This window comes from Phodopus roborovskii, unplaced genomic scaffold (genome assembly GCF_943737965.1).
Source record: "Phodopus roborovskii unplaced genomic scaffold, PHOROB, whole genome shotgun sequence".
In the NCBI taxonomy this organism is placed as follows: domain Eukaryota; kingdom Metazoa; phylum Chordata; class Mammalia; order Rodentia; family Cricetidae; genus Phodopus; species Phodopus roborovskii.
Genome location: NW_026126418.1, coordinates 57421366 through 57493454, shown reverse-complemented (window position 1 = coordinate 57493454; position 72089 = coordinate 57421366).

The window sequence follows — 72089 nt, the reverse complement described above, 5'->3', positions numbered from 1 at the left end:
AACAAACACTTGCATTGGTACAGTCAGAATTTATTCCTGTAGCCACAGATATTCAGTAGAAATTAAGCGTGTCTACAAACAGAAAAAAGGTACTAGATTCCAGACAATATTTAATCTAAACTGTGTTAAAATAAAAAATACTCATTCCAAGAATAAATTAATGAACTACAATTAATTATATTTACTGTAAAGTGGTCTGGTTTGGAAACACCTACCTCCATACTGATAAAATAAACCTGCATCCTGAAGAAGCTAAAGTAAGTTAAATGAAGATGCTTTTAACAAGGTTATTACTTAAGCAATGACAGGTTTACTGATTTTAGCACCACTGGGTTTTCACAGGAGCTACAGCAAGTGCTAAAATAACACACACCTTCAGGTTCATTAAATTCACCAGCATGATGGAATAACTGATATTTTATAATATTACTGCAGTCCCTCAAAGAACCATCTATAAATAAGATACAGTAGTAACAACGTCTGTGCTGATAAAACAATAAGATAATTCTTTTATGGTTTTTCTGCAGGGAAAAATTGTGTTTAAGCAATATTGTTAGCAGTGTTATATCTCTTAATTTGGATTTCTTTGGTCTCTTATGCCTTTGTTGACATAAAATAGGTATGTTCTCTGAAATGTTTTTTTATGAAGCTGCATTGAGGAAGAAAACTTGTAAAAAAGGTGATATATATTAAGAGGAAATAAACTGAATCTCACACACAAATATTTACTTTATTGTCTGATGTTTACTGGGATATTTATGGAGGCTGTTTTATTTAAAGAACTTATAAAAATCCAATAACCGCCAGAAAGAACAGCATCTCTGATAACTACTTTACAGTAGTCTGCTGTGAGACAAGCCAAAAACATAAATACTGGGCTTCTAATAAATCAATGGAGTCTGGCCTTCAGAGACCTAGGAGACATATGGACAGTAATAGAGTATCTCAGGTTGTCTCATGAGTGATTCCATCTGGATGAAGTCTTGGTGTTATTCACAGCCTACTTCTCCCCTAAAACACCTTCAATCTTATCCACAGCCTCCATCTCAAATGTCAGACCACCTGGGATACGCAGCTGTCAGGCTGAAAGGGAAGCTGCCTGAGAGTGGCCTGGCCTGCCTGTCAGGGAGACAGTCACTAGTAAGCAGGCATTTCTAGGTGCACAGGGACAATACCAGTGAAAGCCAGGAGGTGCACCAAGCCGGCTCTGGGTCAGAGCCAGAAGGGCAGAGAAAGGATTCTGCAAGAAGTATGGGGGTCTTTACAGAAGACCTGCCTCTGGTGTGTTAGTCTCCTTTCAAGATGTTACTTTTTATTATCAGTGATGCAGAGGTTGATGCATTTTCATTAAGAATACATGAAAAGTGTGCAATATTCTTTACACAAATATATGTTTATACATTAGATGTTATTTTCAGGTTCTTTGACATATGTTCTCTTATATACATGTTATATTTTCTGTCATTAAGCAGATTTTGTTTGATCACGCTGTTCTCTGAGCCTTTGCACAATTGCACTTGCTTTCTTTCTCTTCTTTTCCCTATGTTCCTCAGTGTGTGCTGTCATGTGTAGTTCTCATGGTCTGGAAGATAGAGAGCAGATAGTCGTGATAGTCTGAACACAAAGATTTAAAACATTTGATGTTTAGAATGGTTTTCTTCTCTTTGGTATCACCTTTAAAGAAATTGGCAATCATAAAAGCCCTATCACAATTCAGACACACTGCACTCCTCCTAAAGGACTGAGTTGTGATTCAGGGATTCTGAGTCTATTTTAAGGACTCAGTGTATCTTAACTCCACCGAGGATGGTCGTGGATGATCACATCACAAACTAAGCTTTCTGCAAGTAGTCAGACATCACTATTTTGGTTGCTTTGATTTCTGGTTTTATTGATGTTTCTTGGCTTTATAGAATATTTACCAAATGAATGAATAATTTTCTATTAGTCTACATCTGAGAATTTGTCTTCATAGATAATCTATGCTCAATGTGAAATTTTATTTGTCTAAAACTTTATTATTTTATATTTTTTCCAGTGAAGATTTGTTACAATCCTTTAATTCTATACTTAATTTCTTCTTCAGTACAATGCTATTATCAGTTTTCACTTTTTTACTCTCTTTTTCTAAGATAGGGATTTATAAAAACCAAATCTAGTTACTAAACACATCAAAATAAATGCTGATAGGTAAATTAAGTATTGATTGGCTCTCTGGTTTTATTGAAATGCATTGTTCCACAAGGAAGCAAAAGATCATAGTGGATAAAATCATGGCTTTTGAGTCTGATAGCAAGTGGGAACTCATGAATCTCATTCTGATAGCTGGGCAACATACGACCAAACCAGGCACCCTGAATGTGGGTGTCAGCTAGGAGGATTGGCCAGTCTATGCAGCCTCGGGCAGTGGAACCAGTATCTATCCCTAGTGCATAAATAGACTTCAGGAGCCCATTCCCCATGGAAAGATACTCCCTTAGCCTAGAGACATGGGGGAGGGTGTAGGCCCTACACCAAATGACTTGATAGATTTTGATGATCCCTCATGGGAGGCCTCACCCTCATTGGGGAATGGGAAGCAGATAGGATGGGGGGTGGTTGGTGGAGGGCATGGGAAGAGCAGAGGGAGAGGGAACTGAGACTGATGTGTAAAATAAGATGGTTTCTAATTTAAATAAAATTTATAATGAAAGAAAGTTTCATATGTGCCCCATAAAGAGTAGCAAGTATGGAACAGGGTAATACTGCAATAAGGGCTCAGATTCCCATGAGACAGCAGGAAGACCTACTCTCTCAGGCAGCAGATAGTTTATCCTGACAAACCATGAGAAGCACATACAGCCATGCATGTCACTCCCATGTTTCAGTGCTACCCTCAAGTGCCTGGTGTTTGCTCAACAATTTTGACTTTGTGTGTAAATTAAAGATTGCCATTGCCACTTTAGTGTGAGCAAATGAACCCATGGAAATGTTAAGTAATTTGCCTAATGTCACATTAATATTGAAACATGGTTTGAGTCAAGGTTAATGTAATTCCAAGGCTTTCATTCTTTTTTTTTTTTTTTTTTTTTTTTTTTTTGATAGATACTCGAAATCCCACTTGATGCTTCTACGCTGTTTCTAACAATTGGTAGAGAAACGAATGCTTGGTAATTCAGAAAATAGGCCCCAACTCTGTCCATTTTTCTTACCTGCACTGTTGCCTCTCTCTCTGTTCCTGAACTTCATCATCTCTGGCCTGGAATTCTCTTCCAGATCCTTTACATGTCTCACACTTCAGCCTCTGTCCTCTGCATTCTTTTCTCAATGATTTTCCCTGGTGGAAGGATTTTCTCCAGAAAGTGTATGCTTTACTATCCGAATCTGAGAACAACAGCCTGCAGTGGCCAGCTCTATCTGCCATCAAAATTTAGCAAACTCTTGTCTCAATGACAAATTCGTTCATTAGCTGTTTCTTTCCAGCCTGTGAGCTGGCAAAACTTTTTATTTTCACTTATATTTTTACTGTTAATTTGTTGTATTAATATTACAAAAGAATGGTATTCATGATCTGTTCATACATATTGTAACACCCCTTATTTCTTGTGATTATCTAATCATCCATCTCTCTGTTTTCATTTGATTTTTTTAAATTAACACATGACAGAAAACATGTGTGTACCTAACTGTGTCTGCTCTATTTCTTTTATCATTTGGATCCAAGCCACATCCATTTTCAGGCAAATGTCATAATTTTTTTAAAAGGCTTAATAACCAGTTACATATATTTGTAACATTTTCTATATCCATTCATCTACTGGTAGCACCTAGGCCCATTCATGACCTCGCTGCTATGAATAATGCTGCTGTAATAATGGGTCCAAGTGTTTCTGTTGTATGCTGCCTTTGAATCCTATATGTGTATACCCAATACTGATAGGTCACATTACAGCTGCACTTTGAAGCTCTTTTAAAAGAACCTCCATGATGATTTCCACAATGCTTGTACTAATTTTTCCATAAAATAGCTAAGGAGTTTCCTTTTGTCTTTATGCTCGCCAGCATTAATTGTTTCAATTTTTTTCATTTTGTTTTATTTTGTTGATGTTCATTTGAACTTGAACAATATAGATTTTTCAATTTAGTTCTTATTTCTGTCTTCCTGCTATATGAAGTGGTTCAACAGCTTTTTCTTTCTACCTTCATTCCTTCGTTCCTTTGTTCCTTCCCTCCTTCCTTCCTTCCCTTCTTTTGAACTATTTATATTTTTTCATCTAAAAAGTGTTCAGTTCTTTTGGCCACCTGTTGATTATTTCTTCTTTTGCTACTTCTTAAAACCTCCACCCACTGTCCCCACTCTCTTTGTCAGTCATGCTGGCATCTTTGCTCATACTTTGGTGTCTTTGTACTACATGATATCCTCCCCAGAGCATCCTTCTCCTAATTCTTCACTATACTAATTCTTTTGACCTCTTTCTGCTATCACTTACAATTGGGTTGCATATGCTAAATTCAGTCACACAAGCTGAACAACAAAACTGCATTAGCCATAGGCAGCAAGCACTTGCAGATGCCTAATGTCCATGCAGAAATGGCCTGTCAAGCTACAGAAGGTGGATGAAACCACATTTGTCTCTTCTAATCACTACATTTTAGTGGGTGTGCCATAAAATCAGTTTAATATGGCTTTATTCCTGTTGGATTCAAATTTTACATTAAGAGTCAGTGAATTATGACACAACAGACAAGAATAGATAGAACCATTATGGATGGGGCAGAACCAGGTTATCCAGTTGTTTGCTATGCTTGTATACAGTGATCCCATTGCATGCACTCTTGAGAAATGCAAGTGAGAATAGGGATAAAATGGGGTTTGCCCAAGACCACTCAGACATCTGTCCTGCAGTGCTTAAGTGTAAGATCTCTGTGGACAACTGTTGTTGACTCTTTGGTTCAGTGAAATATTGCAAAAACCAACATATGCTTCAGAAAAAATTGCCCTCAGTAAATATTTGTCCCTTGTTAAATGGGATACTATATTCCCTTTAACTAACAAACATTTTAGTATTTGACCTCCAGCACCTCACTAGATGCTATTTTGAATTAGCATTTTCTCTCAGGTCCATTACACACCAAGTGTGCCATTACAAAGTAAATTCATTATACTGTTATTGAATACCATTCTCACTTGATCAAAGTAAACTCATTCTTTCACAGCATTGCTTCAAAACACCCAAAAGGAATACTTGAAATTATTAAACAGGTGACAATTCCTGGTAGCTAAGGATTGCCATAGCTTTGAGTTTTGTGGACCAGAGAAGATGGTTTCATGCACATTGCCTGCCTATTCGGCTTGGCATTTTGTGACTGGGTGGAAGAGTGACACTAATTTCCTTGACTCTGTCTGTGCCTCTTGACCTCTTACTCTCATGCTCACTGGAGTACATTTTCGAGAAAAAGAAATGTCTAGTTTTCTGGTTTTCTGAGATAAGTCTTGCTTTTGGACATGGCCTTCCTTCTAAAATAAGGCTCAGTTAAGTATATAGCTTTGCCCCCCCACACACACAATTTAATGTCTTCCATAATGGAAAATCATTGTCTGCTATGCTAAAATAATGTCTGTATTATGAACACATAATTATACATACATACACACACACACACACACACACACACACACACACACACACATATATATATATATATATATATATATATATTACATATATATTTTGGGTGGAATTGTAGATACCCATAATAAAGAACAAAAATAATATGATAATTAGTATTTATATAACACACAGCCCATGTTAAAGGAAAGTTTTGGCCTAAATGAGTACTTGAGAGGAAAAAGTTGTACAAAATAACAGTTTTACTAGATTGTTTCTGCACAGGAAGTTTAAAATTTAGTTTTGCCTATTTTTTTTAAAAAAATACAATTTAAGAAATCAACATAAGCAAAATGCCCAAGCCTTTCCATACATTTTAGTCACTTGTTGAATTTTTATTAAATGTTGCTGTCTGTATGATCCAAACTAAGCAGAAATTCACATGCATTCATTCTTTAAAGCCAATAATAACTATGGACAGAGACAAAGCACAAGTCTTACCACTGTGCCTTTTTTTCTAAGTTGTTTAAAAATTGTGGGATGGTGGGGAACTATGTGCAAATCTGCCCATGTCCCTGACAATGTAAAGTAAGATGATATGGTATTTCAAGTTTAAAATCCAAATCTGTTACCTGAATTCAGAATTACAGGAATTAAGAGAGAAGATATAAGGCTGTGTTTCTAGTTTGGATTCTGTCATAAATTATTATTATTATTATTATTATTATTATTATTATTATTATTATTATTATATTTTGGTCTTGGTGGGCAGTAACTAAATCAAATGTATTAGATACTGAAGGATAAACTGAAGGTGAAATCCCACAGCTTTTGTTTCACTTGCCCATTCTTCTGTATTGAAGTTCATTGAGTCTTATAGGCTTTAAGTCTGCTTAATTTTCATATAGTATTTTTATTTATTTTCCAGATTTTCTACAAATAAAATTCTAATATTAAAAACTAATGACAATAAGTAATGAAAAAATAAAGCTTAAAATTCCCAAATACTATTTTATTAATTTCATTTTTAGTTAATTTGTGAAATTTTTTATTTTTTTCATTTGAGAGTTAATCATCCACATTAGAACAAGTAAACAGGTATTACACCATGAATATCAAAGGATATGTTCATATCACATAGATCCTATGAAGCAGAGACTCTGCATTGCTTGTGGGTTGCTAACAAATAGTATATTTGTAGAGCTCCTTAAATGGTGCATTGTAAATGATCAAATTTCATGCACACAATGACAGTGCACCTACATGCAGAAATGCCAGAAATCATAAAATTTAGGGATGCATTTGATGAATTGAGCAGGAATGGGAGCCTTGAAGAGTGGGCCAAGATAACTGAACACTGCAGTTAATGCGCATTTAACTCCAGGCACAAGTCATAATTTGAGTTGACATGACATGTTGCCATAGATCATTGATTTTCCGGTTAATGCTGAAAACCTGCGTTGTGTAATTTATTTCAATGCCTGAGTAGGTCTTTGCCAGTCTTTAGCTTTGAAGAAAGTAAACTTACCATAAAAGTTTGAAAACAGTTTCAGTTAGAACTTAAAGAACCCCAAGACAGTTTTTCAGAAAATGGGTGCTGAAAAGTAATTCTCAGAAAAGCCAGGTAAAATGGCAAAAAACTGTGGTTTTATGAAGTGGTTTAAATATATCTATGAATGATATAGGATAGATTATGACCCTATATCATTCTTGCAACATTCATGCTTTCTACAGTAAAATTTCAGTTTGATATCCTATGACAAGAAAGATACACCTACAATTGACCCTGTTTTGGTAAACTGAGTAATAGGACAAGCAACAAGAAACATTTATGGGAGGGAAGTTGAGAGCAGAGCATGTACCAGAGGCCCAGGAAATTGAAGGAGCAGAGATTTAGAGAGAACTGATCAGTGAGCAGGCAATTCCAGCCAGAAACAAGGCCAGAGTTTCTGATGAGCTATTTGCTATGTCAGAAATTTAGAATAAAGGATTATGATAGTTTTTTATAAATACAATAAGCATTTGAAATAGGTAAGCTTATCCTGTTTTGTATGATATAATGTATACATGTACTCAAAATCACATGGCACAATACTGAATATATTTGTTTATCAGTTAAAGAATCAGATTTTATTTTAGAATAAATATATTTTATGCTGTTAATAATGACCTCTTTGGAGGACAGATGTCTTGGTTGCTAGACCCCAGAATAAGATTTGTGTGATATTTTTGGTCTATCTGGATTGAGTGGAAGGAGTGATCTTGTTTTATGTGATTATGCCTGTACTGCTTTACTTCATTCCTTCATGCTCTCTGGCTTGTATTTTCTAGAAAAATGTTGGTTTAGTGTTTGGAGTCAAGACTTGTTTTGCTTTTCTTCTAGTATGAGATTTAAATAAATTATTTGAATAGACACACATCTCAGCATCATTTGTCCCTTTATTTCTCCTGCCATTCTTTCATCAGTATAAGGAGGACATCTTTGACATTCCTCAAATTATGTTGATGGGAACTAGAAATGTATAAAACCATTTCTTTAACCTCACAAAATGTGATGAGTAAAGGACAGAAATACCTGTATTTTTCAAATACAGTCTTTTCTATGGGCATTAATAACCTTAGTCTTTGAAAATGTTTTCAAGGATACTGATATGTCTTTCTTGATATATTAAAGAACTTGCCAATATTTTGTTTTGTTCTTTATTTCTTTCCAAAAATACCATGCATTATTTCATTCTGATGTAGGCTGAATTTAAATTGTGTACTGCAACGAAGAGAAAAGAAAATGATGAAACTCTCATGTGGTGGACAGATTCTGAGAACATGTAAATTACTCTAAAAGTTTTTGAAAACTAATAGCAATTACCGCTGACTAAAAATCAACCTGGGTATTTACTGCTGCTTAGCATTTAATCCTCTAAGTCCTGTATTTCCTTTTACTAAAACATTGTAACGCTATGTTTGTGAACCATCGTACTGTCGCTTATTTTAGTATCCTTTAGGCAAAATATGATTATTCTTAAGTTACAAACACCTTTGCACTTTATATTATTGTATATATTTTTACATTAAAACTAATGCTCACATTTAGTGTTTTCTACTTCCGTTCCTACCCAGCTACAGCTGATGTTTGATGTATATTTCATTTAATTTCAAGACATCATATCCTTGTAATCTTGTATTGAGCTAGTGAAATAGTACATATTTGTTAGCCATATAAGTAACAAAAATCAATTATTAGTAGCAAACATGCGATACACATAGGTTTATATACTTACACATGTTAAGAATAGATTAGACTTTGAAAATCCCACATGGAAGGCTTCACCTTCCCTGGGAAGCAGAAAGGGAATGGGATGGAGGTTGGAAAGGGGACAAGGGAGGAGGGGAGGGTGAAGGAATTAGAATTGACAAAACAAGTTTGTTGTAAATTCAAAACAAAATTGAAAAAACAAAACAACAACAACAACAAAAAACAACATAAACGAGGAAACCAGGAAAAAAAATAAAAATAAAAAAGAATAGTACTGTATTTGTGGCAACTGCTTTATATTAGAAGCCAATTGTAATTGTATTAAAAATGTTACATTTACACTGCTCTTAAGGGTAGACTGCATGCCCAGCTGTAGATGGCCAACAGAATTGAACTCAATGGCATTTTTGGAGGTTTCCTGTCCCATAATGTTGTGTCAGGATTTTTTCTTATACATACATACATACATACATACATACATACATACATATTTTCTTTTTATCTAAAGATCTTTTGTATATATATTATGACTTCCAATTTAGTGTTTTATGGAATTCTTGAGTGTGTGAACGAGTGAGTCTCTGTGTCTATACCTGTTTCTTTTGTCCTTTCTTGAGCTCATTTCCCTCTGTTTGGTTTGTCCTATTATAATGTGTTAGATTTTGTTTTTATCTTACTATATTTTATTTTATTAGTATCCCTTAGAATACTGTTTATTTTCTAATGAAAAAACTGAAAAGGGGTAGATCTGGATGGGAGAAAAATTTGGGAGGAACTGGGAAGAGTTGAGGGAAGAAAAAATAATCAGGATATAATATGTGAGAAAAAAATCCATAAAAGGGAAAAACACCACTTTAAAAACTTCCTTCATGTTCATATACATTCATGAATACATATGGTGACATAGGATGTTCTGGTAAATGTGTACCCTATACCTTAGATACTCAAAATATAGAAATGTGATAGGCCAATTTTCTTCCTAAAAAAGAACTTGAAAACAAAGTCTAACAATGGATTATATACTCTCAGATTTTGTTAGTTCTAAAACTTTTAACAAACCCAAATCATAAAAATGACAAAGACTGTATATTATATTTATGTGAATATAGTGTAATATTCAAATAATGTATTGAAAACATTTAATACTACTTGCACTAAGACAGGGTCTCTAAAAATGGTGGTAAAGTATATAATAGAGATAGATTTATTGAGACAATGGTTACATGAAGTTTAGCTTTAAACATGCATGACTAATAACAAAACTAACAAATTATTAATAATTCACACATTTGTAGGATTACTGAAATATATATGGAAGTGGAAGTGATTTGCTTATCATTTATGTCACAGGTATTTCATTCTTATTATATTTATTTTATATATTAAGCAAAAGAAAACTAGAATAATTGATGTGCAAATTTTTGATAATAATTAGGTGAGATAACTGTTGACTTTAAAAATCCATTACATCCACTTGGATATGATTATATGTGCACTCATCTCAGAATATGTTCACTACAGAATATGGTATGTGACCAACTTCAGCAATAGGCACATTTTCACATAGACAAACTTATGTTGAAAGGGAACATCAAATGGCAGTACCCCTAGGGTCTTTGTTCTTCAAAAATTATGGCATCATCTAGAAACCTGAAAGACATTAACAACATGTAGAGGCATGAAAGATTGATTCCCCTTGATATAATGTAACATGTCAAAACACACTTTGTTACTTGCATGATCCCAAGTTTTCTTTCATTGAGTGGCTTTAGTTTCAGGGAAATGAATACCTCAGCTCTCAACTGTGTCAGCCAATAGACATGTGTTTCACTTCAGGCAAATTCATTGGCTGCCATCCTTGACTGAAAAAGAGGTAAGAATCTATAGAGAAGCATGGCTTTGATAGGATGCTACACCTGCTCTTGCAAAAGCCCTGTCTTTGCTGATTTCCATATAACACATTCAACTGATACTGAATTTGTTGATTATAAAAAAGAAAGTAAGAACTACACAGACAGAAACAGAAATAAGGTGCCTGCAACACCCCCTGTTGAAGGCTGCATTACTTATTCCGCTTGAATGAATTTATATTGGATAAATCCAGGGCGAAGTGAGAACCCTATTTCCAGCTGAGATTTAAAGATGTTTTAGTAAAACATGCTTAAGCAAATGCATTCTGATGCCTCATGAGGAGGACACACACAGAGCTATCTTTGCAGAAGTTCAGTAAAGTATGTATCAGTAGCTGGAGAAGGATGCTCTCTCTCTCTCTCTCTCTCTCTCTCTCTCTCTCTCTCTCTCTCTCTCTCTCTGATTTGCTCTAACAGATATACCCGGAATGACTTTAAAATTATTGGCATGCACATGGAAATAGTTAAGTATGGCTTCTAGATGGCACCTAAAAAAGGGAGAGAAACTTTTTCTATCCTGGTCAGCAATTATACACACTGCTGAAATGCCATGGTTTCACCCAGAAGATATGTACTTTAAAAACAGAAGGTTCTTTTGCATTGAATATCTAAGACAGAGGAATTACACCTTTAATTAGCATCATTCCACCATACAGGATCTTGAAGGCTTTCTAATCCACCTCATGCTCGGGCAGTGATAAGAAAGGAGAAGAATTGAAGGAGCAAAAATAAATATTAAAGTACATAGGAATTAAATATTACCTATTTAAACAGCAATTATGCAGTTGCAAACAAGATCATCACACCTGTACAAGAAAAGACATGCAAGCCCCTAACATCTGCTTGGATCCACCTGCCAGGCACCTGTTTTGCTGTTTCAATGCCATTTGATTGCTGGAAATGTAGAGGCTCTTGTGAGGTAATGAGTGATTTTACATTATGCATGATTGAAAACAGGTGTTCTAATGCTGTACAATTCTATGCATGAATAATTCAGTTTGTTTAGAGCAAGATCTTTAAAAGAAGTACTGCATGAGCTTTATTATTTCTGTAAACATGAAGGTTATTTTTTCTTAAAAAATATATGCTTGTTCCTTTTCAGCCAGCTTGTTTATGGCAATTTTTTGTGTGTAATTTTATGGATGAGGAATGATATTGTGAAAGGTAAAATTTATCATACTTAAAACATGTAAGAAGGAAAATTGAAAGGTCTGTTAGCAAAAGGAAAAAGGGTATTAAAATTCTGTGTTCTAAGTGAAAATGCATGATTATTTCCTTCCTGCTTTGCCTGATTTCTGATGGCAACAAAACATTCATCTGAGAGCTATAATTAGGGAGGGGTGAACTATTTGGGAAAATAGAGAAATTGTTTTGTATCTCAGCCCAAACAGCAAGCAGATCCCAGACTTCTTTAAAGAGAGAATAGTCAGTCAGCCACACTTCTCTTCTCCCCAGATATGCTAAGTTCACAGCCTCTTGTAATTTCTCCTGCAGAGTATCAGGAAGAAATTTCCCTTTGCTACAATTCCCATTTAAAGTTTTGCTTCTCAAGACTCCAAGAAGAGGTGTTACTATCAAAATATTACGTTTCAAATATTAAGACAAATCTTAAGTTCTTAGTGCTAGTGTTAAGACCTCATGTAGAAAACATGGGACATTACTGTGTTCAGTACTATGCATGGTTAAATAAGAAACATTTCTGAGGTGAAAGCAAAGAATACTTATTTGCATTATATTAATTAATGTAAGTGTAAGTAATGTAAAGAAAAAAGAGGTAATTCATCTCGTCTACATGTATTGACCTTGGTTTTAAGAGTGCATTTACAGGTAATAATGCCTTCCTAACACATACCAACTCTGCATGCAATTAGCTCTAACCTTTGCGTTTGTCTACCTCCCTTCGTATTAAGAGTGTGGCTTGCTTCATAAAGGGATCTATTACTGGAAGTTTATAGTTAGAAAAAAACGCAAGAATTTTATGTGGCGCTCTGGTTGAGCACTGGGACAGAGGGTGGAGCCAACAGTCCACCCTACTTGGGAGACTTCTCAGAGCAACTCTGAACAAAGGAGACCTGCCTAGCCACACTGGACCACCTGGAATTTCCACCTGCTTGGTCTCTGACCCCACCTCCAGTCCTCTGCTGGAGTCCCGGGCCCCTCCCAGAGATCTGCCTATCTCTGTGGGTACACTCTGAGTTCTCGCCAGCAAGATCCTTGACCCCCAAAGCAGGGCCTCTGCTAAAGAAAAAGACCTCAACTAGAGAGTGCCAGTTTCCAGTGAGATCCGACTATTGTGCAGAAACTTCCCAAGTTTCAGCTCAGCCTTTGTCCTCTTCCGCCAGCCATTGGCTAGAGCCATTGGCTAGAGGCATCTTCTACTGGATCCTCAGCCCTGACCCCATCCCTGGGTCCCTGTCTGCAGAGAGACCTCCTATAGAGCTACAGATACTGAACCTCTGACCCACATAATCCCACCAGGGAAAAGTACCATAGAGAGAGAGGGAGACCCCACCAACACCTACTGGAAGAAGCTATGGGAAGACAGCAATACAAGAAAACACCTAACAACAGAAAGACAAGCATGACACCACCAGAATCTAGGGAATCTACACCAACTAGAACAGAACACAACAACAAAGCAGAAGAAGGGAACGACTTAAAAATTACCATCATAAAAATGGTAGAGGTCCTCAAAGAAGATGTGAGAAAATCCCTTAAAGAAATGGAGGAAAAAACAAACAAAAAAGTGGAAGACATGAACAAATTCCTTAAGGAAAGTAAAGAAAGTACAGAAAGCCATGAAAAAAACAATAAAGCAGTTGAAGGACTTCAAGTTCAAGACTTGAAAATTGAACTAGAGAAAATATAGGCAACACAAACCAAAGGTATGCTGGAAATAGAAAAACTGGGCAAGAAATAGGGAACTACAGACACAAGCATAACCAACAGAATTCAAGAGATCGAAGAGAAAAATCAGGAAGAATTTCATGTGGTGACAACACTCGGAAAATGACAGAGAAAATGAAAAGATTTTGTGTGTGAAAGAGAGCCTGACCATCACTCTTGGTAGTAAGTGGACCACATTGGCTCCCACAGGGATAAATGAGGGAGCTGGCCTTGGCAAGCCTTTCGAAACATAACCTCACAAAATCAGTCTAAGGATGGGAGGATTCAGAGACTAATACTATGAGACATGAGAACCAGAAGACAGAATTTTGTCTATATCACCATGACCCAACATCAAATGTTCTCTCAAGTTTGAAGAACACAGACTTCTTTTTGAAACTGATAAATATCCATGTAACATTGCATTTGTATTTCTCATTTCAGTGGTCTAGAACACCTAAAATATTAAGATGAATGGTATAAAACTGAAATTTTTGTTGATCTAAGAGGGTTGAGTAGTAAGCCTTTCATATGATTCGATCTATTTCTGCTAAGCGTCACTTAACTTGACTTCAGGGTTCCATTGTTCATGAAATATGTAACCAGTAAGAAAAACAATACTGTTTGACCGAATTCAGTGAAGGGCCAATGTGCAAGAAAACTTGTTTAGCAGCAACCTGAATCGTAAGACCTGTGACCCTTGCAGGTGTTGGGAATGCTTGACCTTATACCGGGAGTGAAATCTAATTATTCTTCCAATGATTCTAAGCTGTTTTTCATCTGTTTTAAATTGGAAATTGACAATTTATAATTGCATAAATGTATGGGATACAAGGTGATAAGTTATGAATACAATGCATAATAATTAAATAAAGCTATTTAACACATACATCACCTCAAAAGCTTTGCATTTTTGTTAGTGAGAACATTTGGAATTTATTCTATTAGCAGTTCTGAAATTGGAAGGATTCTATTGTGCAACAATACTCACCATGCTGAGGAATGAAACAAAGAGTTCTACCTGTCTATACATCTGACCATCACTTCCTCATCTCTCTATAATCAAATTATATAAGCATTCTTCTCTTCTCTTTGAATTCAATATTTTTAGACTGATGTGAGAAAAAGCATGTAATAAAATCTTGTTTTTCTGTGTGTAAACTGTTTCACATAGTAAGCTTTCTGCTGCAGATAACAGAACATTCCATATTTTAAAAGCCAAGTAGTATTCCATGATATATGACCACCAAACTGTTTAGGCCTTCATCTATTGATGTACACTTGTGTTGGTTTCATGGCCCATTGTAATGCCTTTTCTATGTATATGGGAGTGCAAAATTCATTCTATCTAAATGACTCCACATATTTTCAAATAAATTTTCAGAAATAAAATTTCTTAAGCACATGATTTTTCTATTATGCAGATTTTCAATTTCCTGAAAAAAAGGCAATACCAATTTATCTTTGCACCAACAGTGTGCAATGGTTCCTTGCTCCATATCATCCTGAACATTTATCATTCATTTTTCTCATAAATAGTCTCATATATCTTACTGATTACTGATTTTCATTTCCTTGGTGTCAAATATTATACATGTCTTCAGGTGTGTTAGCATTTATGTCTTCTTTCAAGAAATTCCTGTTTATGTTCCTTGGCCATTTTTTTTAAACTTTTTGATTGTGTGTGTGTGGGTATACATATATGCCCATATGTATACATTCATGATTATACGCATGGCACAGCATGCCTATGGAGGTGATAAGACAACTTTTGGAAGACTGCGCTCTCCTGTCATTTTACTGGGTCAATCTTGTTGCTTTTGAAGCACTGTGTATTTCAGGCAAGCTATACAATAAGCATCTGGACAATTCTTTGATCTCTGAGTTTCATTTATCATAGACATGCTGGGATTACAGATTAAAGTGCTGTTTCTGGCTTTCTATGTGGGCTCCCAGAATTGAATTCAGGTCATTAAACTTGAACTGAAAATGTTTTCACCCATTGTGCCATCTTTCTGGTCCCATGATAATTTTTTTGGGGGGGGCAGGAACAAAATGACCTGTTCAGTTTTTAATTTGAAGGGACTTTATCCTCTTGTTATTATGTTACTTAAATGCCTTAGTTCTTTTTATTTTTATCTTCTTCCCCATTTTCTTTTCTATAATGAATGTTTAACTCAGGTCTCAACATGCTATGTAAGTACTCTACCAGTGAGCCAAATTTCAAATTCCCCAATCCCTTTTAATTTTATCTTGATATAAGGGCTCAAAATGTTGACCAAGCTGGCCTTCCTTGATTCAGTATCTCAAATAACTGGTGCACTATGCCTGGATTAACACTTTAGTATTAGCTCCTTATTTTATACATAACATGATGTGCAAAAAAGAAAGAGTTTGATGCAACAACCCTGAGTGTATTTTGCTTCCATTGCCTGCGTTGTGGGGGTAAAATTTAAAGCACATTGTCTAGATCAGTGTCATAATAATTTTTCTTAACTGTTTTAGTGAATTGTCTAATAAATCACACAGAGTTTTGTATCTTCTTCAAAAATAACAATTAGAATTTTTCTTTGAGAACCAAGTTACCATATGATTAGTATGTTTCTGTAGATTTTACATCCTGGTTTTGATAGTTGATTATAATTGCCAACTTGACACAATTTAAAAGCACTTAAAATAAATAGGAAACCTCCACGAGGTGTTGTCTAGATTAGGTTGGCTTAGGGGATTGTATGTAGGGGATTGTGTTGATTATATTGATTGAGCTAGGAAAGTCTGACTGCTATGGGAGGCACCATTCCCTAGAAGAGTTTGATTTACAGTGTAAAATGTGATTTAGTGCTAGCATGCATGCACTCCTGCTTTCTACTTGTTGACAAGCAGTATAAAAGGGCTAACTGTCCTGAATTATTGTTGTTGTGACTGTTCCACAGAGATGGACTTCATGCTGAAACTCTATAAGCCAGAATAAACTCTTTCCTTTGTAAGTAGCTTTTGTCAGGGTATTTTATCATATCAACAGAAAAACCAACACACTGTTTAATAGCCTCATTTCAACTCTCAACCAGCTGCTGACATCAACTCCTAGTCATGTGAAGGAGATCTTTAGATGTTTGGCTCAACAGATCCTTTAAGTAACTCTTATGCCAACACCAGTGTAATGCCAATGTTTGATTGTTAAATATGGTCAAATATTTTGATACTCCTATTTTCATGTGCAGCTGATTTCCTTCCTAGTAAATCAGTGCTGCCCATTAATTGCCTTGATGATGTAATACAAAGGTTGTACTATGGTAACCACAAGTCTTCTTTTTAGAGATTTTCTAGTTCCACTTTCTTCTGTGTCAGAACACTTGCTTTCAGGTTCCAGCTTTCATTGGAAAACATGAGGCTATCTAAAATGGCCAGTCCCATAGTAAGCCCAGGCTCTGAATGATGAGGAATACTTTGGAGAGAGATCAGAAGAAAAGATGCTCTGCAGCCTTTCTGGAGCAGGAACTTAGGCTCTGCTAACCAATGGCTGCCACATCATCAAAGCTATAATTCCTTGTCAGGGCTTTTCTGAATTATTAGCTCATTAATCTGTGGGTATAATAACATGTTTCTTCTTGATAAATAATTTTTTTCTGCTAAAACTTTTTGATAAATACAACAATGTGAAGATGTTTGTAGTGAAGAATTGGAATAGAATAGAATTTTCTTTAGGATACAACTCATCCTAAAGGATGCTAAACACTCTTATGCTTTGAGAAAATTTAGTTAACCTTCAGCCTCAATATTCCCACCACACAAGTGTGGTATTGACTTCATTTACCTCTAAGGATTCTTATGAGAGTGAAAATTTGAATTTTCTAGAATAAAATATTGGCAACAATTTTAATCATTATTCAAATCCCTGTAGTAGGATAGAATGTGTAGAGAAATTCATAACTCAGAGTAACCGAGTCAATACTCTGTAGAGACATAAAACTCCTGAAGGTTGTTCTAGCCTGTCACCTCCTGCTTTTCATCTTGTTAATTGTGCATTTCAGCTAGCAGATGCTCACCTTGGAAGTCATAAACCCTAGCTTGGAAAGCAGGCAGATGCTGTGTAAATGCAAGTTATTCTCTTAAGTGGAAAATTTCACTCAGATCAGAATGAGCATATCCAAGCTCACTGTACCTGTTTGAACTCTACATGAGGTTCAGTGCTGGAGAGGGGCACTGGTGAGGAAATTATCAGAGGGGAAGCACATATCTATTATTTTGGCCCTGGATGAAGTGATTAAGTACCCTGATTATTCAAATGGTTAGTAAGTGGCAAGGATACATTCTGGTTATAATTCAAACTAAAGGAAACTCTCTTTTTGATAGAAAGAAATGATAGTGATCTGTAGGCATAGTATACACCATCCTATAAGGGAAATACATGAGAAATATTGATTGTAAGTTTGATGATTTGTACTCCAGTTCAGAACCTTAACTGTAGGAATTTAATTGCTGAGTTAAACTGTCAGTTTCTTGGGGGCAGAACTCTTGTTTAACTTGATATAAATGTTCACAGACTTTTAAAATAGAAACATAGTATTTTGAGTTGGAGAAAAGATTGGAGTCTGTAGCCAGCGTACCTGTAGTCAAGCCTCTTTGAGCTGTGTGACTTTATGCAAGTTCTTTAATTTTTCATCTGTTTTATATATGTATTCTTTTTCTATAAAATTGCATGAAGGTGGGTTCATGAAGGAGGGTTCCTGGGTCTGCTGAGTACAAAAGGGAGGGAGAGAAGCTAAGAGATGGTCACAGTTCTTATCAATCAGCCTAGGAACTCTTGTTGTTTGGATATGTTAAAAAAAATCCAATTATCAAGTTATTTAAAAAAAGACAAAGTTAATATGGATTCTCCTCAAGGTGTGATGGGACTACAACACATTGAATTGAAATAGTGTATGAAGAAAATGCACACAACAAATCTAAACTAGCAGCCATTATGATTTAGCAGCATAGTGCATAGAGTATTGTCAATGGACGTCAGTCTTTTGTCATCATAACCAAGGTTCCTATGAGAAAAATAGAAAGAAGGAAGAATTAATTTAGGTTCACAATTTCATGGGTTTTAGTCTCTGTATCATGGTTTTGTGGCAAAAGAAAAAAGAAAATCAGACTAGAGAGTATAGCGTATGAGAGGCCACTTTCCTCAGGGTAGACTGGCAACAGGTGAAGTTGGAAGAGATTGTGGCCAAGGTACATCTTATGGAGCATGCATCTATTGTCATACCAGTTCCAAGGTGTATTCAAACTTTCTGAATCCATCAAATAAAAACAGTCAGAGCCTTTTTGGTCTAATCCATTTCTCCTATGTTCTACTTGTGAATACTACTTGCTTCAGAGATTAAATCTTCAATATATGAGGCTCTGTGAGGCTGATGTCTTGATTGTCAACCTCATAGGATCTGAAGTGAACTACTGCCTCTGGGTGAGTCTGTAAGGGCATTTCCAGAAAGCATTAATGGATGGAGAAGGATTCTCTGTCAAAGTAGGCACAATTTTGCAACACGTGGTCCTGACATGAAGAGATGTGAGAAGAAAGTACTGTTGCATATTTGCTTGTCTTTGTTCTTATATTTGCATCCGTTCTTGGCTGTGACTGCAACTACTAATACTGCTACTGCATTTGTCTTTATTGACTTCAGAAATCAGCTTCTTAAGCATTTCAGTGCTACTTTCCTGGGCTTTTCAGGAAATTTTCAAGCTTTCAGAAAAAATACCAAGTTTGGCAGACATTCAACTTCCTAGGCTGGGCACCTACTAGCTTCCCAGCCTACAGCAAACAGGCAAAGTTATTGTCAGAATATCTAGAATCTATAATGTAGAACAATTTAGTAAGGAACCTTTTGTAGCATAAACAACATATATGCACTGATTTTCTAGAGAGGACTGTCTAATATAGAAAGAACACTTCCTGTTCCAAACAATACCAGATGTTTACTCTTGTAGTAAAGTGGCTGACTAGAGGTAGTGGCTCATTGTAATTGTCAATTATTCTGAGAGAACATCACCACACAAGGAAAGATACAGTCCGAAACAGGAAATGTGGATTCTGGTAGCATGAATACCACTTCACACTGTCAAAAAATTCTAATTGCAGCCATCACACATTTTATTTATGGACTTATTGCAATAAAATGATTATATTAAAAAGAGAAGCAAAGACATAAGAATAGTTTCTTGAAGTCTAAACAAAAAATATACAAATGCACACACCCATACAAACATACATACATATATGATAGTATATAGACAATTATTTATATATTCTATTTAGTTGGAAGTTGGTTTCATTCTGCATGACAACTTTGTCAATTCATTTCCATCTATTATATATTTACCCAACTGCTTTAACCTTACATCATGTGAGAATATATTTATTTGATTTTTTTTGTATTTGGTCATATGATTCAGTATTCAAATTCAAAACCAAATTGAACAACAGTTGAGTGTACATAAGATAATGAATATCAAGCCATAAATTTAAATATATAGGAATTATATTTTCCTATATCTGCTTCATGCTTACCATATATCAAAAATTAAATCACTCATGAATAAAGTCATTTTTATAAGTTCAATTCAACCTTTCAGAAAAAGTTAACTCTTTTTTTAATTTATTTAATCTTATTTTATGTATCTATCTCACTCCCCTCTCTCTCCCTCTCTCCCACCATCCTATTCCCCCTGAACACCCTTCCCTACCATTTCCCCACACACCACATGTAGGGTGACAACTTCCAGGAGGGGTCATCTAAATCTGTCAAGTCATTTGGAGTAGAGACTAGGCCCTCCATTCTGCCTCTAGGTAAAGGGAGTATCCCTCCATGACGAATGTGTTTCCAAAGTCCTTTTGTGCACCAGAGATAAATCCTAGCTCCACAATCAGAGGTCTCTTAGACTGCCCAGGCCTTGTAACTGAGACCCATGTTCAGGGGTCTGGTTCGGCCCAATGCTAGATTCCCAGCTATCAGTCTGTGGGACCAATAGTTGCTAATTGTTCAGGACAGCTGTCTCTGCGGTTTTGTATAGCCTGGTCTTGTCCTCCCTCTCTGCATCTGGATTCCAGTTTGGCTCAGTGCTTAGGTGTGGGTGTCTGCTTCTGTTTCCATCAGCTACTAGATGAGGGCTCTATGATTGTGCATAAATTAGTCATCAGTCTCATTATCAGAAACCACTGTTGCTCAAATTGAAAGTTGGGGTCATTCTTGTAGGTCTCTGTACATTTCTCTAGAGTCAGTTTTCTTTTCAAACCTATAATGGCTCCCTCTTTTATGGTCTCCTACTCCCCCCCCTCTGTCTCTCTCTCTGTGTCTTTTTTCTCTAGTCTTTTCCTCTCCTGAATCAATCTTCCTATTCTCATGTGCTTTCCTCTCCTCCCTTTCTATTTCTCCTACTTCCCTCTGCACTCACTGCCCCCTCCAACTCTCAATATGTTCAGATTTTGTTCCTTTCCCTTTCTGTGAGGTCCTTGTATGAATCTCTTAGAATCCTCCTTATATCCTAGTTTTTCTGGTGGTGTGAATTATAGGCTGGTGATCCATTGCTCTATGTCTAAAATCCATAAATGAGCGAGTACATACCATGTTCCTCTTTTAGTGATAGAGTTAACTCATTCAGGATGGTTTCTTCAAGTTCCATCCACTTGTCTACGAATTTCAAGATTCCATTTTTTTTCCTGCAGAGTAGTATTCCATTATGTAAATGGGCCATATCTTCTTTATCCATTCTTCAGTTGAGGGGCATCTAGATTGCTTCCGGGTTCTTGCTATTACAAATAATGCTGCAATGAACATAGTTGAGACATGTCTTTGTTGCATGGATATGGAACATTTGGGTATATGCCTTAGAGGGGGGTTGCCAAGTCGTGTGGTAGAATGATTCCCATTTTTCTGAACAACCACCATACTGATTTCCAAAATGACTGTACAAGTTTGCATTCCCACCAGCAGTGGAGGAGTGTTCCCCTTTCTCCACATCCTCTCCAGCAAAATTGTCATTGGTGTTTCTAATTTTAGCCATTCCTGCAGGAGTAAAATTGTATCTCAGAGTTGTTTTGATTTGCATTGCCCTGATAGCTAAGGATGTGAAACACTTTCTTAAGTGTCTTTCAGCCTTTTGATGTCTTCTATTGAGAATCGTCTCTTTAGTTTTGTATCTCATCTTTTTATAGGGTTATTTGGTGTTTTGTTGACTAGTTTCTTGAGTTCTTTGTATATTTTGTAGATCAAGCCCTTGTCAGATATAGGATTGGTGAAGATCTTTTCCCAGTCTGTGGCCTGCTGTTTGGTGTTGTGAACTGTGCCCTTTGCCTTACAGAACCTTCTCAGTTTAAGGAGGTCCCATTTATTAATTGTTGATCTCTGTGTCTGTGCTGATGGATTTATGTTCAGGAAGCAGTCTTCTGTACCAATTTGTTCAAGGGTACCTCCTACTTTCTCTTCTAAGAGGTTCGTTGTGGCAGGATTTATGTCAGGTCTTTGATCCATATGGACTTGAGTTTTGTGCATGGGTATAGACATGAGTCTATCTGCAGTCTTCTACACACCATAGTCCAGTTGTGCCAGCACTATTTGTTGAAGATCTTTCTTCCTCCCATTGTATACTTTTAACTGTTTTGTCAAAAATTCATGTGTTCATAGGTGTGTGGGTTAATATCAGCATTTTAGATTCAATTCCATTAGTTTACTTATCTATTTTTGTGCCAATACCAGGCTGTTTTCAGGACTATATCGCTGTAGTAGAGCTTAAACTCAGGAATGGTGATGCCTCCTGAAGTTCCTTTATTGTACAGGGTTGTTTTTGCTATCCTGGGTCTTTTGTTTTTCCATATAAAGTTGATTATAATCCTTTCAAGGTCAGTGAAGATTTGTGCTGGGATTTTAATGGGGATTGCATTGAATCTGTAGATTGCTTTTGGCAAGATTGACATTTTTACTATGTTTATTCTACCTATCCAAGAACATGGGAGATCTTTTCATTTTCTGGTATCTTCTTTAATTTCTTTCTTTAAAGACACAATGTTCTTATTATATAGGTCTTTCTAATGTTTGGTAAGTATTACTCCATGATACTTTATGTTGTTTGTGGCTATTGTAAAGGGTGATATTTCTCTGATTTCCTTCTCAGCCTCTTTGTCCTCTGAATAAATTAGGGTTATTGATGTGTGTGTGTGTGTGTGTGTGTAGTTACTTAGTTATCTTGTATCCTGCTAGTTTGCTGAAGGTGTTTATCAGCTCTAGGAGTTCCTTGGTAAAGATATTTTGGGTTGCTTATGTAAAGTCTCATATAATCTGCAAATAGTGAAGTTTGAGTTCTTCCTTTCCAATTTGTATCCCCTTGGTATTCTTTTGTCTTATTTCTTTCGCTAGAAATTCAAGTACAATATTGAAGAGATATGGAGAGAGAGGGCAGCCTTGTCTTGTTCCTGATTTTAGAGGAATCACCTTAAGCTTCTCTCCATTCAGTTTTAATTTGGCTGTTGGTTTACAGTATATTGATTTTATTATGTTTAGGTATGTTCCTGTTATCCCTGATCTCTCCAAGACCTTTATTATGAAAGGGTGTTCACGTTTGTCAAAGCCTTTTTCAGCATGTAGGGAGATGATCATGTGGTTTTCTTTGTTGGTTTGTTTATATGGTGAATCACATTGTTAGATTTTCATATATTAAACCATCCCTGCAACCCAGGAATGAAGCCTATTTGGTCATGGTGGATGATTTCTCTGATGTATTGTTGCATTTGTTTGCCAGTATTTTATTGAGTGTTTTTGAATCAATGTTCATGAGAGATATTGGTCTGTACTTTTCTTTCTTAGTTGTATCTTTGTGTGGCTTGGGTACCAAGGTGATTGTGGCCTCGTAAAAAGAGTTTGGTAATGAATCTTCTGTGTCTATTGTGTGGAATAATTTGAAGAGTATTGGTTTTAGCTCTTCCTCGAATTTCTAGTAGAATTTTACACTGAAGCCATCTGGGCTTTTATTTTTTATTTATTTATTTATTTATTTATTTATTTATTTATTTTTGCAAAGCTTTTGATGACTGCTGCTTCTATTTTATTATGGGTTATAGGGCTATTTAAGTTGGTTGTCTGTCCTTGATTTAAATTTGGTAAGTAATAGATATCCAGAAATTTGTCCATTTCCTTTGAATTTTCAAATTTTGTGGAGTACAGGTTTTCAAAGTATGACCTGAAAATTGTCTGGATTTCCTCAGTGTTATGTCATCCTTTACATTTCTAAATTTGTTAATTTGCATGGTCTCTATCTGCTTTTGGTTAGTTTCGATATAGTTTTGTCTATTTTGTTGATTTCCCCCCACAAATAAAACCCCAAATATTTGTTGTATTGATTTTTGTATTTTTTTCCTGGTTTCTATTTTATTGATTTCAGCCCTCAAATTGATTATTTCCTGGTGTTTACTCCTCCGGGGTGAGTTTGCTTCTTTTTGTTCTAAGGCTTTCAGTTGTGCTGTTAATTCTCTAATGTGACATCCTCTGTTTTCTTCATATGGGCACTTAGTGCAATGTCCTTCCCTCTAGCACTGCTTTCCAGATGTCCCATAAGTTCAGGTATTTTGTATCCTTATTGTCCTTGAATTTTAGGAAGTCCTTAATGTCTTTATTTCTTCTTTGACCCAGGCATGGTGCAATTGCACATTGTTCAGTTTCCATGATTTTGTAAGGTTTCTGCGATTTGTGCTGTTGTTGAATTCCAACTTTAAAGCATGGTGGTCTGATAAGATACAGCGGATTATTCCAATTTTTTTTGTATCTGGTGAGGTTTGTTATGTTGCCTAGTAGAGAAGGTCCCATGTGGAGCAGAGAAGAAGGTTTATTCTTTTGTGTTTGGATGGGATGTTCTATAGATGTCTGTTAAACCCAATTGAGACATAACTTCTGTTAGTTCTTTTGTTTCTTTGTTAAATTTCTTTCTGGTGGTCCTATCTAGTGGTGAGAGTGAGGTGTTGAAGTCTCCCACTATGAGTTTGTGATATTTTATGTGAGCTTTGAGTTTTAGTAGCATTTCTTTTATGAATGTGTGTATCATTGTATTTGGGTCATAGATGTTCAGAATTGAGAATTTGTGCTGATGGATTTCTCCTGTGGTGAATAGGAAATGACAATCTTCATCTCTTTTGATTGATTTTAGTTTGAAGTCTAACTTGTTAGATATTAGAACAGCTATACCTGCTTGCTACTTGGGTCCATTTGATTGAAAGATCTTTTCCCAACACTTTACTCTGAGGTAATTTCTGTCTTTGAAGCTTCAATATGTTTCTTGTATGTAGCAGAAGGATGGATTCTGTCTTTGTATCCATTCTGCTATAGGGTAGTTAAGACTATTAATGTTGAGGGAAAGACAGTAAGGACCATTGTTTGTTAATGCTTTTTTGTTTTAGATTTGTTGTTGGCAGTGGTATTGTGAATATATTTGCCCTGCTTTACTCTTGGGTACTGTTGAAGTGGGATTATCTATTATCTATGTCCTTGTGAGCATAGTTAACTTCCTTGCATTGGATTTTTCCTTGCAGAACTTTCTGTAGGGCTGAATTTGTAGATACGTATTGTGAAAATCTGGCTTTGTCATTAAATATCTTGTTTCGTCTATAGTAATTGAGAGTTTTGCTGGGTATAGTAGCCTGGGCTGGCATCCATGGACTCTTAGTACTTGTGGAACAACAATGCAGAACCTTCTTGCCTTGAGGGTTTCCATGGAGACGTCAGGTGTAATTTTGATAGGTCTTCCTTTATATGTTACCTGTCCTTTTTCTTCGCTGCTTTTAATATTCTTTCTTTATTCTGTATGTTAGGTGCTTTGATTATTATGTGTCGAGGGGTCTTTTTTCTTTGGTCCAGTCTAATTGACATTCAGTACTTTCATGGGCATGCCCTTCTTCAGATTGGGATATTTTTCTTTAATGATTTTGTTGAATATGTTTTCTGCACCTTTGGGCTGGCCTTCTTCACCTTTTCTATGCCTATTATTCTGAGGTTGGCCTTTTCATGGTTCTTTTCCTGGATGTTGGCCTTTTCCTGGATGTTTTGTGTTAAGGATTTTTTGGATTTATGATTTTCTTTGGTTGATTAATCTATTCCCTCTAGTTTATCTTCAGCACCTGAGATTCTCTCTTCAATGTCTTCCATTCTGTTGGTTATGCTTGTGTCTGTAGTTCCCGAACGTTTGCCCAGTTTTTCTATTTTCAGCATTTCCTCAGTTTGTGTTTTCTTTATTGTCTCTTTAAGTTTTAAAGTCTTGAACTGTTTCCTTCACTGTTTGTTTTTTCTTGGCTTTCCTTACATTCTTTAAAAGATTTGTTCATTTCTTGCATTTTTTTGCATGGTCTTTTCTTCCATTTTTTTTTCTTCCATTTCTTTAAGGGATTTTTCTCATATTGTCTTTGAAGGCCTCTATCATTTTTATGACAATAATTTTTAAGTCATTCTCTTCTGCTTCATCTGCTTTTGGGTGTTCAGGGCTAGTTAGTGTAGAGTCCCTAGGCTTAGGTGGGTCAGGAGTTCGAACCTTAGCTCTGGGTGGTCCAAGCTCTCTAGGAGGTCTCTCCTCAGGCAGAGGCCCAGTTGTGGGGATCAAAGATCAGGCAGGTGGGGACTCGGTGGTTCCGCAAGGACAGGCGGGTCCAGTGTGCCCAGAGTCGATCCAGGAAGCTCCCTAGAAGTGGCAAGACCAGAAAAAACTAACTCTTAAGCCCACCCCAAATACCCAATAATAGACATGATAAACATTATTTTGACTTCTCTTCTAGGACTGTAAAAGAGATTTCAAAAACATGAAACCTATTATTGTTGCCCTTGTTTAATTCCAGAGGTGGAAAGCAACTCCTATTTCTGAAGATACCAAGCACTTCAGAATCTGGATCAAGAAACCCCTAGTCTGAAACTGACATGAAGGTACATCTGACTTCTTGGTACCATAAAGCACTATACAATTTCCAAAGGAGGGAGGCACCCAACAGACCTACTGAGATTGACATTTATGAACCCACATCAATGACTAGCATGGCACAATAACCCTAAGTATGTAATAGTGACACACATATTTTGGTGGTAACCAAAACTCCCTAATTTGGCTTACGACTCTCTCAACAAGAGGGAAACAATGGCAGATATTGGAAACCTCTGTAACTTAAGTGCCAGTAATATCAAATGTTTTACAGAAGAATCTACAACCACTAAGTTACTAAACCAGCATAATCTTTAATAACAATCAATAGCCATTTATGCCTATACTAAAAGACAAGTGTAGTCTTAATCCAATATCAAGAAAACTTCTTTTAATAACAGAGATCACTATGGGAAATAACCAATCAAAGTGGAAAGTTGTGTAGCCCATTGGGACTTAGGGATATGTATGTATGTATGTATGTATGCATGCATGCATGTATATGTACATGCATATATATATATGTGGTGTATGATGTATGTATGTATATGTATGTATATATGTATATGTATGTATGTGTATGTGTATTGCATTTTGACATATCCATAAGCTTTGAGTACCATGAAAGAATGTAAGTGTCAGAGGGATCAGAGAATTTGGAATGAGACTATGTCTCCTGGTAATACCAGAAGCTAAACCCATAAAAGTCTCACCAATATGACTGCCCAAATGTGAACTTAACAATGATGACACAGATGAGCATGCTAAATTGGACAAAAACGCTCATAAAGTCTCAACCAACTTTACTCAAAGAATTATAGACAACAGAGGAAGAAAGATACCAAGAGAGGAGGTCTTCCACAATTGGTGGGAAGAACACATAAATTGGTTGTTCAATGCCAAAGGTATACCCTGAAAACATACATACAAGAAGTACTATAAAGACTTGATATAGGAGGGTACATTCTATTTTGGGTGTGACCAGCCCTGGTCTGGTAGTTGCTGTTTCTATAAGAAAGAAGGCTGATCAAGTAAGGAAGATGCATTCCTCCATGGCCTATGCATCAGCTCCTGTGTCCAGGACCTTGCCCTATTTAGTTCCTGTCCTGACTTTCTCCAATGATTAACAGTGATATAGAAGTTTAAGCCAAAAGAACTTTTCCCTCCCCAAGTTGTAGTTTTTATTTGACAGACCCACTCAGTGCCTTTGCTTCCAGATAGGTTTCATGCATGTTTTCATGTTTGAGCTCATACCTGAGGTCCTGAAAATTCTTACGTGAGGTCTAATAAATTCTAGTCCCCAGTATGGAGAAAGGACAGAGGCACAGAGTACACAAGGACCCTTCCTTTTAGAAGAGAACAGGTTTTAATTATTTGGACAGCAATCTCTTAATGATGTATCTTGTGTGGCATTTTATGCTTCCCTCTCCAATCTCACACTACATCATAAATTTCTTGTCTACCATATCATCATATCATAAACTGTGATGGGACAGAGAACATGAATGTGAGTAAAGATAAAATGCTTGCTTAAAATACTAGTTGGTCTAATGTTGCTGCCTTTACTTGTTCACATAAAGAAAAAACTAGGTTAATGAACCAGGTGACACACCTAAGATCACAGATCATATAAGTCAGGGTGAAGTTCAAAGTTAAGAACTGGTACTCATAAGTGTAACTCTCTTCCCATGGGAGGGTGCCTTTCCTGAGTCATACATAATAAGTAATTTCTGGGCATGGGAGACAGAGATTACAGTTGCAGAAATTGGATCCTGGCTTCTTTGACTGTTCTAAGGAAGTGACTGGGCTGTTTGGATTGTTTCCTCTGTTTCTTGAAGATTTACCATGAAACTTATCAACTTGAAACTTGCTCCAATTCTCAAGTTCCTTACCACAGATAGAGCATTTTATCTTAAAGGAATCTTTCATTTTCTTTGTCTTCTCAGAGTTTCAGGGCCTGGATATCATCTAGTCTTTGGGTAACATCTTCCAGATTTGTTTTTAAACTGATTACATGTTGCTGAACAATCAAGTTTTCTGTCCTAAGCAGCAAAAAAAACCAAGTGATGACAATGTTGGCTCTTGGCCATTAGAAATGTGATGACAAGGTGTAGGACTTTGACAGGCATGCTCAATCTTTGGTTTTCACAAAGGGCTACACACCCTGAAAGAGTGGAGAGTGAAGTCTCTTCATTGTTGTGACATAAACAAGGGCGTGCATGTGGGTATATTCTGTGTTGCAGCTGTTCCTGCCATCTACTCCTCCCTCTTTTTGATTATGTACTACCCTTTAGCAGTCTGTGAACAATTCCTTACACTTTTATACACATCAGTCTTCCTAATGGAGCCAAAGAATCTATGAAAAGATGCTCCCCTGAGAAAAAAAAGTGTCATCAAAGACCTATTCTCTCTGAAAAGGTAGGGGACAGATGGAGAGTAGGAAATTCTTAAGGGGGGAGTCCATTTTCCTGGTTTTAGCTTTTTATTTATCTTCAGCCTTTTTTTTTTTTTTTGGCTAGCATCTTGTTTCATGAGCTGTAGTAATAATGACCTATACCTCATATGCCCCATATTGTAGTGAACCTATAGTTTGATTTCCTGTGCATCAAAAAGGAAAATTTCTGTGGAGGCCGAAATTCTGACTAGAAGACAGTCAGCTTTATTTAGCTTGCCTGTATCTGAAGGCTGAATTGGGGAAGCTGTGATGGCCTTGGCTATTACAGACTGAAAAATTAAAAGAGAAAAGAGAAAATCATTTTTGGGTAGGAGGAGAAAATGAAAACAACGCGGAAGGTTCAATTTGCTTAACTTAATGCTTTCCAAGACTATGCTTCCAGACTAATAATATCAAATGATGCAAAACCTAACCAAAAATAGAATTTCTAATCCAGAATCTCAGTAGGCTTTGTGAAAACCACCAAAATGGCTAGCCAGCCTAAGATAATATTGAAAAGGATAGATGAAGCATCAACTTAGGTCTAGACATAATCAACTTTTCAGAAGAGTAGAAGGAACCCAAACTAGGCTGTGAACAAAGTAGAAGCCAGGTATTTCAGAAAGGTGAAGGATATTTTCTTCAGCAGAGAGAAGTAAGCAAGGTAAAGCATGGTTAAAAGGTAATTGTGAATAACCCTGAGAATGAGTTTTACTAAAGGACTCATATAGATTGGTATAGCCTGATTGAACATGTTATCAAGTAGAAATTGACAGATTGGTGATCTATAAAGAATGTTCATGTCACATAGTGATATCTGGCTCTGTGTATTTTCTAGATGGTTAGAAATGTAGTCAGTGTAATTAATGGTAGGATTAAGATTTTAATTCAAGATAATCACCTTGACCAAGTTAAATTGTTTATCAATCAATAATGTTTTAGTATCACAAAGGAATCCAAATGAAACCAGATGAACATATGAAATTAAAGGCTCTTGGTTTGGAAACAACCATGGCTTCATACTTAGGAGGGTTACTTGTAAATGGAACTGATAAAGCCAAATTTGGAAAGTGTCATCTAGTTTATGTATCTATTGATAGTAGTCTCATGGTTCCCTCTCACATGTAGCTAAGGATACACAGTTTGAACCATTGGAGTTGCAAAACTTCATATATTCCTAAGTGACTGCAGATTCTTTTTCTATTCAAGAAATGTTCACTCCCCATAGTCCCAGAGTTTAAAGGATTTGAAATTGCATGAAGGCTTTTTTTTTTTTTTACAGTCTTCTTGAAATTCCAGGACATTTGGTTCTCCCTCATGCTTTGTAACATGATTTTTATTAATCCCTTATTGCTTGAAAATGGCAGCTTTCATTCCCTAAAACTGAGTTCTTCACCTGGCATCCAAGTGATCATACCTTATTTGTGTCTCATTGTTAAGATGGAATGATGTTTTATATTTGTGTACTTATGAATTTATTTATTGTGACTGGAGTTTAAAGATTAAATTAAGGCACTTTAGAAATCTGGAAATGTAATGGGAATAAAAGCACACATCAAAGTAAATCTGACAAGTCAAATAGATGGCTCAGAGATTTAAATTGCTTCCTGTTCTTCTAGAATACTATGGTTCAATTCCCACAACCTGTGTTGGGCAGCTCAAGACTGCCTGTAACTGCAGACCCAGGGTATCAGACTCCTTTTTGTGGCTTCTTTGGGCACTCACACACTCATGTGCATAGACACAAAAACAGACACACAGATACATACATATAAAAAATTAAATTTAAATATATAAGAAAACAAGAAGGAAGCCAAATAAATACCTAAACATAACTTCTAAAATTTAAAATACCACTATTTTCAAAATGGATTTAATTTGCTATAATTATTTTAGAGATTAAAAAGGACCAAATAGAAGCAACAAAACAGCAAATTCAAATCACATCACTTAAAAGTAGCTATTATTGGATGAAAGTTAATATTGCTCCAAATTCATAAGAATGGACAGATGGAATAAAACAGAAGCAAGTTTTAAAAGTAGGAAAAAATAGTCTGAACATTTAGTTTTTAATAAGATAAATCTGAAATAAATTTCACACTATTTGCAGATAAACTAGTTATGGAAACATCCTGCTCACTTCAAGGAAGAAGTTATGAAATCTACAAAGCTATGGTCAATATTTTAAAACTGTTATTACTGGATAAACAAATGGTGATTTGTTTTATGTATGATTCTGTTTCTTTTAGTTGATTGATTTCTTTTGCTAAATCAGAAATAATGTTATAATTTGAAATTCACAATCATTTTGTTTTAGTATATGATAGAATTCTTACAAATTTTCACAATTAGTTTAGAATTATGGAATGCTTGCTATTACAATATTTTTTCTTTTACAATAGACTCTTCATTCCTGAGTTATTTGGTGTTGATTTTTAGTTGAATGTAACCAAAAGATGCTTGTGTCTTCTATTTTCTGATCATTTTCATGCTTTAAAAGGTGTATTCTTTTCAATTTATATTTAAACAGCATTAGGTCTGCATTTAATATTCCCTGATCTTGTACACATTGTCCTCCTATCTCTGACACTGAGTTAATGAGAAGACAAACTGCAGTAGGGAACTGTTTTGTCTTTTCTGTTCCATTTTGGGCCTGAAACAAAGTCTCCTTCACAGGGAGTTCCCTCAGTTGCTGTAGAATATTCCTTATGTACACTGTGAGTATCTATTATTCTCATTGGTTAATAAACTGAAAGGCTGGTAGCCAGATAGGAAGTATAGGCTGGACAGACATACATAGAAATGAAAGGGGCAGAGTTGGGAGATGCAAGCAGGACATGTAAAATATGAGGTAATAAGCCATGAGCTACATGGGAAAGTGCAGATAGAAATGTGGGTTAATTTAATAGTGAGAGTTGGCTAGTAACAAGCCTAAGCTATTTGCAGATCATTTATAAGTAATATTAAACCTTTGGTTGGTTATTTAGAACTTGATGATTGGGACAGGAACTGTCCTTCTATTTTCAACCTCAGGGGAATAGAGAATACTGTTAGAAACATGCATATACTAGCTGGGTCTCCGTCTGCCCAGTTATCTGAGAAACTCTTTCACTAAACTAGAATAAGTAGGGCATTGACTTCTCAAAGCAATTATTGCTACCGCATACCTAAGCTTTCCTTTCTTTTTTCACTTAAAAAATACTCTATTTCTGTTTAAAAAAAATGTCAGGTTGAATAAGTTGCTCTTTTTAAAAATGGTGTGGTATTAGTATCTATTATAGGTTTTTAGTTAATTTTGCAAGCAAATTGTTGTGGGATAATGTTTTTATACACTGTGAAGATATATGTCTGAACAACCAATAGGTAGGCAGAAGAGAGTAGCCAGGACTTCTGAGCACAGACAGAAACTCTGGGAAGAAGAGTGGCAGAAATTCACCAGCAAGACACCATGGTGGTGGGGTTTACAAAGTCTGACATACTGTATGGAGAAGAGGTATCCTGCCACATGGTGAAATGTAGATTAACATAAATGGGTACCTTTTAGTTTTAAGAACTAGTTGGAAACAAGATTAAGCTAACTCCAAGCTTTTGTATTTAATAAGAAGTCTTCATTATCTGGGAGCTGTCAGTCCAAAGAAAATCAGATGATAGCAAACTATGATGGCGATGTAGTAATCACCCATTATGTATAATTGGTTATTTGACTTGACCTATCCCTCCAGAGAAGAGGATGAAAGGAATAGAAGAACACTCTACTGGAAGTGTGTTACACTTAATAGAAGTTGTGGATTCTTCTCTTTTCTGTGGTTTTTGACATCCCAATAGTTAGGGGTATGGCAGCAGTGATCTAGAACTTGTGGCCCCTCCGACCTCTCATAAAGTTGATATCATTTCCTCTGTCATGGACTCATTGACATTTGTTAATTCCTTTGGCTTCCTTGTTCCTGGAAGTAGGTCAGTAGACAAAAGAATTGAAGGATATACCAAACTTCCAGAAGAGAATGCCGTAACTAGACACATGCCAGTGTCTATAGTTACAATGTGGATAGCCAGGTAAGACTCAATCACACAATAATGAAACTACATATATTCAACATTTCTTTCTTCAGAAGATACTGTCATATTTATTTTTATATTAAATTTTACTAAGTTCTATTTTATTACCCAAGATATTTAACTTTATTCAGTACTATCCCTGCTCTCCCCACTCAAAGTGTCAGTGGTTCTACAATATCTCAGACACCCCCTACCTTTCAATATCTTTTCTTTCATTCATTTTCACAGGAAATAACTGAGTTACCAATCGGTTCCTCACTCATTCAGGTAGATTTTCTGACAATTTATCACTTATGTTTTCTAGTACTCTTCCTTGGTAAGGTGACAGAAATACATATGCTTAGCAAAAGTAGAAACTGCACCACTCTCTACTGTTATCCTTGGCCAATATTGCAGCCTAGCATTTCTTGTTACTGTTGATATATATCATAGAGGGTATTCTTTTAAATTTCTTTCCTGATTGAGAAGGAGGTATTGTGGGAAAGAGATGATAGTGCATTTTAGTTTATCTGCTAGCTTTACCCTTAGATCCTCTCTAAACTTATCACAGAATTAATGGGGTTTTTATGAAAGCACAATCTTATTCAGATAAATGAATGTTTACAAAAGTTCTCCTCTTCCCAGGGCACAGTGGAGTAACGGCACCAGAAAGGTGCCTTCTGCATTTTAAACCTAAGCATATTATCTTACAGGGCTCCAGTGGCTGGATAACACTGGCAGTTTTAAGGGCTGTGTATTATGACTCTTAATCAGAAAGGGTTTTGTAGGCAAATAATTTTTACATCTATCTCTCCAATATACCCTTACCAGACTGTTGCTCAAAAGTGCCCATGGACTTTCCTCTCCAGATGTTGTGCTGTATTCACAGCCTGGTAAACTGTGAGGGATATTAGTGTGAGCTTCTGTGTATTTCTTTCAACCTTTCTCAAGAAGGGCTAACCTCCAAGCATGAGAGATATTTTTTTTTGTAATAACCCTTGCTGAATTACTCTGTATTAATGTATGATCTCACAGAAGTGGTATCAGTCAGTAGCACTCTAATATACCTCTGCCACAGACTAACAGAGCACATTTGGAACAAACAAAATGTTTGGGGCATACACAAATATATATGTGTGCATGTGTGCATGCGTGCGTGTGCGCACGCACGCACACACACACACACACACACACACACACACACAAAAGATCCATCAGCTATGCCAGCTATGCCTGGAAAATTTTAGCAATACAAGACACATCCTATAGACATATTACAATTAGGAATTTAAGGCATTTTAAAGTATTATTGAAAATATGATGATAAAAGATGGGATATTAATAAAAAATGAGCATAGTATATTTGGTCTGACATGAAATACAAGAAACATTTATGCTATGGATCTATACATTTGTTTTATCAAGTTACAACCTTTGATTATACTCAGATGGTCTAACATTGAGTTGTTTCCTTTAAGAATTTGAAGAGACATTTCCAATTGCAATTGCATCCTTTCAAATAAATTTCACATTGAAGGCATTTCTCCCATGTGTAGAAATGGCCCCTTAGACATTAAATGGTTTGATTTCTTTTCATGTCATAAATTTCCTAATAAAATTATATGCTTCAGTAGAAGAGGCATATCTTTCTTTGTGTGTAATAATGTAGATGAAGGGCATGAGTAAACAGAGAGTTCTAGGAAATTTATCTAAGGTCAGGAACTAGTTGGGATTAACACTGATGTCAGCTCCCTGTGTACTTTTAAAATTCTGACTTTCTCTAAATCAAAGTGTGGCTGCCAATTTTCAAACCACATACTCATTCAGCCAAACTGCTGTTGTTGTGCAGATATGGTATACAAGCACAATTATAACATGGGTATCCTAGAAATTTTGTCAGCTAAACTGCCCAGTTACTTGTATATCAGAGCTAAGCATATAGACAAGTAACTCTACTTGTTTATGGCTAAAAGGTGAAGGGATGGACTTTTGGATTTCTGTCACAAAAATCATTAGATACACAAACTTCTTAATGAGTGAGGAAGAAGCCAGGTTGGTTGTTTTCCCTAGACTGGTTTAAGAGTTGAAAAATCACCCCCTAACAGGTGAAGAAAGAGGTGTGGAGAAACATGAATTAAGTATTTGAATGGTTCAGAACATGTCAGGTGAAGGAGGAAGTGGTATGATGTGGAGCCTACAAAGAGTAAGAGTTGTGATGGCACTCTGTACACTATGCAAGCTATCAAGTCTAGATTTTAAAATCTTCAAGGTCTGTTTTGTGCCTTTCAATAGCTTTCTCTCCCACTTATAATAGTTTTCTAAACATTTTTTAACTCAGAATTTCTTGATCACAAAACCATGAACAATTGGGGCTCATCCTCATTATGAAGGGGGCTGACCCATTTATGTACTCTAGGATGTTTCCAAATAACTTTCTATTTTTGGCAATGACCAAAATAATTTCATATATTTTCAAATATTTGTTAGGCCCAAAATCAGTCTGGTTTAGAAATATTGCTATCATTAACATTAAGTGTTCTGTGCATGTACTAATTCTCAATAGCTAAAAGATACAGGCAAATGCAAACAGGTGTTCTGTCTCCTTACAATGCTGATTGAATAATTTTGGAAATAATTTACAGCCTTTTGGTATTATTTGGTTAATAAACTTGATGTGCATCTGTTCATTTGTATGCTAAATGTCAGCATTAGTGAACACTTAACAACTGCAAAATTCTTGGGGCATAAAAAGTTAAAATTTATTTCTGATTGTCATGGTCCTTTGAAAATATATTTAGTCGGAGAAAAAATATATTCCCTTTCACTATATATATTTCTAATAGGTCAATTCTCTTATGAGCATTCACTATAACATTAATTTACAAACTTTGAACTTAAGCAACAGAACTTTCATTCTGTGTAACAGTGCTGATTCCTGGCTTGATGTAGCATTAAATATTTCCATTTCTTCCCAACCAAACCTACATTTGGCAAGAGAAGTTTGGGTACTATGGGCTAGTTTTTGTTTTGTTCTTCATCTCCAGTGCACTTATTTCTGACCTTCTAATGGTTCAAATACAAATGATCGTAGGGAAAGATTATAATCCTGAGTAGCAGTGTCTTCTGGCATTAAAGTGTCTGCCTGCCACATTCTGTAACTTGCATTTTGAAGGTGGGGTTGAAATGAGTTCATCAGACAAAAGATAAATGATAAATAGGTGTTTTAATGGGGAATAACTTACACAGATAAGAGTAAATAATCTCCATTGCCTTCTTGCTCCAGAAGATGCAGTCTCTGCTTTTCCATTTCTCTCTACAACCCAAGTGAACACATGCCCACAGCTCCTCTACTTTAAAATGGTAATGTGTACACCTAAAACCATGCCCAAAGGGTGTGACCACTACTACAAGTTCACTGGAAACGCAAGATGCCACTACAGTGTTTGGGGCAGTCTTTCATGAATTCTTCCTGTTTTACAGTGTTACTATGTGAAACTCCATGTCCTATAACTTGTATTTTGTTTTCCTTGCTCCTCCTCTCAGCTCTTAACTTTTCTGTGCTCATTCTTCTCAACCTTCTGTTAGAATCCACTGCCCTACTGGGAAGTCTTCTTCAGCAGCAATCCAAAGCCATAGAAGGGCTCTCTTCTCTATGCAGCATGTATTTGGAATGTGGGAATAAGTCCTTCCCCACCTACTCGTTTTAGAATAACAGATAATTTTTATATTAGTATGTATTAATTATTTATAATGTTTCATTGGTACATTTTATATGCATACATTATGTATTTCTTTTTCTTTCTTTTTTTTTGAGATTGTAATGTAACTACAATATTTATCCCTTCCCCTTTCTCCCTCCAAACCATTGGTCTCTGTCAAATATATATAGTCATTTTACACTAATTGCCATTTCATGTAAGAATGTATATATATATATATATATACATATATATGTATATTTATACACACACACATATATATATATATATATTCCTAAATATAACCCATTTCTGTACATATAATGATGAGAAATATACAGGCTATTGCAGACTTATGCAACATATATTTGGTTTGGTGACTTCTAGCCTCCTGGGTTTTTGGCAGTTGTCATTTGTGGTTTTGCTTCAATGTTGTTCTTTATATTGTCTGACCTGATCATGTAACTAAAAGTTTGTTTTCATTCTAATTATGAAGATAAAATTCAGAAACCAGATTATTGGGTCCATAAAAGAACAGTCACAATTAGCTAAAAAAATTTAGCAAGCCAGTTTTAAATTATTTCTATAAAAGTGATTTAATCATATTACATATATATATATATATATATATATATATATTTAGTATGTGCATGCAAAAATTCCAAGAACAAGGCAATATTAAAACAAAGTCTGACTTGGTTTTCTTTAATTTGTATTAATTAATTAATTTTATTTATTGAGTAGGAATTATTTTTCATTATTTCAATTTAAACTATTTGAATGAGGTCTTTCACATTACAGCTCTGGATTCCCAGCACTTGGGAGGCAGAGAGTAGGACAATCACTTTGACTGCACAGTAAAATTCCGAGTTGTGTGACTATTCCCAGGGAAATACAAGTGGATGTCTATCCACCTCTGCTAGAACATCAAAATGGGTCAAAGCCATGATTCCACCCAACTCTCCTTTAATGAGCCTGTAGTTACAGTGGTGTGGTCCAGGACTTATTTCCAAAGGAAGATACAAAGGGATCTAAATGTCCACAAACCCAGAGCAGCATAGATATCTAGTTATGATTCATTACAGCTCAGGTCACACCTTATGAAAGCTGCATCCTGGTCCTCCCAGTACAATTTGCAGGCAGTTTTAAATCAGAGAGTATCTTTTTTTCCAGAAATTCTTTACTGCTTTAAAAAGCAACATATCTAACATTAAGAGAGTATTTAGCAGGTAAAAGCACATACATAATCCTGTTGCAGAGGACCCAAGTCATTTAGATCCAGAGGAACAGGCACATATACTGGGTTGTAAATACCTCCTCCAATCACAGCATGTAAATAATAAAATAAGGTACCTGTCTATAATCATCACAAGAGGTAGGCTACATTTATTTTTTCAAGGTAGGCAAGCTTGGTGGCGAGTTTTGTAGAATCTTGAATCCCTCCACATGTTTGTGCTAGAGAACTCTTATCACCACAATAGCAAACTCTATTATAAAAGTATTCACCCAGAGAAGCATATTGTAAACACACACACACATTCTATAGCACATTGGTTCTGAAGCAAGTGAATATGAGGATAGGGGAGGTGAGGAAGGTATGTGGAGGTGAAGGAAAGGGTTATTCAAAACTAAGGATGTTTGAGGAAGACAAAAAGAAATCTACTAATTTATACAGTAATTAGAAAATATAATTAAATAAAAAATAGTTTGAGTGGAAGTGTCTTGTGTATTTAGATAATATGGTTCCAGAATCCAAAGGTTTTTTTTTTTTTTTTTTTTTTTTTTTTTTTTTTAAGAAAAATCCCAGTGTTAACTACGGGATACATTTTACTAGTTATTTTCCAGAAAGGTGCCATAACTCCTAAACAACACAAACTATTTCCATTGTTCATTGCTCACCAAAATGCTATGGGAAGGCCCTATTGCTAAAGGCTCTACATATTTGTGTACAGAACACATACTTCATAGAGAAATGAAGCTGGAACTGATCTGGAAACTGACTACTGCAAGTCAGTTCTCATGGTGCTGGAAGACGCTATGGAGTCTATTGTAGGGAAGAAAAGGCATCAGCACCCTTACCTGTTTGTGCACCATTCCTGCTAAAGTATCAGCATGCCACACAAAGATATGCCTCCTCATGAAATAGGGTTGGCTGTGATGTAAATAAGACCACTTTCTTACTGGGCTTGAGGCCTGACTTCCTAAGAGAGAATAAATGTCTAGTTCTGTAAACTGGTCAAATATCTATGGCTAGGACTGTCATAAACTCCAGAGGGGAACCTGTTAGTAAGATTTTGTTAAATGGACATGCCTCAGTCAAGGTTATTATTGCTATGATAAAACAACTTGACCAAAGATACTTCGGGGAGAAGAAGGTCTTTTTGGCTTATGCTTCAAGATCATTGCTCAACACTGAAAGGCAGTCAGGATAGGAACTAAAGTAGGGCAGGAACTTTAAGGCAGGAACCGATGAAGAAGTTACAGAAAAGCGCTATTTACTGGTTTGCTCATCATGGCTTGCTGAGCCCGCTTTCTGATGGAACCCAGAACAACAAGCCTAGGAGTGTCCTCATTCACAATGAGCTGGACTCTCCCCCATCAATCACTAACTAAGAGCCTTACAGCTGGATCTTAAGGGAGCATTTTCTCAACTGACATTTCCTCCTTGCAGATGACTCTAGTTTACGTCAAGTTGACACATGACATGTAGTCAAAGTGTCTTCCAAATATAATGTTCATGTTTAGATGTATACAGCAGTGATACTGTAAGAAAAATCTTTGACTTAAAACTAGTCTGAGTATTAAGAATAAGCACCCATGTCTAAACAGTACGTATAAATTATTGCGTTGAAAGACCTGAAAATATTACGAATGAGCCTGGTAGGAAACTGCAACAGTTAATAGTGTTTAAAGTAAACTATATGGAACAAAAGCAGTTAAAGATATCACAAAGCAACACATGGACAACCCAAGATCAAACTGATATGCTATATGGCTGACAGATTTGCTAGCTTACATAACATATCTTAATAATAACTATAGGTTAGATTGAAACAATTGTACTGATTAGGCTTAACATGATTGAAGGGAAATAATTTAGTAGCAAAGGCTCTGTGTTCAAGTTCGGTGTAGCAATGACAAGTTTGATAAATATCAACCTCATGATATGTGAAATGAAAGTACTAACAGGAAATGGTACATAGATAAATAATGAAAAATATGTGATAATGATAGCATATGTTATGAAATATGCATAATTGTTATACCATCTCAAGTAATGAGAATTTAATCAACTAAGAGAAATGACAATATTCCATTATTTTCCACTTACATTTAAGTTTATTTATATACTAATATATCTAATTTTATTGATCTTACAAAATATAACTTTATAAAGTTTGACATATGTTATTATCTATTTACCTAAGTATGTATGTAGGAGTGTTCACCTAAAATGTGGGTAGATATTTGCTCAATTTTTCAGAATATATTTATCCATAGGAATTAGCATTTTACAATAAGTAATATTATGATAAATGTTACAATAAAATAAAGGAACCTACTTTTTTTTTCTTATGTTTTCTTTTTCTTGCTTTGCAATCAACTCCTCTTCAAGTCATTATAGGGAAATTATTGTAACACCATAAGCAATATTCTCAACAATAAAGAAGAAACTACTCATTTGCCACAGCGTAGAGTTCCTGTAGAGGAAATGGGTCAAGTAACTTTAAATAGCATAAAAATATAACTCTGTTTATAATTCTTTCCAAAAATCTCTGTTTCATTTGCTCAAAGCCTTTCTGTAGATGCTTAGATATGAAGATTCTGAATAAATATGTCATGTGACATGAAAACCTATTTGAAAAGGAAAGTAGAAAAGGGGACTGGCTACTCAACTTTAACTAACATTATGAAAATGTAACTAAAGGATCATTGCATCCTCAGGGTGAAACTACATCCCTTAAAATTATAACAAACACACTATGCTATCATACTGTATTGCTTGTCAAGCATCCTAAGTTAAGACAACACCAAATGATCTACGTCCAAGTTGTATTCTCAAAGTGTGCCTTGATATTTTTAGAAGATTTATTTTATTTTAAACAATGTGTGTGTGTGTACGTGTGAGTGCATGAGTGTGTGCATGTGTGTGTGTGTGGGGGGTGTCCCTGAGTGCAGGCATCAGTTCTCAGGTGGTGGAATTACAGGAGCTATTAATCACCTGGTGTGGATACTGGGAAATGAACCTGTTTCTTCCTCAACAACAGTACATGGATTTAGCAATTTAGCCACTTCACTAGCTCCTCATGGTTTTTCTTGATATAGTTCCTCAAGAACCCATAGCCATATCTTTTTAAACAATACAATTTTAAAACTGGTTAAAGTTGCATTTAGAGGAGAGGAATTTTACCAACTCTCCATAGCCTAAATGCTGACTTTGCATTGTGCACTGCACAGAAAGTGTTTTGTGATATTTGGTCTTGATAGTATGATTTCATTAGAGAGTTGGCTTGAATGCCACAGAAGGGCCTTGTTACCTCTGACTATGAAATAATGGCTTGTGACTACAATGCTCTTATTTATAAAATCTACTTTCAAGTGTTGCCAGTATTGAAGTTATTATGCATTGTAGAATAGAATTCTTAGTATGTAAATTTTAGGAAAATGGTGATATAAATCTACTTTTAAATGATTTAATGAAATGAATAATTGCAGAGAGAAAGCATCTGCTTGCAGCTGGTTGGTGCTGATTCTGAAAATGGAATGTTCTCAATGAGATTAATAATATCACATTGGTAGTGTGTACTGACCAAGAAGAATTCCTTGATACAGCATTCTGGAAAGATTATCACATATATCAACAGGGAATGTTGAAATCTCAATTGTTTAACTTCCATCTTTATTGAAAATCCCTGAACATGTTTGATATCTGGCCTTTTAGTTAGTAACTGGAGAGTGCGCACATGATCAAATTAGACTTTAACTCACACTATGCTGTATTTTCCTTGCCATGGCATCTTAATAGAAAAGGGTCATTTGCTTCCTGCTGTTGAGGGCCTCTGACCATGTGTATCTTTTGCACTCTCCTGAGAAGCATTCAGAAGGGTCAGATGCTGAGCACACAGACTGATGGCTTGAACCAGGTGTGAAAAATGGAGGCTGTTGGTACAGTTGAGCCTCCATGCACTGGTTATTTCTGTCAGCTGCCATGATTAACTATGCCACTTTTTCCAAGTTGTTCTTTCCCAGAAGGCTCCTTGAGGATTACTTTGTGGTTCTTCTTGACACCTTTAAACTTTCAGTAGCCATTATACTTACACTTTTTTTTATCCTGTCATAACATTTTCCATCAGAATTATATTGATTTCTTTTGTGAAAAATATAGTACTCCTCACAGCGACTGAGTTTTCCTATTTCTGCCAGAAAGAAAACTATTAAAATGCTTACACATCTCCCTCCAACTGATACTATGCATTTAAAATGCTTTTGTGATAATAAATACCACACAAACATATGTATCCAGTAAAGGCCTTCCATTTCTATGACACTTCATTCTCAAGAGCAGACATATTCTTTAAAGAAAAAAAAAGTAGCTAGCTTTGCATTGATTGACATTTGTTTACTTAACTCTCTCCTTTTGAAAGCCTGCACACCTATTTCAACCTTGAACAGTTTCCAACTGTGGTACACTGGAACATTTTTTCATTTATTAAGTTCAGTGTTGCCAACCCAAACAAAGTATAATCAGCGATGATCCGAGCAGACCAAGCTGTCTAGCACCATACAATGTATCTGCATACTAATTTCCAAATTCCCTCACATTTCCAGAGAACTAATGGGATCATTTTCATTCTGTTACAGCAACTCAACAGTTACTGAATCACCATCTGTGTTTTCGTTAACCTGAATCAGATATGAATTCTGTTATTGCAAGGTAGAGCAGCTTGTTTAATGATTCTTAATCTTTTCTTTAATTAAATCATGCAGCCAACCTGAAAAATCTATCTTAATGCAAATTAGGAGCTTTTTTGGCATTCGCTTACAGTAATGCACTAATAAGGTTAATTTATGAAGGTTCTCTTCCAGTCTGTACAGACGATATTTGTTCACTGCATATTTTTAGCATATTGTCCCTTTTTGTAATATTTTAAGTAATAAAAACATAGTTATTTTTCACTTACACAAATGAGAGATACTGTAAGCCGCCCTCCCTGCTAATCAAGACTACATATGAAAAATAGGGACAATCTTAGGTAACAGGAGGGTTCAGTTTGCTGAATTTCAAATGCTTCGTATCTGGCGATAACTGTATCTGTTTCTCTCTGATCTTTTTGATTCTGAATGCAGCAATGTCATGAGGGCTTCTTCTGGTTATGAGTTCAGATGAAAAGTAGACAAAGCATCACAAATAATCCCACCAGAATTTCAGTTAATCACTACTAATTGCATCTTCAATCCAAAAATTTCATCTTTCTTAAGTTCTGTTTTCAAGCAGGCATTGTGTTCAATTATTCCAATGATAGATGCCATGTTTTGTATGATAAAATAATCATTGAGATGGAATGTATGATAAGTCACACAGATAAAACCAAATGGCAAATAGTACATAGTGATTAAAAGTAAACTAATTATAATTATAATCTTATAGTCCCAACATTTACCTATATGTTGTTTCACTCTGACTTTGACTCTAATGATATGTGACAAATAGACTCAGCTCAGAATGAATTTACAATCAGCAGTTGTATTTTGTAGATGTCTTTCAAATATTCAGGTCTCATTTGGTAAATGATGGTACAAATTATTAGGAAAGGATAAAGTCATCACCATATATATTGGTTGTATAGGCATATGAACTGATTGAGAGCAACACATTTATATAACTACATTAATAAGACAGCAATATGAACAAGATACGACATTTTCTTTCAAAAACTTCAGTATTTGTTGTAGTGGTTTTTAGAGTTCCAATGTGTTTTTCAGACAAGTGCCAGCATTTCCTAAAACATTATTTTCTTCTTTGTAGATTTTTCACAATTTTCATGATTTCTTTGTAGGTCAGTGGTCATTTAGTAGGAGTGGAATAAATTTTCAGTAAGATTATTAGTAACTGTCTGACATACTACCAACTTTGAGATAACCTAGACTATGATGTTTTTAACTGATGAAGTAGAATTATGAACTATAAGATTTTCAAGTTAAACTCATTATCTTCTCTTCCTATGACAAGTAGCCTTAATTTTTAGATAGTTATCAGACTACATGTATTTTAATATTACAACCTATTCCTTTAGAACATAACTGGGTTTGGTTATTTTAAAAATACAATTTCAAACAGGTTATTTTCTACTTGCATGAAAATAGAAGTCTAAAAAATGCATCTTGTCATACTTCATTATGGAGTTCTTTAGAATGAGTATGTCATCTATCCCCAAAAGCACTGGGAAACTGGGTAAGTAAAAAATGAGTGCTATGGCCTTAAGAATAGCAATAAATTGTAAAATACAGCACATTGGTTATGACCAGCCCCTAAGCTTTCTTCCATTACACACAGTATAAATATATGCAAATTTTGACCCCTAGCTTTATATCTCCTCAACTTTGAAAAGATCAAAACAAGCTGATAAATGGAGTAACAAATGTGTTCTTGTCTTTAACTTCTAAGGTCCAGGATGACTATTGACTGTATTTATTATGCCTTCAGGTAAATATAAGTCCAGAGGGAAATGCACACCAACAAAACAGCATCAGTCACCCAAAGAATAATTTTATGTTTTAATTATAATTAGAACTTAAGCAGGACACTGATCTGCAGTTGCCACCAGCAAGGATGGTAAAATATTTCAGGTTCTTTGGATCTGAGATTGGAATATCTATGGATATTAGAAATACTCTTTGGCACCTGGGGGAGCTTTGTATTTGGCACCAAATGACACAGGAACAGTTTTACCCAACAAATCAGTGAGTTAGATTGCATTTTCATTTCTTTGAGTCAGAAATTATAAAATACTGAATTATTACTTTACAGCAAAGCTGCTATTTAAAAAATTCAACTAATATTGACTGCTGTCAGATCAGTTTCTAGATTTATTGACTTAAGAAGTAGATATAAACTGAGGTGAAGGCAAGGTCAGGTCAATATTTATCTTGTGAATCAATAGATTTGGATACGAATAAAAAGTAACGTTAAATACATGTTCAGGGTTGGTAGGAAGATGAAACAGAATATCAGAAAGCTTATAATCAGGAAATTTCCTTAGCAAGTTTAACTTGTCAAGCTTAAGGTTTATTGGATATTATATACCCTAAAGGTATGAAGTAGTCATAATTCTAAGTAATGGTACCAAGAATATAGGATACATAATGGAGACATACAATGTTCGTGTCTCCAGAAGGCTATCATATTACATTATTAGGTATTAAAATTCTTTTTATGTTATCCCTTATTTATCTGTCTTAGAAGAAACAGAAGCAAGTAGGAGGATACTGAACACTAACTTGAAATTCTGTTAAGTTTTTAAACCAGTGTCACTTGAAATATTGTTTCTCAGAATGAACTATAATTTCTTGGATACTTTTTTATCATTCATATAATAGCAAATTATGTACTAAGATATCCCATGTACTCTAGAGACACAGCTCTTTACTTAAAAAGATATTGTTGATATTGTCTTCTGTATTTTCCAATCAGATTCTTTCAAATTCTCAGCTACTCATATCATCTCTAGACAGCAGAAAATTGTCAAGTATTTATTTATTGAGTTTTAAGTAGAAAAGTATATAAGAAAAATTTAAATAAGTATTTTAGAATCTCCATGTCTGGGTCACCTATTATGGGGTGAGGAACCATACTGAAGGGTTGAGAAAGTATCACATGGTGAAACAGATCTTGACATATTGCAAGGAGCTCAGTGATATGAGAAAACAGTTTTTGTGTGCTTCAGAAATGGATAATGAAATGGAGAGTAGAGCTATAATCCAGACTGTCTCAATGTAACAAGAGAAGAAAGAAGAAATAAAATTCTAATATATTACTGTGTTCTGAAAATCTGGTAATAAATTATCATAGGAAAGACACTTTGATTAAAAAAATCATGGGAGGAAAAACTGCAATTTCATGTATGTATACATATATGGAGAAATCTTCAAGATGATACTTTAGAAGCCTAAACCCAAAACTATTATCAGTTTTAGACAATTTGTAGCCAGTAGAAAATTTATCTTGGGATCTGGGAGATGGCCCAGTAGGTGGGAAAGCTATCTATGGAAGTCAGACTACCTGAGTTCTGTTCCCATAACCTATATAAAAAGTTGGGTGGGACAGTGTGTGTCTGTAAACACAACACTGTGTCTTGAAATTGGATCTGCAAACTGTATTGCCATGAAGTTGGCAGCAGAAACAAGAAAGACCCTGCTTCAGCAGAGTGGAAAGCAAGAACTGATTACTGAAACTTGACCTCTGATGTCCTCAAGCTCATCATAACACTCATAGCCCTGAAGTTACCCTCCCTCCCTCCTTTCCTCCTTCCCTTCTCCCCTCCCTCCCTCCTTCCCTCTCTGTCACACATACACACATTAAAGAAAGAAATGAACAATATATTTTTATTTAAAGTGCTTATCTGTTCTATTTTCTCTTGTTAAATTGATGCAGCAGGAATACATGTCTATTCTTTATTGTATTAGCCAGAACTAGAGCCCCAGGTGAAGCTGCTCTTTCACACTACTTTTTCTATTGTGTTCTGTATCATGTCTGTCAGAGTGTTGAGGCCAGTAACCCTTATTTCCATCATCTGATAGCTTCACTGTCAAGAAAATCAGCTTGCATGTAGAACATTGTAAGACTGTTTTGTTGCTGGGAAGACACTTCTAGTTAATATATGAAAAATGGGAGCAAAACATAGAAGGCTGTAAATTTCCATTGTTAAAGTGTCTCTTTTATTTTCCTCTTATGGACATAGTTATCAGGCTCATTTGTGCATAACACATTCACATTGAAATGAACATTTTTTATAGCTATGTAGGTGTTGCAATCAGCTGGGCTTTAGTGTGTATACTAGTATCTTTGACATGTGCATTTAACTGCACAAGACCCCACACACCAACAGACACACGTGTATATTCAGAAAGAGAATGTGAGATGGTAACCCAGAAGGTAGGGAGGCAAGAAATGGAAAGAGAAAAGCAACTGTTGATAGCTCGAAGCTAAGACTTGTCTACAATGTAATTCCAATATGCTTTGTATGAACTTAAATGTGTTCTGGATGCTGTGAGAGGTGATGATTCTTTGACTCTCTGTTCTTTACAGGATGGCCTAAAGACAGGACAAACTTTTTTGTTTGCTTGTTTGTTTGTTTGAAACAGGGTTTTACTGTGTAGTTTTGGCTGTTGATGAGGCTAATCTTGAACTCAAAGAATCCATTTACCTGCCTCTGTCTCCCTAGTGCTGGTATTTAAGACCGGCCCCACCCCTGGCAAGGCACGGATTTTGTTATCTACATAAAACTATTTTCAAGAACTAGAGAGACTCTCTTAAGCACAGATTTCACAGTAGTATTGAAAGCTCTGCTGTAACTGCCTGGTCAAGTCTGATATTCAGAACACTGGTAATACGGACATTTTTGGTGATAATTTTACATTTTATGTTTGGTTCTCCACTGCTCATCTTGTACATACAATCTGCAACACTGGAATGGAGCTCCACATTTGAGTGAGTGTTCCAAATGGTACCAATGAACATTGATGCTGGAGAAATTAGAATCTAATTTTTTCCTCACAGTGAAGAAACAAGTGACACTTGTTATTCTTATTCACCAAGGACATACAGTTGCTGTTAGCATACCCAGAAATGTTTCATGTGATTCACTGACACCTTCAAGTTAATAAGGTAGAATTTTCCAGTTAAACCTCTAAAATCCTTTGATTTATAACAAACTCCTATTTTACAAATATAGTGCATAATATCCACCTGAAAAGAGATGCTGACTCAGGCTGCAATGTATATATGCTGCAATGTAGTGTGAGAATTAAATGAGTATGATTTAATGAATTAAATCAATGGCTTTACTACCACTCATATTTAAATTCTAGGAAAACCAGAACAATTACTATAAGTTAAAAGGGACAAATGTCTGCTCTTAAAATATAATTTAATTAAAATCTCTAGGAAGGATGGGTCTTAAGATCACACACACACACACACACACACACACACACACACACACACATATACTTAACCTTTCTGTCATGTATTTTAACTTAAAAATACATACATTGTTCAGTGTCTGTTGCAACCATTGCTCCTGTTTTATGCAGATAGAAAATTCTAGATTGCAAGTGGAGAAGATGACATCAGCCAAAACGGAAAAGGAATTCATTTCATTTATATTCAACTTTTCTAAAGCATGATTCTTTTATTGTGGTTTTTCTGAAAAAGATGTATCTGCCAAGATACAAGCAAGGGTAAAACAACCTTCTGGAACAAGATGAAGGTTGTTTCTTAGCATCAGTTGTGACATATGCAGATTTCTATATTTAAAATGAAAACACTGAAATTATAGCTGAAAGTATTAAATATTATTTGACCCAAAATAAAAGAAATAAATTTTCCATTGTAATTTTTCAACACTGAAGGGAATGTTTCTCATCCAGAACAAAAAAGCCCCATTTGTTTGATATCATTTTGATGAATTATTAATTTTATCACAGCTAAGATGACAGCTAATATTAGAACATTGAATTATTAATTTTCAAATGTGCAATAAAAGCAGAATAAACATAAACTGAGATGTGTTTACGCATGGGTTGCATTGCGTAATATATTCTATTTAAGGAAAATATCAAAAGAAACAGAAGGAATTAAAAATCTTGTCAACACTTCTGATGAATTCTTTTACTTTTTACTTTCCATGCCACTTTCAAATGTAATACTCAAATAGCATTATGTGTTAACAAATAATGATTATTTAATGCTAAAAATATACATTATCTGTATCAGATTATCTTTGTATAGTCTTGAGTATAACAGATCAGAAAGATTAAGACTGCAAAGCATTCATGCTCCTAAAAGTCCTTGCTCATGCCCCCAAGATTGTTTCATTTGGAAATAAAAGTTACTGTGTGAGACTAACTTAAAATAGTAGTGTGGTATTTTTGTCTGTTACAATTATCCCTGCTACTTCATGAACTAAAACTGGAAAGATCTATTCTTCATCAAATGCTCATTGATGCTTATGGTTAAGTCTAAAATTCCCAGACAGATGCCATAGCATCTGAGGAAACTTTTGGTTGTGTTTTGACGAATCTGTTGATAGATAACCTTGGGACTTAGACCTTTCAAAGCCTTTACATGGAACACTCTATACTAGTGACTATCACTATGGTGATATCTCTATAATCACTCCAAGAACACTGAAGGCAGTGCCTACCCAGAGCCAGAGATGGTAAGGAACAATGAGACTCAGGCTTTGTGGGAAACACAGTAACAGGAAAAAATAAGAACTAATTCTGGACAGAAGACATGAACCACTTCTTTATAATAGAGTTCACAGGAATAAAATCTAGATAAAAGACAGATTGGCTTCAGTTAAAGCACATCATGCTTTTGTTCTTGGTTGTAAAAATTTTTGAATCTAGATTCAAGGATGAAAGAACAAAAAATTTGAAATTTTAGCAGATATTTTTCCTTTAAATGGGACCCTATGATAAAATTATATGAGTTATCTTTACTTAATTTAGATACGAATAATTTTAGCCAGAAATGCATTTTTACAAAAATATTCAGAATAATGATGTTTAATCACTACTTTTACACCTCATCATTGCCATGTGTTCCCCATTTTAGGCTTCTGTGTGAACCGCAGGAAGACTACTAATAAATTGTGTTATGCTACCTAATAATTAAAATCATAATCTTCTATAATACACATTAGTAAATAACAAATTTACAAGTAATCCAATTCACACATTAAGCAAAGAGTCCTGACTTAATTCGTCCCTTCTAATTTAATATATTTTGAAGAATATGTTCTTTATTATCTTTAAAGATACCAATACATTTTCTAACAGAATGATACTAATAGAATATCTGATAAGTATAATATAAATATTTGATCTATTCAGATATTTTATATCTATCAGATATTCTTTTTTAAAATTTATTTATTTATTTTATATAGCCAAGACCATAAAAAGAAAACAAACATTTATAGACAATATTTGGGAATTTGGGCGTCATTCTTTCCAAACTACTTCCTCATGGTAAGGGGCGCTGTCATGAAGATGCAAAAATCCTGGCTGTAAGGCTGCTTTGTCCACCTGTTTTGAATGTAGGATCACCTGGTACTCTGTTTCAGGCAGTCTGGCTTGATCAAACCACATTAGTCTAGAAGGAATCCACAGCCTTTCATTTTCTGTGGAAACAAAAATAGAAATACTTTTCCCCAGTAACTTGTCCTTGAACTTAAATTTTGGAGTCAAAGCATTTCTTTTTAATTAATTTATTATTTTACATGACGATCCCAGTTCCCTTTCCCTCTCCCTCTCCTTCACTACCTCAATCTCTCCTTCCCTCCCTCCCTCCCCTCTGCCCTCTCACATGCACCTTAACCACCCTCCCCTCCTATCCCCCCACCCCAATTCCATATGAAGGGGAATGCCATGAAGGGACTAGGACTTCTCTCCTGTCTCTAGGTTAAGGCAGTTATCCCTCCATGGGGGATGTGTTAGCAAGGTCCTTTTCTGCACCAGCCATACATCCTGGCTCTACTATCTGAGGTCCCTTAGACTGCTCAGTCCTTCTGGCTGGGACCCACATGCAGGGGTGCCTGAATCACTCCCATGCTGGCTTCCCAGCTATCATCAGTCTGGTGGCCCCTTAGCTCCTCTTTGCTCAGGTAAGCTGTCTGTATGTGTTTCTGCCGCCTGGTCTTGTCCTCTCCATCTGCATCTGGGTTCTACTTCCACTCAGTGATTATGTATAGGTGTTTGTTCCTGTTTCAAAAAGGCATTAGTTGAGGGCTCCATGGATAATTGTTTGTTGATCTCACTTTCCAGGAAGAGGATTTATGGTACCCTTTCCACGGAATCTCAAATTGTTAGTTGGCAGCAGTCTTGTAGTTCTTTATACCTTTCTTTGTGATCAGTTTATCTTCAAACCATTATTGGCTCTCTCTTTTATGTTCTCTCTCTCTTTCCTGTCGTCTATTCCTAACCAGGCTCAATCTTCCTGGTCTCATGTGTTTTCCATTCCTCCCCCTCGTTTTCTCCTAATTCTCTCTCCATTCGATGCCTCCCCCTACTTCCCCTGTGCTCTGTGGGAATTGTACCTTACTGGTTCTGTGAGGGACTTTATATGAATCTCTCAGAATACACCTTGTATCCTAGTTCCTCTGGTGGAGTGAATTATAGGCTGGTGATCCTTTGATCTAGGTCTAAAATGCATATAGGAGCAAGTACATACTGTGTTCCTCTTTTTCTGACTGGGTTACCTCATTCAGGATGGTTTCATTAAGTGCCATTCATTTGCCTGTGAATTTCAAGATACCATTATTTTTTTCTGCAGAGTAGTATTCCATTGTGTAGATGTGACACATCTTCATTATCCATTCTTCAATTGAGGGGCATCTAGGTAGCTTCCAGGTTCTTGCTAGTACAAATATTGTTGCTATGAACATAGTTGAACAGATGTCTTTGTTGCATGGAGGTGGATAATTTAGGAATATGCCTAGGAAGGGGATTGCCATGTCCTGTGGTAAACTAATTCCCTATTTACAGAGGAACCGCCCTAATGATCTCCAAAATGGCTGTATGAGTTTGCACTCCCACCAGCAGTGGAGGAGTGTTCCCCTTTCTCCACATCCTCTCCAACATGGGTCATCATTGGTGTTTCTAATTTTATCCATTCTGGCAGGAATAAAATGGTATCTCAAAGTTGTTTTGATTTGCATTTCCCTGATAGCAAAGATGTGGAGCACTTTCTTAAGTGTCTTCCAGCCTTTTTGATTTCCTCTATTGAGAATTCTTTCTTCAGTTCTGTACCCCATTTTTAATAGGGTTATTTGGTGTTTTGTTGACTAGCTTCTTGAGTTCTTTGTATGTTTTGGAGATCAGCCCTTTGTCGGATATAGGATTAGTGAAAATCTTTTCCCAGTCTGTGGGCTGCCATTGGGTCTTGTCGACTGTGTCCTTTGCCTTACAGAAGCTTCTAAGTTTGAAGAGGTCCCATTTATTAATTGTTTCTTTCAGTGTCTGTGCCCTTGGAGTTATGTTCATGAAGCAGTCTCCTATACCAATTTGTTCAAGGGTACCTCCTACTTTGTCTTCTAAGAGGTTCATTGTGGCTGCATTGATGTTGAGGTCTTTGATCCAGTTGGACTTGAGTTTTGCATGGTGACACACATGTGTCTATCTGCACTCTTCTACACACCTTCATCCAATTGTGCCAGCACCATTTGTTGAAGATGCTGTTCTTGCCCCATTGTATAATTTTAGCTGTTTAGGCAAAAATCAGCTGTTCATAGGTGTGTGGTTTAATATCAGGATTTCCAATTCTATTCCATTGGTCTACCTGTCTATTTTTATGCCAATACCAGGCTGTTTTCAGAACTATAGCTCTGTAGTAGAGCTTAAATTCAGGAATTTTGATGCCTCCTGAAGTTCTTTTATTGTATAGGGTTATTTTGTTTTTCCATATAAATTTGATTATTATCCTTTCAAGGTCAGTGAATAATTGTGGTGTGATTTTAATGGAGATTGCATTGAATCTGTAGATTGCTTTTGGCAAGATTGCCATTTTTACTATGTTTATCCTACCTATTAAAGTGCATGAGAGATCTTTCCATTTTCTGGTATCTTCTTTAAATTCTTTCTTTAAAAACACAAAATTCTTGTTATATAGCTCTTTTACTTGTTTGGTAAGCATTACACCCAGATACTTTATGTTGCTTGTGGCTATTGTAAAGGGTGAGGTTTTTCTGATTTCTTTCTCTGTCTCTTTGTCGTCTGAAAAATTTGGGCTACTGATGTTTTTGAGTTTATCTTGTATCCTGCTAGTTTGCTGAAGGTGTTTATCAGCTGTAAGAGTTCCCTGGTAGACTTTATTGGGTCCCATATGTAAACTATCATATCATCTGTAAATAGAGACAGCTTGACTTCTTCCTTTCCAATTTGGATTCCCTTGATCTCCTTTTGTTGTCTTATAGCATTAGCTAGAACTTCTAGTACGATATTAAAGAGATATGGAGAGAGAGAGAGAGTGGGCAGCCTTGTCTTGTTCCTGATTTTAGAGGACTTGGTTTAATTTTCTCTCCATTCAGTTTCAGGTTGGCAGTTGGTTTACTGTATATTGCTCTTATTATGTTTAGGTATGCTCCTGTTATCTCTGACCTCTCTAAGACCTTTATCATGAAAGGGTGTTGAATTTTGTCGATGGCTTTTTCAGCATCTAGGGTGATAATCATATGGTTTTTCTTTTCTGTTTGTTTATAGTGTGGATCACGTTGATAGATTTTCATATGTTAAACCATCCCTGCAATCCAGGGATGAAGCATACTTGGTCATGGTGGATGATTTCTCTGATGTATTGTTGGATTTGGTTTGCCTATATTTTATTGAGTATTTTTGCATTGATGTTCATCAGGGATATTGGTCTGTAGTTTTCTGTCTTAGTTGTGTCTTTGTGAGGCTTGGGTACCAAGGTTATTGTGGCCTCATAAATAGAGTTTGACAATGAACATTCTGTTTCTATGTTGTGGTACATTTTGAGTAGTAGTGGTATTAGTTCTTCCTTGAATGTCTGGTTGAATTCTGCACTGAATCCATGTAGTCTTGGACTTTATTTGGTTGGAAGGCTTTTGATGAGTGCTTCTATATCATTGCGGGTTCCAGGTCTATTTAAGTTGTTTGTGTGTTCTTGATTTAATATTGTAAGTGATAGTTATCCAGAAATTTGTCAATTTCCTTTGAATTTTCAATTTTTGTGGAATACAGATTTTCAAAGTATGACCTGAAAATTGGCTGGATTTCCTCTGTGTCCATTGTTATGTTCTCCTTTCCGATTCTGATTTTGTTAATTTGCATGTTCTCTCTCTGCTTTTTCGTTAATTTGGATAAAGGTTTGTTTATGTTGTTGATTTTCTCATAGAACCAACTCTTTGTTGCATTGATTTTTTTGTATCGTTTCCTAGTTTCTATTTTGTTGATTTCTGCCCTCAAGTTGATTATTTCCTGGCATCTACTCCTATGGGTTGAGTTTGCTTCTCTTTGTTCTAAGGCTTTCAGTTGAGGTATTAATGCTCTTATGTGACTATCCTCTGTTTTCTTCATATGGGCACTTAGTGCAATGAACTTCCCTTGTAGCACTGCTTTCAAAGTTTCCTGTAAGTTTTGTTATGTTGTGTCCTCATTCTCGTTGAATATTAGAAAGTGATTAATTTCTTTCTTTTTTTCTTCTTTGACCCAGGAGTGTTGCAATTGCACATTGTTCATATTTGAGTTTGCACGTTATCTGCTATTTGTGTTCTTGTTGTATTCCAATTTTAAAGCATGGTGGTCTGATAAGATACAGGGTACTCTTCCTATTTTCTTGTATCTGTTGAGGTTTGTTATTCCTCCTAGTATGTGGTCGATTTTAGAGATGGTTCCATGTGGGGCAGAGAAGAAGTTATATTCTTTTGTTTGGATGGAATGTTCTATAGATGTCTGTTAACCCCATTTGAGACATAACTTCTGTTAGTTCTTTTGTTTCTTTGTTGAGTTTCTGATATGTGGTCCTGTCTAGTGTTGAGAGTGGTGTATTGAAGTCTCCCACTATAAGTGTGTGAGGTTTTATATGAGCTTTGAGATTTAGTAGTATTTCTTTTAAGAATGTGGGTGACTTTGTATTAGGGGCATAGATGTTCAAAACTGACTTTGTGTGATGGATTTCTCCTGTGATGAATATGAAATGACCACCTTCATCTCTTGATTAGTTTTGGTTTGAAGTCTAATTTGTTAGATATTAGGATAGCTACCCCTGTTTGCTTCTTGGTCCCATTTGATTGGAAAATCTTTTGCAAACCCTTTACCCTGAGGTAATGTCTACCTTTGAAGCTTAGATGTGTTTCTTGTATGTAGCAGAAGGATGGATTCCATCTTCGTATCTATTCTGTTAGCCTGTGTGTTTTTTTTAGGTGAGTTAAGACCATTAATGTTGAGTGTGAATAAGGACCATTGATTGTTGATGCTTGTTCGATTTAGGTTTGTTGTTTGCAGTGGTATTGTAAAAGTATTAGTTCTGCTTTACCCTTGGTTTCTTGTGTAGTTGGAGTATATGTTGCCTACATTTTTGTGGGTGTAGTTACCTTCCTTGGGTTGGAGTTTTCCTTCCAATAATTTCTGTAGGGCTGGATTTGAGATTGTATTGGGGAAATCTGGTTTTGTCATTGAATATCTTGTTCTCTCCATCTATAGTGATTGAGAGTTTTGCTGGATATAGTAGCTTAGGCTGGCATCAGTGTTCTCTTAATACTTTTAGAACATCTATCCAGGACCTTCTGGCCTTGAGGGTTTCCATGGAGAAGTAAGGTGTAATTTTGATAGGTCTACTTTTATATGTTACCTGTCTTTTATCCTTTGCTGCTCTTAATATTCTTTCTTTAATCTGTATGCTAGGTGTTTTGATTATTATATGTCGAGGGGTCTTTTTTCTTTGGTCCAGCCTATTTGGAATTCGGTATGCTTCTTGTACTTTCATGGGCATGTCCTTCTTCAGATTTGGAAAGTTTTCCTCGATGATTTTGTTGAATATGTTTTCAGCACCTTTCAGCTAGGCTTCCTCACCTTCCTCTATGCCTATTATTCTTAGGTTTGGCCTTTTCATGGTGTCCCACATTTCCTGGATGTTTTGTGTTAAGGATTTGTTGGATTTATGATTTTCTTTGGTCGATGAATCTATTTCTTCTAGTTTATCTTCTGCGCCTGAGATTCTCTCTTCCATCTCTTGAATTCTTTTGGTTATGCTTTTGTCTGTAGTTGCCGATTTTTTTGCCCACTTTTGCTATTTCCAGCATTCCTTCAGTTTGTGCTGCCTTTATTTTCTCTATTTCAGTTTTCACATCTTGAACCGTTTTCTTTACCTGCTAATTGTTTTTTTCTTGGCTTTCTGTACTTTCTTTGCTTTCTTTAAGGAATTTCTTCATTTCTTCCACTTTATTGTTTGTTTTTTCCTCTGTTTCTTTATGGGATTTTCCCACATCTTCTTTGAGGACCTTTATCATTTTTATGATGGTAATTTTTAAGTCTTTCCCTTCTGTTTCCTCTGCTTTGTTGTTGTGTTCCATTCTAGTTGGTATAGATTCCCTAGATTCTGGTGGTGTCATGCTTTTCTTTCTCTTGTTAGATGTTGTATTGCTGTCTTCCCATAGCTTCTTCTAGTAGGTGTTGGTGTGGTCTCCCCCTCTCTCTATGGTACTTCCCTGGTGGGCTTATGTGGGTCAGAGATTCAATATCTGTAGCTCTGGGTGGCCCAAGCTCTCTAGGAGGTCTCTCTGCAGACAGGGACCCGGGATGCGGTCAGGGCTGAGGATTCAGTAGAAGATGCCTCTAGCCAATATCTCTATCTAGCCAAAGGCTGGCAGAAGAGGACAAAGCTGAGGTGAAACTTGGGAAGTTTCTGTAAGTTAGTGGGATCTCACTGGAAACTGGCACTCTCCAGCTGAGGCCTCTTTCTTTAGCAGAGGCCCTGCTTTGGGGTCAAGGATCTTGCCTGCAGGAACTCAGAGTGGACCTGCAGAGATAGGCAGATCTCTGGGAAGGGCCCGGGACTCCAGCAAAGGACTGGAGGTGGGATCAGAGACCAAGCAGGTGGAAATTACGGGTGGTCCCACGTGGATAGGCAGGTTTCCTTTGTTCAGAGTTGGTCTGAGAAGTCTCTGAAGTAGGGTGGACTGTTGGCTCCACCCTCTGTCCCACTGCTCACCCAGAGCAGCAGGACAGTGGGCAGGGTAGGGCACAGGGTAGGAGGGGCAGGCTCGCGGTGGGGATGTGTGGTGGTGTATCAGAACTCCAAGGGAGATCTGGATGGGAACAGGACACAGGAACAGTGGGATCAGGGGCCCAACCAGGGAGTTCAGTGGGGGGAGATTGTAGGGGAGAGGCCGACAAGATTGGGCACAGACTCACCTCTAGCCAATGGCTGGCGGAAGAGACAAATGCTGAGCTGAAACTTGGGAAGTTTTTGCAGGATAGTGAGTTCTCACTGGAAACTGGGACTCTCTAGCTGAGACCTCTTTCTTTAGCCCTACCAGATCTTCTGTAAGGATATTATGTACTAAAATATCAAGGACTTCTAATATTATAAAACTAGTATGAGTTAAAGTAAATATCTATATGAAACGGAATGTCCCTTTCTCATATAATAAACCATCCCCCTGAAAGTTCTCTATGAATATTAGGCTTTCAATGTCTAAAAACTCTATAAATAGTGAGGACATGTTTAACATTTGTTTTAAGATCTCTACATAATTAAGTAAACATAGCCCCCAAAACACAATATAAGCAGGATACTGTAGTTATCATTATATTACATGTGATGGGGTTAAGGCATTGGAGAACATAAGACTTTAAATTGTATTTACTGAATCTCTCAATCATGGTATTGTTCATGTAAGAGAAGATATCACATAGTCTTTAACATATTAAAGATGCTGGAGATTATAAGGTAAAGAGACTGACAGATTATTTGCCTCCTGAATTCAACAGAAAAAAAAAAAGAAATCATAGTGAAATTTTAAGTCATTTCCCTTCTGGGATGTGGTGAGTTTGCTCTACTTTCACCACTTGATTTCCCCTACAAACCACAGCCTTGCCATTTCTTCCTGGGTTCTTCCTCAGAGGCTACAAACTAGCAGGAGCACTGAAAGAACAGGTATTCTTCATCATTCTTGACTTGTGCCTTGAGACCATCAAAGATGTTCTGCCTATGCCCTTTGTAGATGTTTATTTCACTCACCACAACATACTCAAATTCAGATCATATCTATCTTTCTATCTATACATAGATAGATATGTATATCTATTCTTTTTTTTTTTACCTCTTTCTGACTTCTAATTTTTCAGTTTTATTTTCCTTCACACTCTGTCTATTAACTTCCCTTAGAATCTTTGTTGAACACATCCTACTTATAAATTTATGTCTTATTTTTCTTTTTATGGCACATTAAATTCGATTACTATTGCCCATATATACCTGAGTATGGGGCCACCCACTGGAGCATTGGCAGCCTATCAATGGTCACATAGGACCCCTGCAATTATTTTCTGCCCCTTAGCATTAATTTACTATCCATCTACTACACATCTTGGACTGGGACCTTGTGAAACTTCCCCTTCCATAAAGGTATGTTGACTATACTGATCTTGTATAGTGCTTTTTTTTTTTTTATAATGCAACATGCTTTTATTTTAATGTAAGTGCCAACTAGATCAAGATGTCTAAAATATTACCATTATTCCAGAAAGTTCTCCTGTATCCTTATTCTTTTTTCCATATTTTTTATTTAGATTTGAAACAAGCATGTTTTACATGTCAATCTCATTTCCCAAACCCTCCAGTCCTTTCTGGTTTCCTCCACCAACCCCTATTCCATTCCCTTTCTGCTTTCCAAGGAGTATTCAAAGTCTGTCATATCTTTGGAACAGGGCCTAGGCCCTTCCCCATGTGACTAGGATGAGGGAGTATCCCTCCATCTGGAATGGGTTCCCAAAGTCCAATCATATACTAGGGATAAATACTGATGTATTACCAGAGGGCCCATAAATTGCCTAGTTGTCCAAACTAAGATTTACATTCAGGGGTTCTGAGTTGGTCCTATGTTGGTTTCCCAGCTATCAGACTGTAGTCAATGAGCTCCCTCTTGTTCAGGTCAGCTGTTTCTGTGGGTTTCTCCAGCCTATTCTTGACACCTTTGTTCATTACTCCTCCCTCTCTGCAACTGGATTCCAGGAGTTCAGCTCAGTGTTTAGCTCTGGGTGTCTGTTTCTGCTTTCATCAGCTACTGGATGAAGGCTCTAGGATGGCATAGAAGGTAGTCATCAATCTCATTATCAGGGAAGGACATTTAAGGTAGCCTCTCACTATTGCTTAGATTGTTAGCTGAGATAATCCTTGTAGATCTCTGGATATTTCCCTAGTGCCAGCTATCTCTTAAAGCCTGTGACTGTATATAACCACAGCTGCTGTAGTATCATGAGACTGATGTTATGGGCAGAAATCAGTATTTCCCACAATTTCTTCTCATTCTTTGGTTCTACATGTTTTTTTTCTGTCACCCATCTGTTATGTTCTCTTCTTCCTCCCTACTTTCTCTCCATCCCTTCCCTCTTCCTTCCCCTTTCTCCCTTCCCACTCTCTCTTTCTTTGTATGTAGTGATATGTATGTAGAGATGCTATAGATGGTTCATTATTGATGACTGAACTCTCACACATTTTGACCAATTATTACTGTTTACATTAGCTGCTACCCACTGCAAAAGAAACTGAAATTAAGTGAAGCTTACACATCTGTAGGTATAAACAGGGATATTGAGAAGTAAGTTTGACAACATTATCATTTCGCCAAACTATAAGAGTATTATCACCCATAGGGCCTATGAATACTGGAGCTATGAGTTGTGTAGGTTTACAGTACCAGGCATAATTTTTTTTTTTCTGTTCAACAAACTGATTAGAGAATGATTGTTTGCTCCATCAAAGTTGTGCCACTGTTGCACAAATGGGCACACCTTGCCAGGAAACTTAATATTATAGCATATGATGTCCAACACTAGCTATGATCACTGATGCCTGTTTCCCAACAGCCTTTATGAAATCTTTCAGTGTTTTGAAAGCTAGCCAGTTAGGAGGTAGTTTCCTTGCCAATTAAAATCGACCCTTCTGTGTCCTGCAAACAAACGTGTGGTGTTTTCAGAAGTAGAGTAACAAATAGCAATTACAATAGCTTGTATTGTTTGCAGGAAGGTTTCAGGGTCTCCCTGACCAATAACTCAAAACTGAAATAACTAATACCTGGCATTGAATATCTTTTAAGATTTATTTTTTTAATTTAATTTTTGAATGGTTTTGCCTTCATTTGTATATGTACACCACTTACTCTCCCCCCCCCCCCGTTGCCCATAGAGACTAGAAGAGAGAAGTAGATTTCCCTTGATCCGGTTACAGATAGTTGTGACTCACCATGTGGGCACTAGAAACTGAACCCTGAACCTCTGTAAAAGTAACTCTTAACTATTGAGCCATCTGTCTAGCCTTACCATTTAAGGTTTTTGTTTGTTAGATTATCTGTTTGAGGAAGGTATTATAAGATAGTAGTTTTCCATATAGAGTTTTCAAGCTCTGCTTAGTTTGTTGAATCAGCACCCCCAACACACAGACACACACACACACACACACACACACACACACACACACACACACCTACCCAATTCTCCACTTCCTTTCTTACTGAAACTTCCTCCAACAGTACTATTTTCTTTATTTTCATGTTATACTATTTGTCAGTCCCTTAAGTGCTCTCCATATACCAGCTCATTTCTAACTTACCAATTTCTACAATGCTCCAAATAAAATCATAGGTTTGAGACTAAGATCCACATATGAGAGAACATGCGGCATTTGTGTCTGGGCCTATGTTGCCTCTTTCAGTATGTTTACAGTTCCATCCATTTGCCTGCAAAATTTGTAACTTCACTTTTCTTTAAAGCTGAGTAAAATGTCGTTGTGTATACGTGCCACATTTTTTTCTTTGTTTATCAGTTGATAGGCATCTGGTCTACTTTCATTTCTTAACTATTTTTAATTGATCAGCAATGAAAATGAATGTATTAATACTTCTGTAATAGGAAAGAGAGTCATTTGAATGTATGCCCAGTAGCTGGGATGTGAGGTAGATCTTTTGTAACTTGGGGAGAAACCAAACTGGCTTAAATTTATACTTCCACCAACAACATATGATGGGTCTCATTTCACAACATCTGTGCCACATCTGTTGTCCTTCTTGAGGATGGCCATAGTGACTCAGGTGAAATGGTATCTTAAAGCAGTTTCTATCTGTATTTCCCTGATAGTTATAGATATTCAAAAATTTAAAGTGTTTCCTAGCATCCATAATCATTCCTCTGTAGACCTATTTTAGTAGACTTTCTATTTTCTTGATGATTAGTTTTTGAAATCTTCATTACAAATGGCGCCCACGTGGCTAGTAAAAACTTACACTTACAATTTAACAAAAGCTTAAAAAAGGGTTTTAGATACAAAAGAACAGAGACAAGCAAGGTTTCTTGGTAGCAGCATTTTTCTCAGTTAAACTCTGCTTTGCTAGAGACAAGCAGATATTCGCGCGGCTCCTTTAAGGGAAGATTCCTGACTCAGCATAAGCGGCAAAAAACCGCACAGCTTTTAAATAACTGTGCTAACAATTTATTGGTGTGTATGAGAGATGGCAATGGCAGTGACCACATCTCCAAGCAGGCAGCATGCTTTCTGGGTGGCAGCGCAGACCAAGGCGGTGAGCACAGCTTTCTGTGCTGGCGGGTAAAAGTACCTGCCACCATCTTTGGTAAACCGCAGCTGATACAGCTATGACTTTCATTTTAGCAATGTTGTTGTTTACCAGATAAAGGACTTGTGGCCAGATGAAGATAAAGACTTACAGTAAAGACAGATTCATATTAAGAAAAACCTCTAAAGGTTTACAGTGTGTTTTAAAATATACGTAGACATGAAAAAAAAAATGGTTTTAAAGAGACAAAGAGGAACTGGGTGTTCTAGCACACGCCTTTAATCCCAGCACTCAGGAGACAGAGGCAAGCAGATCTCTGATTTGAAAAGTAAACCTGGTATGCAGAGTAAATTCCAGGACAGATTAAGAGTTACACAGAGAAACCCTGTCTCAAAAAATAAAAAGTAAAAGAAACAGAGTAATAATAAAGCCACATAAAGATGAAAAGCTCAGAGAGAATCTGGTTACTGTATGCTATTGTGTTGTCTCTGCATTCTTTGACTACTGAGAAAATAACAACAATTGATAAAGGAAATGCTGCTGGATTAATTCAATTTATATATTTTAAAAATGCTTTGACTCGACTTGGAGTTCCTGCAGGCAAGATCCTTGACCCCCAAATCCGGGCCCCTGCCAAAGAACGAGGTCTCAGCTGGAGAGCGCCAGTTTCCAGTGAGATCCCACTACCCTGCAAAACCTTCTCAAGTTCCAGTCCAGCCCTCGTCCTCTTCTGCCGGCTATTGGCCAGAGAGAAGCCTCCTAGAGAGCTTGGACCACACAGAGATACAGACATTAAATCTTTGATCCACATAAGCCCATCTGGGAAGGACCATAGAGAGAGGGAAGAGACACCACCAACACCTACAGGAAGAAACTATGGGAAGAAGGCAATACAAGAGAACACCTAACAACAGAAAGACAAACATGACACCACCAGAATCTAGGGAATCTACACCAACTAGAATGGAAAACAACAACAAAGTAGAGGAAGCAGAAGGGTACGACTTAAAAATCACCATCATAAAAATGATAGAGGCCCTCAAAGAAGATATGAGAAAATCCTTTAAAGAAATAGAGGAAAAAACAAACAAAAAAGTGGAAGAAATGAACAAATTCCTTAAGGAAAGTACAGAAAGCCAAGAAAAAACAATTAACCAGGTGAAGTAAACGGTTCAAGATTTGAAAACCGAAATTGAGAAAATAAAGGCAACACAAATGGAAGGAAAGCTGGAAATTGAAAAGCTGGGCAAAAAATCGGAAACCACGGACACAAGCATAACCAATAGAATTCAAGAGATGGAAGAGAGAATCTCAGGCGCAGAAGATAAACTAGAAGAAATAGATTCATCGACCAAAGAAAACCATAAATCCAACAAATCCTTAACACACAATATCCAGGAAATGTGGGACACCATGAAAAGGCCAAACCTAAGAATAATAGGCATAGAGGAAGGTGAGGAAGCCCAGCTCAAAGGTGCTGAAAACATATTCAACAAAATCATCGAGGAAAACTTTCCAAATCTGAAGAAGGACATGCCCATGAAAGTACAAGAAGCATACCGAACCCCAAATAGGCTGGACCAAAGAAAAAAGACCCCTCGACATATAATAATCAAAACACCTAGCATACAGATTAAGAAAAAATATTAAGAGCAGCGAAGGAAAAAGGACAGGTAACATATAAAGGCAGACCTATCAAAATTACACCTGACTTCTCCACGGAAACCCTCAAGGCCAGAAGGTCCTGGATAGATGTTCTAAAAGTATTAAGAGAACACGGATGCCAGCCTAGGCTACTATATCCAGCAAAACTCTCAGTCAATATAGATGGAGAGAACAAGATATTCAATGACAAAACCAGATTTTCCCAATATGTATCTACAAATCCAGCCCTAATGAAAGTATTGGAAGGAAAATTCCAACCCAAGGAAGGTAACTACGCCCACAAAAATGTAGGCAATAGATAATCCAACTACACCAGAAACCTAGGGTGAAGCAGAACAAATATATTCACAATACCACTGCCAACAACAAACCTAAATCAAACAAGCATCAACAATCAATGGTCCTTATTCACCCTCAACATTAATGGTCTTAACTCACCTATAAAAAGACACAGATTAACAGAATGGATACGAAGACAGAATCCATCCTTCTGCTGCATACAAGAAACACATCTTAGCTCCAAAGATAGACATTACCTCAGGGTAAAGGGTTGGGAAAAGATTTTCCAATCAAATGGAAATAAGAAGCAAGCAGGCGTAGCTATCCTAATATCTAACAAGCTAGACTTCAAACCAAAACTAGTCAAAAGAGATGAAGACGGTCATTTCATATTCATCTCAGGAGAAATCCATCAACACAAAGTCTCAATTCTGAACATCTATGCCCCTAATACAAAGCCACCCACATTCGTAAAAGAAACACTACTAAAACTCAAAGCTCATATAAAACCTCACACACTTATAGTGGGAGACTTCAATACACCACTCTCAACACTAGACAGGACCACAAATCAGAAACTCAACAAAGAAACAAAAGAATTAAAAGAAGTTATGTCTCAACTGGGGCTAACAGACATCTATAGAACATTCCATCCAAAGACAAAAGAATATACCTTCTTCTCTGCTCCACATGGAACCTTCTCTAAAATCGACCACATACTAGGAGACATAACAAACCTCAACAGATACAAGAGAATAGAAATAGTCCCCTGTATCTTATCGGACCACCATGCTTTAAAATTGGAATTCAACAACAATACAAATAGCAGAAAACCTGCAAACTCATGGAAACTTAACAATGTGCAATTGCACCACTCCTGGGTCAAAGAAGAAATAAAGAAAGAAATTAAAGACTTTCTAATATTCAACGAGAATGAGGATACAACATACCCGAACTTATGGGACACCTTGAAAGCAGTGCTACGAGGGAAGTTCATTGCACTAAGTGCCCATATGAAGGAAACAGAGGATAGTCACATAAATGAATTAACAGCTCAACTGAAAACCTTAGAACAGAGAGAAGCAAATTCACCCCGCAGGAGCAGACGCCAGGAAATAATCAACTTGAGGGCTGAAATCAACAAAATAGAAACCAGGAAAACAATACAAAAAATCAATGCAACAAAGAGTTGGTTTTTTGAGAAAATCAACAAGATTGATAAACCTTTATCCAAATTAACGAAAAAGCAGAGACAGAACATGCAAATTAACAAAATCAGAAACGAAATGGGGAACATAACAACAGACACAGAGGAAATCCAGACAATTTTCAGGTCATACTTCGAAAATCTGTATTCCACAAAAATTGAAAATTCAAAGGAAATGGACAAGTTTCTGGATAACTATCACTTACCAAAATTAAATCAAGAACAGACAAACAACTTAAATAGACCTATAACCCGAAATGAAATAGAAGCAGTCATCGAAAGAAAGCCTTCCAACGAAAAAAAGTCCAGGGCCAGATGGATTCAGTGCAGAATTCTACCAGACATTCAAGGAAGAACTAATACCACTACTCCTCAAACTGTTCCACAAGATAGAAACAGAAGGTTTATTGCCAATCTCTTTTTATGAGGCCACAATAACTTTGGTACCCAAACCTCACAAAGACACAACTAAGAAAGAAAACTACAGACCAATATCCCTGATGAACATCGATGCAAAAATACTCAATAAAATAATGGCAAACCGAATTCAAAAATACATCAGAGAAATCATCCACCATGATCAAGTAGGCTTCATACCTGGATTGCAGGGATGGTTTAACATACGAAAATCTATCAACGTGATCCACCATATAAACAAACTGAAAAAGAAAAGCCATATGATTATCTCCCTAGATGCAGAAAAAGCCTTCGATAAAATTCAACACCCTTTCATGATAAAGGTATTAGAGAGGTCAGGGATAACAGGAACATACCTAAACATAATAAGAGCAATATACAGCAAACCAACTGCCAACATCAAACTGAATGGAAAGAAACTTAAGCCAATTCCTCTAAAATCAGGAACAAGACAAGGCTGTCCTCTCTCTCCATATCTCTTCAATATCGTACTAGAAGTTCTAGCTAATGCTATAAGACAACAAAAGGAGATCAAGGGCATCCAAATTGGAAAGGAAGAAGTCAAACTGTCTCTATTTGCAGATGATATGATAGTTTACATAAGCGACCCAATAAACTCTACCAGGGAACTCCTACAGCTGATAAACACCTTCAGCAAACTAGCAGGATACAAGATAAACTCAAAAAAATCAGTAGCCCTATTTTTTTCAGACGACAAAGAGGCAGAGAAAGAAATCAGAGAAACATCACCCTTTACAATAGCCACAAGCAACATAAAGTATCTTGGTGTAACGCTTACCAAACAAGTAAAAGATCTATATAATAAGAACTTTGTGACTCTAAAGAAAGAAATTAAAGAAGATACCAGAAAATGGAAAGACCTCCCATGCTCTTGGATAGGTAGGATAAACATAGTAAAAATGGCAATCTTACCAAAAGCAATCTACAGATTCAATGCAATCCCCATTAAAATCCCACCACAATTCTTCACCGACCTTGAAAGGATAATAATCAACTTTATATGGAAAAACAAAAGACCCAGGATAGCCAAAACAACCCTATACAATAAAAGAACATCAGGAGGCATCACCATTCCTGACTTTAAGCTCTACTACAGAGCTATAGTTCTGAAAACAGCCTGGTATTGGCATAAAAATAGACAGGTAGACCAATGGAATCGAATTGAAAATCCTGATATTAATCCACGCACCTATGAACACCTGATTTTCGACAAAACAGCTAAAATTATACAATGGGACAAAGACAGCATCTTCAACAAATGGTGCTGGCACAATTGGATGAGGGTGTGTAGAAGACTGCAGATAGACCCATGTCTGTCGCCATGCACAAAACTCAAGTCCAAATGGATCAAAGACCTCAACATCAATCCAGCCACATTGAACCTCTTAGAAGAGAAAGTAGGAGGTACCCTTGAACAAATTGGTATAGGAGACCGCTTCTTAAACATAACTCCAGGGGCACAGACACTGAAAGAAACAATTAATAAATGGGACCTCTTCAAACTTAGAAGCTTCTGTAAGGCAAAGGACACAGTTGACAAGACCAAACGGCAGCCCACTGACTGGGAAAAGATTTTCACTAATCCTATATCCGACAATGGGCTGATCTCCAAAATATACAAAGAACTCAAGAAACTAGTCAACAAAACACCAAATAACCCTATTAAAAAATGGGGTACAGAACTGAAGAAAGAATTCTCAATAGAGGAAATCAAAAAGGCTGAAAGACACTTAAGAAAATGTTCCACATCCTTAGCTATCAGGGAAATGCAAATCAAAACAACTTTGAGATACCATCTTATCCCTGCCAGAATGGCTAAAATTAGAAACACCAGTGATGACTTATGTTGGAGAGGATGTGGAGAAAGTGGAACACTCCTCCACTGCTGGTGGGAGTGCAAACTCATACAGCCACTTTGGAGATCAGTATGGCAGTTCCTCAGGAAAATGGGAATTAGTTTACCACAGGACCCGGCAATCCCCCTCTTAGGCATATACCCAAAGGATTCACATCAATGCAACAAAGCCATCTGTTCAACTATGTTCATAGCAGCACTATTTGTAATAGCAAGAACCTGGAAGCAACCTAGATGCCCTTCAATTGAAGAATGGTTAATGAAGATGTGGCACATCTACACAATGGAATACTACTCTGCAGAAAAAAATAATGGTATCTTGAAATTCGCAGGCAAGTGGATGGCACTTGAAGAAACCATCCTGAATGAGGTAACCCAGTCACAAAAAGAGGAACACAGTATGTACTCACTCATATATGGATTTTAGACCTAGATCAAATGATCACCAGCCTATAATTCACATCACCAGAGGAACTAGGATACAAGTTGTATTCTAAGAGATTCATATAAAGTCCCTCACAGAACTGGGAAGGGACAAGTCCCCCAGACCTCAGGTATAGTAGGGGAGGACAGCTAATGGAGAGAGAAGTAGGAGAAAATGAGAGGGAGGAGAGGAAGGCATGTGCGACCAGGAGGATTGAGCCTGGTTAGGAATGGAAAATAGGAAAGAGAGAGAGAGACAGAGACAGAGAGAGAGAACATAAAAGAGGGAGCCAATATTGGTTTGAAGATTAAGTTGAACACAAAGAAAGGTCGAGGGAACTACAAGACTGCTCCCAACTAACAATCTCAGCTTCCGTGGAAAGGCTATCATAAATGCCCTTCCCGGAGAGTGAGATCAACAACTAACTTCTCCATGGAGTCCTCAACTAATGCCTGTTGAAAACAGGAGCAAACACCCATACATAAACACTGAGTCAAACTAGAACCCAGAAGCAGATGGAGAGGACAAGACCATGCGGTAGAAGTACATAGAGACAGCTTACCTGAACAAGGAGGAGCTAAGGGCCACTAGACTGATAGCTGGGAAGCCGACAGGGGTCTGACTCGGACCCCCCTGAATATGGGTCTCAGCCAGAAGGTCTGAGCAGTCTAAGAGACCTCAGACAGTGGAGCCAGGATGTATCCCTGGTGCACAAAAGGACTTTGCAAACATATCCCCCATGGAGGGATAACTGCCTTATTCTAGAGATAGGAGAGAAGCCCTAGTCCCTACTTCACAGGACCTGTCAGATCTACATGACCCCAACTGGATGGCATTCCCCTACATATTGTATTGTGGTGGGGGGTTGGGAGGGGAGGGTGTTTAGAGTGCATGGGAGAGGGTAGAGAGGGCAAAAGGGAGGGAAGGAGGGAGGGAGGGCTGGAAGGGAGGAAGGGAGGGAGGGAGAGGGAACTGGGATCGACATGTAAAATAATAAAAAAAAAAAAAAAAAACGCTTTGACTCCAAAATTTAAGTTGAAGAACAAGTTACTGGGGAAAAGTATTTCTATTTTTGTTTCCACAGAAAATGAAAAGATGTGGATTCCTTCCAGACTAATGTGGTTTGATCACACCAGACTGCCTGAAACAGAGTACAAGCTGATCCTACATTCCAAACAGCTGGACAAAACAGCCCTACAGACTACAGCTAGGATATCTGAATCTTCTTCGAATCCCCCAAGACAGCGCCCCTTACCAGCAGGAAGTAGTTTGGAAAGAACGACGCCCAAATTCCCAAATATTGTGTATAAATGTTTGTTTTCATTTAATTGGACTTTGTTATATAAAATTAAATAAAAAATACTCTATATGCATAAAAAAAAAATAAAACCAAAAAGCAAATCCAAAAAAAAAAAAAAAAAATGCTTTGACTCAAAAATTTAAGTCTAAGGACAAGTTACTTGGGAAAAGGATTTCTATTTTTGTTTCCACAGAAAATAAAAAGCTGTGGATTCCTTGCAGACTAATGTGGTTTGAGCAAGCCAGACTGCCTGAAACAGAGTACCAGGTGATCCTACATTCAAAACAGCTGAACAAAACAGCCTTACAGACTACAGCCAAGATTTCTATGTCTTCTCATGGTCCCCCATGACAGCTCCCCCTATCAGCAGGAAGTAGTTTGGAAAGAACGACGCCCAAACTCCCAAATATTGTTTATAAATGTTTGTTTTAATTTAAATGGATTTGGTTATAAATGGTTAATGATCACAGCCAATTCTTTTTAAAGGTCAAAAGGGAATTATGGTATAGATATGAATACTTTGTTTTGGAATAGATTTTCATTTATTAATACAATTTAAGGTCAATGTTGTTATATGTATATTTCTCTTCTTGTTTATGTATTGTGTTTATATAGCTCATTTAAAAATGTAATGTATAATTTAGTACAGATTTTAGATAGTTACCTATAATAGTCAAAACATAGCTAGGTGAGTTAGGTTTTCTAGATATGCAGAGATGTATTTGAGATAGATAGATATTCTTCAAATCTTTCAAAGACCTACAGAATATGGCATTTAAAATGGTTTAGGGTTTTTCTTGACAATGAGACATAATTGTTCCTGGCAACACCACCTGCGTCAGAAAGGAAGATGGACATTGAATAAACTCATTATGGAGTTTACTTCCAATATGGCAAGACTAACAATTTGGACAAGATACTGCTCTTGTCTGGACTGTTTGACTTTATGCTGTATAAACTGGACATGCAGGACCCAACGGAAAGTGACTGCTGATTCAAGATGGACATTGCTACAGAGATCCTACTTCATGGAAGAGTCTGTGAGACAGTCTGCAGGACACAGAGAAAAGTGACTGACAAACTGCCAATACAAGAAGACAGTTTAAAGTCTCCTGCTTTGCTGAAGAGTCTGCCAGACACACTATGGCCTATGGGCTGAAGATGGAAGATTACAAAAGAACTTCAGGAGACTGAAAAGGCAAGATGTCTCTGTCATTTCTAGAGCTTATATACTATCCTTCTGTGGTCTTTGAGGGAGTTGAAGACAGATAGTTATGGTTATAGTTTTCCTTAGTCAGGATTAAAGATAAGTTACATATAGGATTTTAGACTCACAAAGATGGAATAGATGATGGAATAGTTTCTTAAATCTTGATAAATGTTAATGGACTAAATATTGTTAACTGTGATTCTTATTTGATAACTGTTATGTAATATATTTTGCGATGATAAGGTTAAAACCCTTCTTTTTATTTACACAGAAAAGAGGAGATGATGGGAGATGTCATTCTGTATATGTTTCTCATACTGGTTAATAATAAAGCATTGTTGGCCAATAGGAAAGGAAGATAGGAGGGACTAGGAGACAAGGAGGAAATAGGAAGTAGTGAGGAGGAGTCAGGATGGAGAGTCTGAAGAAAGCAGTATGCCGCCGGCTCCCTGGTAAGAGAAATACATAGATCAGCAGAAATGGGTTAATAATTAAGGCAGAGCTAGCCGATAAGAAACAAGTAACCGGGCCAACAGTATTGTACCAAATACAGAGTCTCTGTGTATTATTTGGGGCTGGCGGCGTGGCGGCGGGACAAGACCAGCGGCGGCAGGCAGAAAAACCGAACTCCTTACAAATGCATTCTAGATACCAATCCTGTTATATGTAGAAGTGGCAGATGTTTTCTTCTATACTATGGCCCTGCTTTCACATAACTGGCAGATTCCATGGTTGTGTAGAAGCAATGAAATGTCATTTGGTCCTATTTATCAATTCTTATCTCTCTCTAGCACTCCTCTGGTCATATGGAGAAAGATTCTATTTGTGTATAATGTTGAGGAAGATTCAGAGTATTTGGTTTTCTTTTGAGTGTCTCAGTCTATTGGAATTCAGTTTTGCTCAAGGTGAGAGATAGGAATCTAGTTTTATTCTTCTCATGTGATATTCCTAGCACTATGTTGAAGACACTATTTTTCTCTAATGTATAATTTTGGCATCCTTGTCAAAAGTAGGTAGGTATAGCTCTATATATTCCTACATGGGATCTATTTTATTATGTTGAAACACATATTTGTTTTTGTGCAAGTACTATACTGTTTTATGACACTCTAGTATATTGTTGTTTTCAGAATTGCTTTTGCTGTTCTTTGGTAATCTCATATATATTTTAAAATGGATTTTCTCTATCTGTGAAAATAATCCTGAAATTTTATTGAATCTATGGGTTGCTTTTCGTAGGATAGTCATTTCTACACTTTTCATATATTTCTTTCTAATTTGAGATGTCTCAGCTTTTCTTTTTCTGCACAGTCTACAGAACTATAAATTTCCATCTTATAATTGCCCTCATTGTACTCCACACATTTTGTTATGTTGCCATCTTCATTAAGTCCTGGGAATTTTAATCCAATCTTAATCTCTTCAATGATTCATCCACTATTCTTATGTACCCTTATGTTTCATTTATTTTGTGTGATTTCTGTATTTGCTCTTGCTGTTGATAGATTTCTTCCATTGTGGTCAGATAGAATACAGGATGATGTTTCAATTTTGCTATGTTTTTGTTTTTTTTTGGTTTTTATACTTGTCTTGTGTCTTGACATGTTGTTTCTTCTTGAGAAAGTTCCACAGTGTTCTAAGAAGAATATGCATCTGTATAATATTCTGTAAGAGTCTGTTAAATCCATGAACTTTTAAAGCTTTATTAAAGTACAAGTTTTCTCTAATTTTTTCATTCTACTGGTGCTAGAGGGATGTCTAAATCTCTGTTTATCGCTGTATTGTTTCTGCATAGCTTCAGTAATGTCTGTTTTGTGAAGCTGAGTGCAATTTCACTTATGTATTTGTTTAGAACTGTATGATCCTTTTGATAGATTGTTCACTTCACTAATGTTAAGTCACATTCCCTTGTTTGACTAGCTTTAGAAAACCATTTTGTTTGATATTAGAACAGTGACAACATTGTTTTTTCATCTTTTTAGTTTGAGGCACTGTGTATCTTTGGTAGTGTGATGTATTTCTTGAATGTAGCCAAAGGATGGACTTGTTATCTAATGCAAGTAATCTATCTTTTTATTGGTGAATTGAGACTCTTTGCAGATATTATTGAAAGATATATTGATTTGTATCATTCTTGATTTCATAATGTTTTCTTATATTGCTTTTAAATAATTGTCCTGATGATGTTTATTTTTTCACTGTGAACTCTTGGGTGTGTTTATTCTTCTATTCAGTCTGAATTTTCCCTCCAAGTTCCTTAATAGAGTTGCCTTAGTGATTATATGTTCTTTTATTCAATTGTTATCATGGAACATTTTCATATTTCTTTAAATATTAATGGATAATTTTTCTGTGTATATAATAGTCTGGGTTGTCCATTATGATCTTTTACAACTTGAAATATATCTTTTCCAAGTCTCTTACTTTGTAACTTTCTATCAAATAATTCT